General features: G+C 37.2%; 3 protein-coding genes and 1 long non-coding RNA gene across 5 annotated transcripts; all 4 read right to left on the bottom strand.

Annotated features, from left to right (window-relative positions):
* Positions 1-5,535: 5,535 nt before the first annotated feature.
* On the bottom strand, positions 5,536-15,574 carry LOC140163845 (cytochrome P450 20A1-like). Its single transcript, XM_072187159.1, has 10 exons — positions 15,506-15,574; positions 13,912-14,104; positions 12,802-12,947; positions 12,141-12,308; positions 11,708-11,786; positions 10,338-10,514; positions 9,721-9,844; positions 8,516-8,627; positions 7,281-7,345; positions 5,536-6,829 (listed from the first exon to the last, which is right to left on the bottom strand). The coding sequence occupies exons 1-10, from the start codon at positions 15,572-15,574 to the stop codon at positions 6,580-6,582; spliced, it is 1,383 nt and encodes a 460-aa protein (XP_072043260.1). The 3' UTR covers positions 5,536-6,579.
* Positions 15,575-26,019: 10,445 nt separating this feature from the next.
* LOC140165130 (uncharacterized) lies at positions 26,020-27,290 on the bottom strand. Its single transcript, XR_011860630.1, has 2 exons — positions 27,230-27,290; positions 26,020-26,989 (listed from the first exon to the last, which is right to left on the bottom strand). It is a non-coding gene; the product is annotated as an uncharacterized lncRNA (long non-coding RNA).
* Positions 27,291-27,438: 148 nt separating this feature from the next.
* On the bottom strand, positions 27,439-63,502 carry LOC140165128 (protein strawberry notch homolog 1-like). Of its 2 annotated transcripts, none has more exons than XM_072188562.1 (25): positions 63,242-63,502; positions 61,472-61,571; positions 60,408-60,617; positions 59,608-59,692; positions 58,627-58,879; positions 57,968-58,103; positions 54,373-54,478; positions 53,255-53,408; positions 51,917-52,099; positions 51,112-51,209; positions 49,250-49,395; positions 46,023-46,247; positions 44,655-44,873; positions 43,507-43,667; positions 42,500-42,767; positions 41,957-42,069; positions 41,210-41,281; positions 40,645-40,744; positions 39,728-39,802; positions 38,885-39,031; positions 37,676-37,773; positions 35,865-35,957; positions 30,896-31,125; positions 29,982-30,175; positions 27,439-28,811 (listed from the first exon to the last, which is right to left on the bottom strand). In XM_072188562.1, exons 1-25 carry the CDS (start codon positions 63,500-63,502, stop codon positions 28,726-28,728), a joined length of 3,813 nt encoding a protein of 1,270 aa, XP_072044663.1. In that variant the 3' UTR covers positions 27,439-28,725. The 2 variants fall into 2 exon arrangements, with proteins under 2 accessions (XP_072044663.1, XP_072044664.1); XM_072188563.1 differs by having other exon boundaries at positions 46,023-46,241.
* A 17-nt stretch (positions 63,503-63,519) lies between these two features.
* On the bottom strand, positions 63,520-70,877 carry LOC140165129 (uncharacterized). Its single transcript, XM_072188564.1, has 4 exons — positions 70,773-70,877; positions 66,698-66,838; positions 65,617-65,706; positions 63,520-64,005 (listed from the first exon to the last, which is right to left on the bottom strand). The coding sequence occupies exons 2-4, from the start codon at positions 66,836-66,838 to the stop codon at positions 63,520-63,522; spliced, it is 717 nt and encodes a 238-aa protein (XP_072044665.1). The 5' UTR covers positions 70,773-70,877.
* Between the last annotated feature and the right edge of the window lie 1,212 nt (positions 70,878-72,089).

Raw genomic sequence — 72,089 nt, 5'->3', positions numbered from 1 at the left:
TTCAAGATCCTCCAAGTGGAAGCCGCTATTTTAAAAAAAATTAAAAAGTACATTTCATCTCTGGAATTTGATTGTGTTTGATCTTATTTCAAAAGGCACATACCGCGTATATTCTAGTTTTCCACCTGCTCTGAATCGCTTTCCGAGTCTCTTTTGGGCATTTTCACTAGTCTAACCAGCTGCCTATATTAGACCCCACAAACCAGCTACCCGCCTCATCCTATTGTGAGTACCCCTTGAGTACCTACCCTGGTTAAAATATAGACAGCAACATTTAGCTAGCATGATAATATTATTGGTAATTGGAGTTGGAAGTTTGAAACAATACACCAGTCATTGTTGAGTTTAGGTGCAAAATTTGGCCAGATTGCCACCATTCAATTAGCTTATTAGAAATAATAAAAAACATGTAACTTTACCCTGGCTTATGTTTCATGATGGTATAAACACTATTCATCTCTGTCAAAGTTTGAAACAATACACCGGAAATTTGTTGCGCTTACCTGCTATAAAGTTTGTACGATTTATAGCAAGAGTCAATTTGTTATAAATGATAATATTTTCATGTAACTTTACCCTTGGTATCAACAACACTATCCATCTCTGTCAAAGTTTGAAACAATACACTGGAAATTTGTTGCGTTTACCTGCTAAAGTTTGGCAGATTTATACGTAGAGTCAATTTGTTATAAATGATATTTGCATGTAACTTTACCCTTGGTGTCAACACTATTCATCTCTGTCAAAGTTTGAAACAATACACTGGAAATTTGTTGCGTTTACCCGCTAAAGTTTGGCAGATTTATAACAAAATGCAGTCAATTTATTAGAAACGATAATATTTACATGTTACTTCACCACTTGTTTGGTGTTTCATGATGGTTATCAACACAATAAATCTGTCAAATTGAGTACTTATACTTCCATGGTAAAAGTTATATTGTCACGGGGAGGTGGGGGAGGGGGTGGTGGGGGAATGCGTCCAGTGAGAACCCAGTAAAACCCCATGGTATATCCCCCTGAAATTCACTTTCCCGCATCCCCCCTCCCCTCCCAAAATCTGGATTGACGACTGAGAAAACTATGTGGAAAAAAAGTGACGGATTTTGCAACAGGATTCCTGTGGCATAGAGCATGCGCAGTTGTGTCCAAATTGACCTTTTGACCGAGTTTGTTGTTTTTAGAAGTTCAGAGCGCGATCTTGTCACAGCGGCGCGGGTACAGCGACGCTGCACGCTGGCGCCGCTAGTCAGTCGCGCTCTGGCGCACAACTGGAGTCGCATTGAATAGTTTTCAGAAGTCCGTCATGATATTGGCTGTAAGATAATCAGTCGTCACTACGAAGCATACACAGTACATGCGAAGTGTAGACGGCTGATTGGAATTAGTCTAGAATTAACCCACGGCACCCATGTCATTTTGCCGTGGGTGCCCATCGGTTTATTGCTATTTGGTCTAATACCATTTCGTCTAATTCCCGTTTACTCTACATTCAATTGGTCTATTACCAGAAAGGCTAATTGCCACGTAGTCTAATAATCATATAGTCTAATGTCCATTTAGTCTAATATTGTTTGGTCTAATAACCGGTATGTCTACTAACCATATAGTCTAATAACCATTTGGTCTAATATTTCTTTAATAACCATTTGGTCTAATACCCATTTGGTCTAATAACCGTAGGTCTAATACTCAGTATGGTCTAATAACCAGTTAGTCTAATACCATTTTGTCTATTTATTAATAAACTAAATGGTTGTAAGACTAAATGGTTTGTAGACCAAATGAGTATTAGACCAAATGACTATTAGACCTATTGGTTATAGACCAAATGGGTATTAGACTAAATGGTTGTTAGACTAAATGGTTTTAGACATATTGGTTATTAGACTAAATGGTTATCGGACCAAATGGTTAAAGGACCAAATGATTATTGGACGTAGTGGATATATACCAAATGGGTTTATACGAAATGGATGTAGATGAAATGGATATTAGACCAAATGGCATTAGACCAAATGGCAAATCCCCTGCTCATCCCCACTGCCATAATGCCCTCAAAATATGTCCTTTACCCAAGGCAGTCACTTGCCGTGCCCTCTAATGAAGTTGCCGTCAGTGCCCCAGCCCTGCCCCTTCATTTATAAAATGCGACCCCTCGGCACAACTGAGCCCGGATGTCGCCAGTGTCACTATTGAGATATGCTCCATCGAACTTAACAATAAACAATAGGAAACAAAGGATTTATTGACTGTTTTATTGATTTTTCACTACTTAAATGTCAAGTACTATAGACATGACTATACATCATTTTAAAGCTAATTTCAAGCAGAATATTTTGGTTGAATATCTCAAAAATGATGATTGGCGACTTCAGGGCTCAGTTGTGCCGAGGGGTCACAAATGATCTATCTATGTTTGTGTGTGTTTTCTTCACTTTTGAGAAATTGCCTTGGTGCCCTTCTCAAATTTTCAACAGTTGCCAACTTGCCACGATGCCCTCTTGAAATATTACAAACTGCTGTGCTGCCTTGCCTTTTCAGTGAATATCCAAGGCAATTTTGATATGTGGATGGTCTATTATACATGTTATAGTAACACATGATGTTTTCTACCACACATCAAGGCCCATCACCTTAATATTCTTATTCCAAATTTTGTTAGTTAAATTACCATTTGGATTCTAGAAGCAAAAATGTGATGAAGCAAAATCTGTCTGAAATTGGACATATTTAATTTTAATTTTCTTATTGGATTGTAACAAGCATTTGCAAAGCTACATTTTGCAGAAAACCCCCATTGAAATTGAACAACCAGTTCAAAAGATATGAGCAGGTTAAGGGATGGGGTATGAGCGTTTGGACAGTATTTATTGTGGGACATTAGAGCACATCAGACATATCAAATTGCATTCTGAATACTGAAGAATGTCCTTCTGATATCAAATAATTTTGACTTTTGAAATTACGCAATGTAATACACATTTTATGGCAAATCATTAAAATTTATATTTTTGATATTTAACAGTACTTGAAGTAAACTTTATAAATCTGATGATTTCTACCTAAAGTGTATGTAGGTGGGATGAAAAGCCGACGATAAATTGAAAATTTTGACCTTTCGTATTGAAGATATGGATTTTTTTCCAAAACACCAACAAAAATTAGGTCTTTTGGGAAAAAAATCCATATCTTCAATATGAAAGGTCAAAATTTTTGATTGATCGCCGGCTTTTCCTCCCAGCTATATACACTTTAAGAATATATCATTAGATTTATAAAATTTACTTCGAGGACTGTTATATATCAAAAATAAATAATAATTTGTCATAAAATTTTTATATCTTGAATTTCAAAAAATGAAAATTATTTGATATCAGAACAGAAAGACATTCTTCATATTCAGAATGCAATTCGATATGTCTTATGTGCTCTCATGTCCCTCCCCCAAAAATACTGTTGAAACGCTCATGATGCTCATTCCAGATCCCTTAAGAGTTTACAAAAAAATAGGAAACAAATGGAATGAAAAAGAATGAAAAAACTTAACAAGGACTTTCAATGATAATTGACACATTGGCGTTGCGTCATAGGGGCACATACCCCAATCAATTTGAAAATTTAGAAACTCCCATAGGAAAATTGACGAAAAATGGCTTGTGACCCCGCATATCAGGCCCGATGAGCCCCATCATGGTCAGTGACCCCCTCCCCATTAGGATGACTAAAGCCACTGATTATTATTCACACCATAACAGAGATATTCTGAATCCAGATAGAGTTTGACAGAGATTAATTTATCTATTATTATTCAGTATTATTTTATTTTTTAGTGTGATCAGCTGCAAGTACCCTTAGTGCAAAATAAAGTCCAAAAGGTTCATCTGTCATAAAAGAGCACAGAATTAGCCTAGCACATAAATCTTCTATTACAGGATTATACAGCTTTATTCTATAAACTGTTTAATTCCTGAATGGAATCCTTACACTAGTCTAGAAGTATAGCATGGTAAAATCTAATTTGACTCCCCCCACACACCGGGCAAAAACATGGAAAAAACATGCTCAAGTCTAAGCATAGAAAGAAATCAGTGTGTGGCATGGGCGTATAGCCAGCTTTCTTGGTCGGGGGGGGGGGCAAAATAAAATTTTAGGGGCACAGCAGTTACATGCTGATTGCATCATGCATACAAATGCCGGTTTTGTTTTTTAGAGAGACTATACATATGTTTTTGAGCTTTACACTATATTTTTGCCCACGATCTGGATAAAAAAGGCTTTATTGTGACAATGTGCGCATGTAGCGCACAAAAAGTTTGTAATTTGCAATATTTTGGCCCATGATCTGGGTGAATTTGGGTGAAAACGGAGCTCCTTCTTTTCCTCTGCCCTCCAGATTTTCTCTTTCATTTTTTGTCAGAGGGGCTCTTTCCCAGCAAACACAAAAACGTTTTAAAAATGTTTTAAATAAGTTATATTTTGGCTTTTGGTTTAGGTAAAAACGTTTTAATAACATTAAAATGTCGGGTTATATAAAGGTCATGATAACGTTTTAAAACGTTTTGTATAAAAACACACTACAAAAATATTTTTAAATGTTTTCAAAAAATGTTATTGTAAACTATTTTTGCAAACATATTTGCCAAATATTGTGTTAATGCTTAAATAACATGTTAAAATGTTTGAACCCAGCAAACACAGAAATGTTCTTAAAATATTTTTTTCAAAACCTTTTAATAACATTTAAATGTTGGGTTATATAAAAGTCATGAAAACGTTTTTAAAACGTTATTGAAAATATTTTGGGCAAACATTTTTCGCAAAATATTTTTTCAACCCCAAAATAACATTTTGTTTAGAATGTTTTGTATCATGTTTTCAAGAATGTTTTTGGAATGTTATTAAAACGTTTTTTACCCTTTAATATAACCCGACATTTAAACGTTTTCTGTAAAACATTTTTGTTTGCTGAGCACTAGATTATCAAAAAATGTTTTTTAAGGTTATGAAAACGTTTTATACTCTTAATATACCCTTTATATAACCCGACATTTAAACGTTTTCTGGCAACCTTTTATAACCTTTTGCGAATGATGTCGAAAACGTTTTGTGTTTGCTGGGTTTTTTCTTTTCTTTTTTGTCAGGGGGCACTCTACAATGAATTTTGCTGAATCCTATTACGTGTATGAAAGTATAAAATTGACCAAACTCTTTATAAAATATCGACATTATAGCTTTAAGAGATACAGTGTGGCTGATCACCCACCTATTTACAGGTAATTTGACCTGGTCCAATGACACTACCATCTATCATGTGAAAATTACACCCTTGATTATCAGTTTCTTCATTATTAAATGGTGTTGAAAATCATCGCCACTCACTATAGAAAATTATTTCTCTCCCAGGTAAATCTAAACAGATTATGCTTCACTAGCATGATAATATTATTGGTAATTAGATTTTGAGTGTGAAAACAGCATAAATCACCTTGTTTCTGTTCAAAAAGTTGGCCAGAATCCCACTGGTGTGTGTGCATGTGTGGGAGGTGGGGCGAGGGGGAGATGCTTTTATGCGATTTGTGCTCAATAATATGGTCCAGGACCATATGGTACTTATAAATGTTTGACTTATAAATATTTTCAATTTAAGTAAATGCTCCAGAAGCATGGGTGCTCCATTTAGCATGTTTGACTACTTTTAAATATTTTCAATTTAAGTACATGCTCCAGGAGAATGTTTGACAAACATGCTCCTGGAGCATGTTTCTAACTCAAACATGCTCTTGGAACATGAACTTAAATTGAAAAAAAATTATAAGTCAAACATGCTCCTGTGCCATATGGTGCAGGACCATAATGGTGCATGACCATTGGTTCAGGACCATATGGTCATGAACCATATTATCGGGCCAAAATCACACAAAAGCAGGAGGGATATATCCCACTGATACCTCGGCAAATTGGTTCACATATAGGTGACACATTCTGACAAAATTCAATGTGACCAAGCGCGAAAACTCCCTCATAACTATATGTGACGTGTCATGTCAAAAGGAGACACTTTTGGGCAGGTTATCAATTTTGAGGTTTTTACATATCTTAAATATAGAGATATTTTGCTCCACAACACCGTTTTCCCCATTGAAATCGGACATTCCCAAGCGAAGATATTGAATTCGTAAGTTCTGGTATTATAAAATTGGAAATTGAGATATTGGCCTTTAAAAATATTATTGACAATGTTGACAGTAGGAATTACCTTGAAAAATGTCTAAAAAAATACAAGATGCCAGTTATATTCCGGTCTGAAACTATCAGACAATATTTTAAACATAAATAACATCACAACTTCGCAACAAACTCAAATTGTGAAAAAAATCACCCGGGCAGAATTTCGGCTATTTCTCCATTTACGATCCTGCCCAAAAGTGTCTCCTTTAGAAATGACACGTCACATATGACCTATCCCTCGGCATATTGGTTCACATTTGTGTGACACATTCTGTCAAAATTAGATGTAATTGATCAGGCGCATATTAAAGCAGCCTAGTCATTATAAGCAGGAAGCAAAAAATGTCCCTAGCGTTTCTCCAACGTCACCCAGATATCCTCCTTTGGAAAGGCCACTAACCCATAAACTGGTTCTACAACCTGTTCCTTTACAATGTTAAACTTAAAGGTCTGGCACAAAAGAGCTAATGCCACAGAAACTTCCGCATAGGCAAAACGGTAGCCTGGGCATGTTCTCTTGCCGGCAAAACCAAAAGGCTGGAAGGCAAACTTGTCTCTATGCTTGCTGTTCTCAGGACTAAAACGGTCTGGATTAAACCTGAAAAGAAAAATTAAGAAATACCCATGTACATCAAATGAAAAAATACTTCAGTACATCACACATCAGTTACAGATATAAGTGTTCATTATACCGGGGAGGGTGTGGTCCTGGGGGCCCAGCTAGTTCTTTAATACACTACTTTTGACTTAACCATTAGCAGGCTATGTTAGCATATATCTATGCTACTAACAAAAATACAAAAACCTGATGATTGTTATGAATTTCTGAATGAGCAAATCATGTCCTATCTGAGATGAATATAACAAGTTATATCAGGTCCTATTTCATTAACAACATTTTCACCTTTATTCAAAAAAACTTATATCATAGTTTTAAAGAATTTTAGTGTTCTGCTTGAGCAAATAACTGATAAAATAGCATAGCATCAATAGCATATTGATTGTAGGTATAGTCTAAATATTGTCAATGGTATATGGTACCAACTTACTTTTCAGGATTGGTCCACTGGTTCTCATCTTGTGATACCACACCTAATGCCTGGATGACTGGTGTCTGTACAGGGAAGAACATTATAATTCAATTACCTTCAAACATGTAATATAAGGCAAAATAAGGAGTTTGTTCCCCATTTAGAGGTTAATGACTGCGCATCAGTTGTTTTGAGGGTATTGTGAAATATCTAAACATAATGTGCTTTGGAACCGAGGGATATTCCGAGGTCCAAAGCAATTTATGTCACAGTTTCTTCTTTTAATTTGAAAACAGAACACAATCTTAGAACAACAATGCTATAACTTGGAGGACAAACAAACGAACACCGCCAAATTCGACTGACGTGTGTACAACGTGGGAAGCTATGGGGAAATTGAAGACTCGCTCTCTGATCATGCATGTGTTTATGGTTCGGTTAGCGGTTACTTAGCAACTCTCGTTCCGCTTGGGTTTATTGCATAGTGCATACACTCTATAGTCGGTTAATTTTGTGGGGTTCATTATCGAACCCCAGCGGTTTTAGCTTGTATTTATATTATTTATCAACATAGGCCTATTTGTTTGTGATATTTCAAGCGTTTTAAAATTTCAAAATAATCCCATTCAATTACACGGTTGACGATGAAAATTTACTGAATTTAGAGAATGCAATGCGGCCACCACCTGGAACTGTGGTCGCAATTTCAGTGATTGACAGTGAGGTAACACGAACATGGCACTGGCCATCTGGTCACGTGCGCATTTATATATGCGCATTTATATATACAACCGAAGTCCACTGATTAAGGAAATACCGCTAGCGACCAACCACACTAGCAAGCAATTATGCGATGTCCAAATACTTCGGCACTTGCTGTGTATATTAATGAGGTTATGAATGCTGCATAAATTTCTTTTTTTGAAGCAATTTTGCCCAATTTTTTATGACTCATTTTGTTCGCTATAAAATTCAATTTCAGACTATTTTAGCCTCAGATCAACATGAATTTTGCTATTTTAATGTGCGCAAAGCACAAACATTTTTACAATTTTGCCCTATTTTGGCCAAAAAACATGCTGCTATCATGGTTATTGGGGTTAAAAGAAAGATGCATAGGGCAATTTTGGGGCCCTCAAATTTGGAATCCTTCAAGATCTGGAAAAAGGCGCTATATAAATCCGAAATTTAATTAATTAATTAATTAATTAATTTATTAACCACTGAGGTAACTGAACTGCTTATATACTTACATGTTTTGGGATAACATATCCTGCAAGTGTGATATCAGTATCATGAAATCTTCCAGCCCAAGGAGCCAAAGCAGTAATTCTAAGAGTCTCATCTAGTACTTGTCTCAGGTACCTACAGATTTTATTTTAAAATATAATAGGTAAATAGAATTGAAGTTGAGAAACTACTGAATTGGTGGTAGTCACAAATACACACACAAACTTCAGCCTATGAAAAAAACTGCATGAGGTAATAGCACCTTATACCATTTTTTACCCTGATGTGCCAGTGACGTCAATGCATTGAGGCTGATGTCTTGTGCGCCCATCTAAGCGTGTGTGTGTACACAAGCACTATAATAGTCTATACATCTATCTCGAGTCACCGGCACTAGATTTGAAGTTCAGCGTGTGCTGCTTTGGCTTAGCGTGGTTTCTTGCATGTACATATGTGGCACCAAGTGACGCTAAGCTAACATAGAACAAGCTGAACTTCAAAGCTAATACCGCTGACTTAAGGTAGATATATAGACTATAGCAATTTAAAGCTGCACCCAAGAAAATGCACACTGACGTCACTGCCACATCGGGGTAAAAAATGGTATAAATTACCACTCTCTCCATAGATTTGCATGTAAAACCTGATGTAAATGTCCTTTTTACTAAAAAGCTGACAAAATAAAATCAGCGTTTTGAAATTTTGGCCTTTGAATTACAAAATGTATGATTTAAAGGAAGGTGGGATGCATAACTCCGGATACCACACTACGGCATCACTTTCTTGAGAAGATCAGAGAAGAGGTTCCCCCTGCCAGTTTGGGTCAGGGAAACTTTTGTAAATAAGAGGGCATAAATTGCCAATTTTTCCTTTTTTCTGTAATCCTGGGGCATGCGCCTATAGAAATCACCCGTTTCAGCCATGCCCGGCAGCCATGGGCATCAATCCTGGAGTGGGACTCATTTTTGATATTTTCAGCCACTTTTTGACAATTCAGACCAAATCCTCCCACACATTTCAAGTTAGATTGATGCTACAGTTTGTCCACTCTGAAGTACAAAGTGACAATGCGCGCGTATACAGCGCGTAAAAAGTGTGCAGTGCTGCATCTTTGCCGAGGTATGCATGCCTTCAAAGTCGGCACAATGTGTGCGTCCATGTCGATACTTATACTTCAGAGTAGACGTACTGTATATGGTGTCAGCTAGTGCAAGGGCATGATACTCACACAAGTTGTGCAATGTGACTGGAGTCCACATCTTTATCTTCACCCAACACACTCTGTATTTCTTGGTGTAGTTTCTCCTGCACATCTTGATGAGTAACTATGTAATACAAAGCCCAGACCAGGACTAGAAAAAGAATAGATGTCCATGAAATTGAAGTGAGTTTATAATTTTTGTAATTTGTGCAATTTACAGGTTAAATCCCTTTAGGGCTTTGTTCTTCTTGACGTTTAGTATTGCTGTGGAAAACGCATGCAAAACACTAGTACTAGGTCTATACATTCTGGCCTTTAATATTGATTCCATGACATGCAGGTTTGGGGGCATGGGGGAAAATGTACCCCCAGTCAGAACTCTTACCCCCTGCCACCCAGTAAAAACCCAAAATTACAAAAATGTCCACTTTTTGCAGTAATTTTGTGCAAAATTTGTTGATTTTGCCTCCCCCCATAAAAATTCCTGGTGCGGCAATTGACCATGAGGAGAGCAGAAGTCAGATTTTAATTTATAGATGTTGAGATTTGTTTGACCTGCAGTGAAATTGTGAAATGTCAGTGGGTAGAGTCCATAGTGACGCTGTAGGGTGTGGGGGGAGGGTAGGGGTGTGTTTGTTACTCACAAAAGCCTGAAGGATGAAAACCACCAATAGCATACGTTATACAATCATCCATGATCTGAGATTCTGGCAGGTCATTTTCCAGTAGTATATCAATGAATAGTTGACGTTCAGGTGGTGGTGGGTCCACTCTTCTCTTCTTGATGATGGCATCAAAGGTTGACAATAGCTGGCCTCTTGCTGAAATATACATACATACATAAATATAAGGGTTTATATTGTGCCTTACAGACCTGCCAACCTACCGAAGTCAGAACGAGGGACATTGAGACTAAAACCTTGTACATGTACACAAACCTGGTACCGACAAATTCAAAGACATGAGGTGTGCAATACTTTCAGAATTCAGAGGAGGTTTTGCAGGTCTGAATTTATCACAATGGACTAAAGAGAATGCTATAGCAAATTTTAAAGAGACATTTTCATCATTTTCTGCTTTAAATTTGCAGTCACTGAAATTTTTAGAAAACAGGACTGTCCCTCATTTTCACTTTGGTAAACCCCAAATGAGGGACAGTCCCTCAAAATGAGGGACAGTTGGCAGGTCTGAAATCATAAAATACCAAAGTGCATTACAAAAAGAGACTTACGCTACAAAAACATGAAATGAATATAAAGCAAATATGCCATAAACAAAAACAATATTATGTGACAGGAAATAAGTGTGACTTGAGAAGATCTTTGAACCTGTTGAGGGTGGGGGCCTCACGAATATGCTGTGGAAGTGTATTCCATATCTGTGGACCAGCAACATGGAAAAATGGCACATTCTTGCTTTTTCATACACTCTTAGATGGGGAGCACCAATCAGAGCAATCGTTAGAAAAATCCAAACCATGCATTGATTGTGTATATTGTGCACTCCGCGTACTACGTGCAATGCTTTCACACACGTTCGCGCCAAATGAAGCAATCTTAGAATGTTGGGCAACACTGGGCAGGTCGTTTATGTATAAAAGAAAAAGAAGGGCCCAAGGATAGAGCCCTGTGGAACCCCGGAAACCACTGGGATTCATTTTTCGGGCATGTTGATACATTTATATTTGGTTCTATTTTCCAATATTTTTAGTGATAATTTTGTTATAAAAACAGCAAAAATCACATGGTTTTTCTTCTTCTTGTGTATGAAATAGGTTAATGAACACACAGTGCTTTCACACGCATTCGCGTCGTGTAGGCTTGATTCATTTTTCGGGCGGGTTGATACATTTATATTTGGTTCTATTTTCCAATATTTCTAGTGATAATTTTGTTATAAAAACAGCAAAAATCACATGTTTTTTTTCTTCTCGTGTATGAAATTCTCGAGCAACAAGTAATACGCGTTCATTAACCTATAAACGGTTTGGGATTAGGCTTACTTAAACCCTTACCTTCTTTAAATGCCTTGTCCCTGGCACTACCTTCCTCAGGAGCTCCATGTCCAAGACTATACTCTAATTCTCCCCAACACTAAAACAAGGAAAACAAATAATGTGGCTTTATGTCAACTCATCTATACCAGCTATTCCTTAATTATAAATTTGAATTTTATATAAATGTCGGTATTCATGAATTTACACAAAAATGTCTACTCTACAGACTGAGGGATCATGTAACTTAAATATGTTATAACAAATTAAATTTAGAGAAAAGTTATTTAAAGCATTAAAGAAGTTATCGAGCACCATTAATTTAATAAGGGTATTATTTGGTAAATACCATTATTAAATTAATGGTGCTCGATGATATAAAATATTTTGTGGGCAAATGCCCCCCTTGCCCCGCCACTGGTGGTAGGCTCAACTACACAACACTGATACTTACAATGTCAAAGTTCCTTCTGAATGCCAAACAAGCTTCATGATTCTTGAAGTAATTCCCATAGGATGACCTGGTGATTCCCTTTAACACTAATGCCAAACAGAATTGTTGTATTGAGATGTGTTCATCATTGGGCAGTGCCTGTAGACTGCTTACTAGCTCACTAGCCACCTATTCAATGTTTTTTAAATAAAAAATAAATCAACAAAACAATTTTTGAATTTTTTCGGATGCCCTATCCATTAGGCTACCAGCTCCCACTGATAAACGGTGCTTAAAACTGAGTCTATTGTAAGGACTATTGTATTATATACCTTGACTGCTAGAGATCGGAAGGTTGTGGGTTCAAATCCCATGCCGGCACATTCCCTTTTCAAGTTGGGTTGTGCGCCGGTCGGAATTTGTGTTTATTTGTTGTCTTGTTTAATTGTAACACTTTGGGTTTATAAACTGTTCTTTCTTTCTTATTGATTATATTCAGTTTCCTCTTGTAGCGAACAATCATTCCCCATTGTGTTTATTTGTTCTTGTGCAGGATGCGTATCCCCATTACCTACTTTACTGACCTCCATGAATGAAACACAAACATGGTGGAGTTAGTGCTCTTTGATTCTACCTCATTGTTTAGAAGGCATACCATTTAAAGTTTAAGTGATTCACATACCTCACTAAATGTTTCCATATAATAACCTACGGCTCGATGGCTGAAGGCTTTGGCATAAAGGTTTCGTCTCTTTTTTCCATTAGCACCATTGGCATACATGATGCTATTTTCCCCTAGCAATGGTTGAAATGCAACAAACAATTCAGCTGGAAAAAAATCAATGCAAATTAGGGAATAAACTGTTCTGGTATAAAGTGTTTGCCGCTGTATTACAGCCGGCATATATAAAGTCAAGAAATAAAGAAACTAGAAATAAAATAAAACAAATGTAGTTATTTATATAGCACTTTTTAGATCCGTAACCAAATGGATATCAAAGCGCTTTACATTTATTCCACTGCTACTAGGTTATATCACACCATTTAGCAGCCAACAATAATGGTGCCGGTATTCCTACTCCCTAACAGCTACCCATTTTACACCTGGGTGAAGTGGGACAAGTGAGATAAAGTGTCTTGCCCTGTTGGGGCTTAAACCTACAACCTTGTGGTCATGAATCAAAATGCCCTAACCGTTAGGCCTCCATTTCTTCTATTCCATGGTCATTCATTAGGGCAAAGACCCAGTTAGTGAGGAATTAATCTGTCTAGGATCTGTCTTGGAAATAGGTCCAAAAGGGGCCAAATTTGGACATAAAATTCTGTTCTTTCAATCCCAATTTCATCCAAAAATATTTTTCAGAAAGGGTACACCTGTGAATCCATAAAACCCATAATTAGTGTATAGGGCAAATCCATAAAGTCCACACTCCCCCTGTGGAAGACTTTGGAAATATCTTCCCCTGGGGGACTATGTTTATCATGGTTAATCATTGACCTATTCTACTTGAAACTCATACTCCCTCTATGGGAGACTTTAGCTATTCACTGACATAGTGCACGTTAGTAACCATTGGGTACTTAGTACTGATTCAAGCCTGGGCTCATACACCTGTTTCGAATTATGATATGCCATAGACTTTGTGTTGTGATCATTTTGATCAGTGGTTCATAACAAAGAAAGCGTGAGCCAGTTGACCTAGCAACAGTCATATTCTAATGTCCACTATGGCAGGGAATATCTTCCACAGGTGGAGTGTGGATATCAAATGGAATCACCAATTCTACTTACATGGTCTATCAAAGACATTTTGTTGTTGTCTGAACAGCTCTGGTGATGCAATACTAACAGCTAGCTTTGGTCCCCACCAGAAAGATGCAATGGGTCCATAGCTTGCATGTAGATTAACCAAAAATGCATGCATATTCCCAGCCTTTCCTATGTCTGGAATATTGCCTCCACTAAACAAAGGATCAAATGAGTACTACATTAGTTGAAGAAACAAACAGATCACACACTTTTTCAACCAAGAAGACAAGCAAACCAGGGACTACAGATCAATGCAAGGTCCAATTCCACTCCTATATACATCAATCACACCACTTTATACACAGGTGTCACCCAAAAAGGTTATGTGCAGATTTTTGAAAATAAGCTAATGTTAACAAATATCAATTCCCTTTTTTGACAAAAAATCTATTATGAACCCTGTACATTGTACAAGTACCCCTGTGAATTCCAAGATCACAACATGCATGCATTCTTCGCATCCCTGAACAACCTGCTTACATTCATCATCATCATCATCAGTCGGCTGCGGAGCAGGCGACTACAAGCTTTCTCCAACTATTGCGATCTTGGGCAAGCGAAACAATTTTGTTTGGCTGCAACATCCCTTCAGTATCTCCCAGGAGGTGCTGGACATACTGTAAGTACAGTGTGCGCGTCCCGGTTTCCTCTTCCCATGTGGTGGTATATAAAGGGCATATTCTTTCACAGGCTCGCTGCCTTCAAGACGCAGTATATGGCCGAGAAATTTGAGTTGATGAATCTTGACTCTGGCAACCAGTGGAGTGGTGTTGGTCAGATTGTAGATGGTTTCATTTGGAATCCGATCCACACGCTTGATGTTTAACATGACTCTGTAGCAAGATGTTGCAAAGGCATTGATTTTGTTTTCCATGTCCTTGGAGATTACCCATGACTCACACCCGTACAGAAAGACAGTAACACAAGTTGTCTCAAACAGCTTGATTTTTGTTCCGATTGGCAGGGATGGGCTTCTCCAAAGGCGTTCCAGTTTCCAGAAAGCTGCCAAGGCTAGTGCTTTTCTTCTTTTTAGGTCTCCAGCACTAGAGCCCATCTTGGAACCCAAGTACTTAAAGTCTGTGACATGGCTGATGGTACTACCATAAACTTCAAGTGCTGGTTGGGCATTACAGTTTGCAGTCATATATTCTAATAATAATAATAATAATAATGCAATACAAGGTTCACTACCATCACGCATTTGGTGGTGCATTTGAGTAAGCCCAGCCGTATCCCATTCTTTTTATCCCAAAAAATTAGTCCTGTATGTTGCCGGAATTGGAAGGGCCTGAATGGCCTTTGACAATTTGTGGCCTATCTCTAACACCCCAGAACACCCATGGATTAGCATGTGTCCCTAATGGGCCAAACATAATTGAATACATACTTTGGATCTGATGGAGACATGCCAGGAACTGTGGTCACTCGTTAGAGCCCTGTGAAAAAAAGGCAAAAATATTTAAACAAACAAATGTTATTAGTTACCCTGTTTTTTCATGGAAAAAAAAAAAAATACATGGTTAATTGTGTGAATTTCAACTCGAATAGCCCAATTATAAAAATAAAATGTACTTACATAGCGGAAATAAATAACAGCCCCAATCAGCCCCATAACAAAAGTGACAGCAACTACAAAGGTAAGCATGGTGGTGTGTAAAAGTATCCACAATTTCCACAAAGGCAAAAAAACCTGCAATGTCAGGCAAACAAAAATGTCTCCAAATAGAAAAACTTCCTGACAGTTATTACTAATATTATTTTATCATAATCGGTAAATAATTACAAAATTAAAAATTGACAAAATTTTTATCTCGTCATTATGTATTTAATACTTGCTTCCACAAAATAAGTATAATTTGCAATGGCACTTTAGAAGATTCAGTCCATTAAAGATCAAATTTCAAAAGAAACCAAAGGAATTTTTAGAGGAAATAATGATTTTTGAAGACCAAAGCAAGGAGCAACCCCGATATTCTAAACGCAAGAATATTATCAGAAACTTATTTGTAAATGTTATGATCATTTTGTGACAACAGCTAAGTTTATATTAACTACAGCTACAATACCTACCCAGCACAGACATATGAATACTACTGATAAAGGTCTCACAGCACTTCTGAACAAACACTAGGATCCACAACATGCTCATCTATCAGGGGCACAGTTCTTAAACCCCAATACATTTGTACATTCATTGAATGACCTTTAAAAATTTGGGTACAGACTCATACTCTACAACTTGAGGTCAAATTTTGCACTATGATTATGTAATTGAGGTTATTGGACTATGCCATTGGGATGAGGCTCTTGTGGTCCATAGTGAAAAAAATGAAGCAGAGTGGAACGGACCATGAATACGTTCAGTGACCCAGATCATGTGACATTCAACCTGTTATCTTTAAAGGAGCATATCTTAATTTTTTAGAGTGAAATAATTTCTTTTTCGAATATGCCTAAAATTATGAAAACAAGGCAACTTAGGAGCACTATTTGATAAAGACATAGTTTGTTCTTTATCAGATGTGTACAGTGTGTATCAAAATGACTGTTCTTGTGTGTTTTTGAAAAGCCTGCTTTTTCCAAACACACCATTGGATCCACCAGAAATAATCATACCATAATTTTTACTTAACGTTTAACGGTCTGGTCATTTGAAGTTGATCCAATGGTGCATTTGGAAAAAGCAGCTGGGGGTGCAAATTTCCCCCACAGTAATTTAGGGATAAACTGGGGACTTAAAGAGTAAAGTGTCATTAAAATGACTGAAAATGGGACAAAAATTGACAAATATGTGGAAAAAATTGGCTTTGCCCCTTGCAATGGGACAAATAATTGACAAATGAGGATGAAAATTTTGCTTTGCCCCTCCATAGTAAAAGGCTGGCTACGCCACTGTACAGGCTTTTCAAAAACACCAAAAACGGATAGAGAACAAATGAAGGACAATTATTTTAATACAGCCTGTAATAAGGGTGAAGTTTGAATTTCTTGAAAGGCGATATGAATTGCATTGATTGATTTTCTTATATGCACTGTAAAGCAATTATCAGTCATTTGCTAGACCAGAACAGTTGAAAAATTCATCTAAATTCATATTTAAAACAAGCATAGATGTGCAATGAACCAAACAAATGGAAAAGATTAAAGAAATCTGATAAATCAAAATGATATATTCAAAATAAACGAAGTATGGACATACTTTTATTATCGTGTGAGTGAGGCTGACAAAACCACAGTTTATATAATCATGTGGTGCGAGTAGTCAACCCAATTTACACTTCAAAAGTTAATTTCAAAATTTTATGAAATCAAAGAGCGATATTATGCTACTTAAAATCCCTTTGTCACCAATTTGATGTGTAAAATAATTAATCATGCTACCGTACTTGCAAACTTCTTGCGATTTTAACCATGGGGATTCACTGACATGGTTCTAGTAGAATCTAGGGTCTTTGGGTGTAGCGTCAAAGGTGCAAGGGTACATGCTCCCATCCCCATCGGTCAAGGGAGGAAGGGTGGGAGAAAGGGCAGTAGGAAGGGCACATGCCCCCAATCAATTAAAACATTAAAAAAATCCCATAGGAATATAGCCGAAAAATGACTTGTGCCCCCCCCAGGACCAGTGCCTCCCCAATCATGGTTGGTCCCCCCACTGAGCCAATTGATCGATAAACATAGATTTGGCAAAAGAAATGCTGCTCCAAAGCGAAGTCAATTGCCATGTGAATGGCATTGCTAAAGCCATGATTTTTCCTTGTTACAAAATTTAAATTCCGTGTTACAAATTGGACGATTCCGTGATTTTCCGTTTTACATTATAAAGCACTGAAAAGTGCATACATTCCCATACAAGCATGTTTTTAAAAGTGTAATTTGTCTTATAATTATATGTACCTTTTTACTGTAGTCTCCCCTCAACATCCCCATTAAAATTAAGCATCATCAATTGTCTTGTGTGTACTTCCGATAGCTGTATCGGACAGAATCTTGCATCGTAGGCCTAGAATAAATGCTAGAATGGATTGTTTAATGGTTGATTACTTCTAAATTATCACTTTTCTTTGTTGTTTTTTGCAAATTAACACAAAAGTTAGACATTTAACACAGATTTTCACTACTTTGTGGCATTTTTAAATTTGCGTGAGCAAACCCCGAATTCCGTGAATTTTTCTGTTTTTCCGTATCACAGAGAAATCATGGCTTTAGGCACTGCCCAATCATTGCTCACCAACTGCATCTAAACTATGGGCTCAAAAAGATACAGAAAGAAAAACAAAATTACACACAGGATTACTTTAATACTCTACTCGAACACATGTCAGTAACCAAGCAGTTGCCTAACTGACACAACAGCCAAAAGCACTGACATGGAACAGCTTTCTGGTCCACATGTCACAGCCCATTTGATGTGTGTATAAAGCAATTGTAACAGCAATGTGACTTTCCTGTCTCAGGATTGCCTCACAAAAATAACACTTGAACCCAACGAAACATAAACTCACCCCGACATAGGCAAACACGGACACATACCCCCCCTGCATCCCAACACTCTCTCACGACTTCATTTGTTTTTATTTTTCGTCACATGCCTTAAACTCTATGTTGCCAAAATTTCCCGGCTATGACATGTGATACAGCAAGCAGTTCCATGCCAGTGCATTTTCAGTTGTGTCAGTAAGGTAACCGTTTGGATATTGACATGTCATTTATAGTAAAGTATTGATGTAATCATGTGTGTAATTTAGTTGGTTCATTTTGATGGACAGGTTTTCAAGATATGACCGTGTGAAAAATTATAAATTTCGTTTTGAGCCCCCCAAAAAAAAATTATCAACATCCATAAAATGGATGTCCTTTAACAATAATTATCAACGTCAATGGATGTCCTAAAATAGTGAGACACAAATTTGTTTTCAATATAAAAGATTTAGAATCTTTTATTCACATAATAATACAATAGTAACAAACTAAATGTAACAAGATCATGACTGTCATTTGCTGATTTTGAAAACAAAAGTAAAACTTGATCAAACAAAAACCATTTGTTTGCTCTTCTTTACTCTGATATTTCAACCCTCCTTATACTAGTTTTACACCACTGATGTGTTAAAGCCCTACTCAGAGATCTCTTACTCCAGAACCAAAATATACTCAAAAATATATTTGTGAAAACTCCTTGGATATCCATTTTGTGCTAACAGATCCTCAGACACTTGTCCCCTTCTACAGTTAATTGACTAATTTTCAAATTTGTGCGCTACAAATGTTAAACACTGTAAAAAATATGGCAATATATCTTAGAAATGGAAAGGGTTTTGGAGCTCAAGCAGGGACTGCCTTACAGCAGATGGCAAATGGACAGACAATTCAAGAAGGAATTATTTTACATATTTCATGAGAAATTGAACTATTTATGATTACTGATCAATTTGTGGAGCAGTTGGGCATACAATTTTGAGCAAAATGTCTCTGACTGTGGCTTTAAGTTGTAACAACTCGATTTAACATTTTGATCTTCTTATATTCCTTCTTAACCTCATAACATCGGGCACATCACACTTTACCATCACACATTTTATATTCCATCAAATAGTAACTAATCACATAGTGTATTAACCCCATGGACTCTACTGCCTTTCTAACATTGCTTTGATTGGTTAGTTACATAATATAATCATCAGAGTAACCAATCACAACATAGCTCTAAGAACTCTTAGCAATTTTAAGTTATTCACTATTCTCACCATGTCACTGATTGGCTCAATATATGAAATAGTCCTTGTGTGATGCAACAAGCAAATGTAACTATTTTTTGGCATATTACAAGCATGATTCTTTCTCAAAATGATAAGCTTTTCACTTCAACAGCTAAATAAACAGTATCTCTTGGCTATTAATGTCACATTTTGATGTTATTTACACCAATAATGATGATGATAGCTACAAAGCAATGCAAAAATGTAAAATTTACAGGTTTTTTTTTCCATTGTCTTAATGTGATGATGTTGGGGGCGCTGCTTTGATACAACGATTGGCAAAATACGCACTTACACATATATCATACAGCAAATTTTTGATGTTGGAGTTAAGTACTATTATGTAACACATAAAAATATATCTATCATTTGATTGGTGGATAGTACATCACACGATGTGAAATATTGATACTATTTCCCCGCTATTTCATGGCAGGGAAAAAAGTTACCATAAAAAAGTACTATTGACCAGCGATGATTTTATAGCTGGTCAATATACAAATATATACTGCCATGAGAGGTTCTGGTTAAAACTAGGGGCCCGAGGTGAGATCAATAGTACTATTGATCTCAGCGAGGGACCATAGTTTTAACCAGTACCTCGAATGAAGGCAGTATATATTTGTTTTATATCCTTCATTCATAGATTTTTTGTTCATGGATTGGTTAAAAGATTACAAGAAAACTCCACATGTTGCGAGAAAGGCCTAGGTCTAGGACCTATTGCACGGTAGGCCGGTTTAGGCGGTCCATGTGTTCATGGTTTTTTAAGCTTACTCATTGTCAGTGTATATTTGTTCAAGTTGTATCTTCATTCCACTTTGCCTTCATTCATAGATTATTTGTACAAAGATTAGTGAAAAGATGTACATATAAAAAGATTTACATGTAGGCCTAAACTCGAATGCCATCATGCATCGGGATAGGCCTCCGTACGCACGGCACTAGGCCGGCTAGGCGGCCGGCGGTCCAAGACCAAGACTAGTCTCGCACTGTCAGTGTTTGTTTTTAAGCTTACCATGTCAGTATTGCTGTGAATCTGACTGTGTTGGTCTAAAACATATTCCTGTGCTAGAACTGGTAACAATTCAAATTAAACAGCTGAAATCGTGAATCTTTGAACAGCAGTAGCAGCCCACTCCAGCTTGATTTATATTTCGCCATTTTTGTGTTGTCGCTTCTCGGCAATAACAAAATACTCTCATAGTCAATGTCGAAGTTCAATGTTATTGTTATGCTTTATGGACTGCGACGTGGGTATGCTGCTATCCGTAAATAGTAAATATCCAGAAGTACTATTTACGGCTTGAAGGTACTTATTTACGGACGTAAATAGTACTTTTTTGCACTTCCTCACAGAATAGTGTGTTTATTTTTGATCATGTGACACACTTTTAACCAATCAATGAACAAGAATCTATGAATGAAGGATATAATAGTACCTTTTTATGGGAACTTTTCCCCCTGCATCGCATATTTTTTTATCAGCACTGACATACTGTGTGGTGATTTAAGCCGGTAAATCTTCAATTGAGTAACTCAGTCTGTAATATTTACGTCGCAATTCCAGTTTAGTTTTGAAACTAGTCAAGGAAAGCCTTCACAGATTCAGCGAGTACGGTAAACACTTTTTTCATAGAGCTCTGTAACAATATAGACATGATAGGCACATGCTTCGGCCATGTCCATGATCAGCCGTGACCACGCCTGGCCTATAAGCTCTTTAAATTGTAGCCCTAAGCTTATAATGACAGGATTCAGAAACATTTTTCTGTGTTACATAAAAAATATATCAACTGCTCTTTATTCATGAAATGGTGCAAAATACCTATCATCGTTGACTGAGGATCCAGGGCCTACTATTTTTCCCTCAAGCTTTGCTCTCAGGAAAATAGTAAGCCCACAGCCCCCAGTCAGTTTGGGTAGGTATTTTGGACCATTTCCCTCATAAGCAGTCAATATTTGCCCAGGAATATTTGTATATCATATTCAATCTATTTTGCACAAAGGAAATCCAATTATGTTGCAAAGGTTCTTGTGGCAATTTTCCTTCCACAAAATAAGGATGCAACACAGCAGATCTATAATATAATGAAGAATTGTAAAACAAGTCAAAGTCAATTTTCACTATAGACATGTCTTGGATAGTGGTTGGATTTCCATAATTGGGGACTACCCATGTCCCATGGGAGGGTGGGGGCTACCCATGTCCTGTCTTCCATAGCTGGTGTATGGATTTCAACTAAAGTAACCAAATGCCAAAATTCCACAGGAAGGAGCTTTCCAATTTGCTCATTTTTTTGCAAGCCTGGATATGTCACACATTTCACAATCAGTACACACACATTTCTGGTACATTATTATGTATGAAATAAATAATGATCATATTCTTCACAATGGTTTACTCTTATACAAAAAATATCAACATTGATGCATATTACTTACTGTGATATCAAATTGAATGATTACCAAGTCAACACATTTCTCAGACATCTTAAAACTACAAATGTGTACTACAGTGATAACGAAGCATCTTTAGAAAACTTTCATTCAAATCTTAACCCCATGAGTACTATCTGCTGATTGGTTACAAGACAACTATTATGATTTATTGAGCCAATCAGCAGCACGGTAAGAATGGTGGTAAGGCTGAAGAGACTTAACCCTAGTTTCGGGCCAGACTGTATGTGGCTATCGCGAACATACATGTTTGTTAGGAGTGTCAGACCGACACAAACTAGCTGTGTAGGAGACAAACTTAACCCCAAGAGAACTACTGCCTGCTGATTGGTTACAAGAATACTATTATGATTTATTGAGCCAATCAACACCATGGTAAGAATGGTGGTAGGGCTGAAGAGGCTTAACCCCATGAGTACTACCTGGTGATTGGTTACAAGACAACTATCATGATTTATTGAGCCAATCAGCAGTATGATAAGAAGGATGGTAGGTCTGAAGAGGATTGAGCTTAAATATTTAGAAGCAATATTTAATTAGCATGAAAGTTCATCTTTCGGGTAAACTTCATAATTAATTATTTAAACCTCAGTAGAGATCTAGACACAAAATTAAGACATAATTAAAATTTTCTGTCACAAATTTGACCTTGGAGTGGACAAAGCCCAACTTCTTGCCCGAGATACAAGATACTTTGAAAGTGGTATGAAGGAGTCAATTTGCATCAGAGTCAACCAACCATCACTCAACCAAGATTGGGGCAAAGTTACCAAGAGTGTGCGTTCAAGTCTTGGGGTCAAGCGTCCAAAAGTCACTGATCCCAAACTTGGGTTGCCAGTCTCCCGATGAAGGTCAAAGTTGTGATGAAAAGTTGAGGTTCATCTTAATTTTGTGTTGAGATAATAGGTTTAAATAATTATAAAAGTTTATTTGGTCACTCAGAATACTAAAATAAAAACATGAGTTCTCAAGGGGTTAAGCCTTTGGCTACAGAGGCATTCTTAGTTACAAAATCATCTTGTGCTCTCAATCTTACAAAAGATTTATAAAAATCTGTTCACAGAAATTGAATTTACCACATTATGATTGACAACATTTTTCATGTTCATGATGTGGTTTTACAACTTTAAAAAATGTTACTCCCAATTCCAGAAAAATACTGCTCAATTATACTGTCAAATCGGCCATGTTTTAAGGCAAGAAATCCCTAAATATTGGTTACGGTAACATAGGGTTTCAGAGTTCCTGCAGCACACCCCTGTCAAAATGTAATTTGAGTACCCCCCCAGGATTGCACATTACACTTGCAAGTTTCATGTTTTTGGCCAATTTTCCCTCAAATTACAAAAATATTAAAACAGGTCTTTTATTGACATTTAACTAACTAATGAATTTGTCAAAACAGTATTATATTTTTTTAATTCAAAAAAAGTAGTGCTGTATTTTTCTGGAATCAGGAGTAGTGCCTTACACCAGGGTCTTACCAAGTGTGCTTGTGTCTATTGAAAGTCATGCAAACTTTGTTTGGCAGGGACAAAAATTTGGCTTTCCCTAATAATCATAATTGCGAAAATTATTGGTTTTCGTTACTGCACGCATCAATAAAGTCCCAACTCACGCTCGCGTAAATTCGAATAAGCGTGCAAGCCATTCTATATCAATACACAATGTTATGATTCTTACTTCTTTTGCCAATTACAAACCGAACAAACTACAGCTGTTATTCTGTTCCAAATTCTGTCACCTTAAATAATAATGAAGAAAAATGAGTCACAGTCTTCTGGAATTGGGCAATATTGAAATCCATACACCCTCTATGAAAGACATGACCTTAATCTCCCACACAGGGAGTAAGAATTTCACTGTGGTTACCTAAATGGGTGAATCCATTTGAAATCTACACCCCTGTGTGGAAGATGAAGGTAATGTCTTCTACAGGGGGTGTATGGATTTCATCTGGAATAACCCAATTCATAAGCAGCTATCTGGCACCCTCTGGATGGAATCTGGGTAAATAGTTTGAAGAGATTTTTTTAAATTATGAAACATCAATTGAACAGTTAAACAAATTCATGTCAGATTCACAAATAAATATTTGTTCTATGTTTTGTACATAATTACATCTTCGTAATATAGGGTCCACAACTTATAAGTTCCCCCTAATACTTTTTAAAATAAGTCCAAAAATATTTTACGAATCGGTAAAAATGTGAAAAGGTACGTATAGCCCGATTTGTTTTACACACGTGGACCAATTTATAGCGTCACATGTTATTGCGTTCAGTCACAATGGTTAATTGTGTAAGAAAAGAGGCCGTTTTAAAAGTGGCACCTAAGTCCATAGCAGTCAGGTTTTTTTTAACAAACACATGAATAGAACTGGTCTACTGTATTGCTTGAGAGCCGATTCCTATGGACTCAGATGCAACTTTTAACACGGTTTAAAACAGTCTCTTTTTTAACATAATGAACCATTGTGACTGAACGCAATGACGTGTGACGCTATAATTTGGTCCATATGTAAAACAAATAAGGCTACCAGTACCTTGTTACACCTTTGCATTTTGTCAAAAAATTTTTGATTTATCTTAAAAAGTATTTAGGGGGGAACATAGAAGTTGTGGACCCTATATAAAGCATTATTTAGATATTTGCACTTTGAAGGTCAAATATAAAACATTTCATTCTAAAATCACAATCAATAATTCAAGTACCCGATGGACCATACCAGCAAACTATATCAAAGCAATTCTGCTTGGTACAGCCCAGACGATAGTGACAATTTTCTACCATTTTTGGTTCTTTGCTGCAAAAAAAAGTCTGCTCAAATGATAAGCATTGTTTAAAGCTTAATCTTCTCACGATCTTGCTGCAGTAACATTGTCTGTTTGTCACAACTGGGGGAAAATAAATAAATATATACCAACACTGGTTCTTGAGAAATTACATGAACTGATGTCAATTATGATTGAAGTACTTGCTGCCAGTTTTGCTGTCTTCTTCACATCAATTAACACACCATGAACGAAGGTATTTTTTAAGTGATTCATATCTGATAAGGGCAAGATAAGGCAAAAAAAAAGGTCTCAAAGCTCACAAGGAAAAGCAAATGCAAAATGCGATTTTTTTTTTACTTGGAATTTTTATGGTATTTTGAGAAAAAAAAATCTGATTTTTGCCTAATTTTTTCAGAAAAAATTGAATCATTTTTTTAAATGTCTGCATTTTTTTTCAAATCGCGCAATTTTACAAATACGCGCGCAATCTTTGAGACACACCTTTTTTTTTTGCCTAAACAAAGTAGTGAAAGAGTCCCATGTCACCTTAAATTGAACATAAATCGCTTGAATTCATTGTGACTATAGTATTCGGCAATGTCCTTCAGCAGTGTTTGATTGCTTTTCCTGTGTTGCTACACAGTTTCATCGGCGAATGAGGTGCCGAAGTAATGATGACATGATTCAATTGGCCAAATCGGAAGACCGCTGAAGAAAGTTGCCAAAATCTATACCGGAGAGTAGCATTTGTGGGGTGTAAAAAAACAATTCCTTTTTATAATTTATTTTCCTTCTAGAAACGCATTCAACATCATTTTTTTCTCAATTTAATTTAAATTTAAATTAATTTAAATAAAAAAAAAATTAAAAAGACAGAAAGCCTATCTGGATATCACCTCAACAAATCACTTTGTTGGCAAAAAAAACAAACAATAAAATAAAATGAACACAAAATATATAAGATTTCTAAGACTTTCCCTATCTTTTCTACTTTATAATGGATTTGACCAGAAATGCATTTAATCCAAGGTATACTTTACCATACAATCTAACAAAACATATGAAAATACTGGCCTCTACACCAATAATATTTAAAAAAATGTATCAAATCTTGATTTTTGGAAAAAAGGTACTTTTTTTAGCTCAAAATGATACTTGTCAGCCATACATAATGACTTATTCCTGAACTGGAAATTCACTTTCTGCTTCTAATTCAGTAACATTACGACAGCGAGGCGGCGCCAGCAGGTGCACTGTCCTAATGACCAACTTATACCCACCATGGCACCATCCAATTTGGCACCAAGACACTTCTGTCACCTAACCTTTTTGGTAAATTCCATAAGCCTTTGCGGGTACCGAGATGTCGTCATTTGACATATCGCCGCTATGCACATTGTTTAACTACATTGTTACTGCGCATTTGAAATAATGATGTGGGTATCGGCCTGATGACATGAGAGGTCCGACCACAAAGACTTAAGGGATTTACCAAAAAAGTAACTTGATAGCCATATCTTTCAGATATAATAACCCGTCACACTAGCCACTTTACAAGAGTACATCACTTTCTTTATATTATTTCAGTTTTCCCATCTACCACCATATACACTAATCAAGTCCACTACACAAGTACCTACTTGGTCCCCTTTACATTCACTAAACCATGTACCCAATTGGTTCCACCCATCACATTTGTGACAATAGCAGTGTCTTAGTACCCTAGGAAGATGGGCAGTAATATAAGTGGCCATTGGGTATAACTGTCATAATAGTTTCAAAAGCTCATGGTATACCTATTGCCCCAAAATAACGGGTGATGCAAAAATGTCACATTATGAGACAAAAATGCCATACAAACTCTGCCTCTGTTATGTTACAGCATATTTTTTAAAGCGCAGTCATGATCATTTTGTGCAAATGCAAAGGCAAGCAACACTGTGCATGATTTGAAAAGCAAAGCTTCCATATCACATTATACCAAAATATTCTGCTGTTTTATACATTCTCACCTGTGAAAGGGGCTATTCCAGTTGAAATCCACACACCCCATATGGAAGACATGACCTTAATCTTCCACACAGGGGGTGAAAAGTTGAAATACACACACCCCATATGGAAGACATAATCTTCTACACAAGGAGTGTGAAAAGTTGAAATACACACACCCCATATGGAAGACATGACATTAATCTTCTACACAGGGGGTGTGAAAAGTTGAAATACACACACCCCATATGGAAGACATAATCTTCTACACAGGGAGTGTGAAAAGTTGAAATACACACCCCATATGGAAGACATGACCTTAATCTTCCACACAGGGGGTGTGAAAAGTTGAAATACACACACCCCATATGGAAGACATAATCTTCTACACAGGGAGTGTGAAAAGTTGAAATACACACCCCATATGGAAGACATGACCTTAATCTTCCACACAGGGGTGTGAAAAGTTGAAATACACACACCCCCATATGGAAGACATAATCTTCTACACAGGGAGTGTGAAAGTTGAAATACACACCCCATATGGAAGACATGACCTTAATCTTCCACACAGGGGGTGTGAAAAGTTGAAATACACACACCCCATATGGAAGACATAATCTTCTACACAGGGAGTGTGAAAAGTTGAAATACACACCCCATATGGAAGACATGACCTTAATCTTCCACACAGGGAGTGTGAAAAGTTGAAATACACACACCCCATATGGAAGACATGACATTAATCTTCTACACAGGGAGTGTGAAAAGTTGAAATACACACCCCATATGGAAGACATGACCTTAATCTTCCACACAGGGAGTGTGAATTCCAAATGGGGTTGCCTGAAAGAGTGACTCCATTTGAAATCTACACCCCCTGTGTAGGAGATTAAGGTCATGTCTTCTACAGGGAGTGTATGGATTTCAACAGGAATAGCCCAATATGAACATGTGCTAATACCTGATATACTTTGTATTAGTTACAAGCAATATCATCTACCTGAGAATGAGTATTGTAATATCATATACAAGGGTCAATCAAAATTGCACCTCTATCCCCATAACTGAATTCTTATAAGATTTTGTCACTTGACCAAAACCAATCAATACCTGGTAGTCAAGAGGCAAGTCAAGTGGAATAATCTCTTCAGTGGCTAAAGAAGACCTGTAGATGCAGGTCTCAAGCTACCACAGCTCTGCAAATAGTAAGTCTTATGACTGTTGTTTTAAATCAACTACTGTACTATGAATTCTTATAGGTTACATGTTTATGCAATTTCTGGCAGGGTCGCTTGATTTAAATCATATAAATCACATTGATTCAAATGAGCATGTGACCTTGAACCCTACCATTACATGAAAGCTCCCATAATGCAGTTTTGGCCTAAGTTTGGTTGCAATTGGATGTGAACTGCTCACCTGAGACTAGGCGTTAATAAATCCCACTTCATATGAATGTTGTACATGGATAAATGCATAACATTTTGAATGACCCTTGTATTAAATCAGTAACTGCTGCAAAAATGCAGATAATCAAGATAAAAATCCTGTGTGGATCAACTTTCCTTGAGTTTTCCAATACACTATTCTATCTGATTGTCACAAAATACATTGATTTTATCAGAAAATGTTGACAAAATCAAGAACCTGTAAGGTTACAGGCATTCCTATCTACTACAGAGAGTTACCAAATTACCAGCTGCTAAAATCATGAAACTGACAGCAATAGATCAATTTCTGCATATAATGTGTCCTGTGTTGCACTTATTCATTCAATGTCTATGAGATAAAGCCTGTATTGAGTTGTTCCATCATGTGAAGGTGTCGGTGTATGTGGTGGCTCCCTCTGCTAGTCCTTTTCTTAGAGTCGCTATGCAGTTTCTTGGAATCAGCAAGCCTGAAAGGAAGGAGGAACAACATGTAACGTTTGAGTTATACTACTACAACATATCCTCACATTTAATCACCTCCGAACGTGTACACAGTCTATGCAAACACGGACGTCTGAATCCATACTCACTCGACATGCTCAAGATGTTTTCAGCCATTTTCTGTGTTTATGTGTACAAATTATATTTCACCTAGCAATAGCAGACGGTATATCTAACATACGATAGACGATGTATCTTGCAAATGCATTATGCATACAACTGTGGACATCTGTGGACAAATACATCTATACGACAGAGGATGTATCTTGGTAATGCATTATACATGCAATTGTGGACATTTGTGGACCTCTTTGCGAGAATGATAAAGTTGCAGACAGGTCCACGGTTCAAATGTGAAATATCATGTGTGCCTGTCCTCATTTGCCGGCAAACACTTATGCACACACCCACACACATAAATCATAACTGCTTCCTTTGGGTGACTATGTATAGTACTATTCCATTCAAATATGAATGGTTTGTATTTGTTTTGTACTGGGCTATACCAGTTGAAATTCCTATATATGAGGTGACCTCAATGTTTATCAACAAAGGCAACAGACTGGTAATATCAATATGCTTGGGTGAACACAATGCAACCACTACACTGTTCAATAGCCTTATTGTGATGTGGCAGGAGTTTTAAAAACTTGAGCCCTGAACAAAATATGATGCGCGCATAATGCCAGGCAAAAAACAATGGAAATTGTGATGATGCGTGCGCATACTGCCAGGCATTGACGTCAGAAGTCAACTCATCTATACCCCCGTATGGAACACATGCCCTTAATCTTCCACACTATTAAAATCTATGCCCCCTGTGTGGGAGATTAAGGCAATGTCACCCATTCAAGTAACCCCATTTGAAATTCACACTCACTGTGTGGAAGATGAAAGCCATGTCTTCCATAGGGGTGTATGGATTTCAACTGGAATAGCCAGTTTCCATATTGAGGTTGTTTTCCCACCATTCCGAGTAAATAATTTGTTTGTTAAAATTGTATCACATGTCCCACTCTATTGCTGGATAATCTTGCAACCCCACATTCCGAACCCCACCCCCACCCCACCCCCACCCCAAATGGGGTTGTGAACCACTTGTTGGGAACCCCAGCTACAAATAATCTCATTCTTACCAACGATTTTGGAACCGTCATCTATTCTGAGGCGTATGATCTGCATCTTGGACAAGGAGCCAGGCTGTGCATTAAGAATAGCTTCCACCCTACTCCATACACTCAGTACGGAGCCTCCCAGCACGTAGTAAGTACGCCGTCTTAGTCCAACCTCACAGCTCAGACCTAATGAGACTTTCCTACATCTCTCCTTCCTGTATGGAATAGATTGCGACAATAAGATGGAATCAAAGTTTTACTAAGGATTTATTTCATTATGCGAGATTATAAAAAAAAAACACAATTTTCTTCAATAATTCAATAGCATTTTATGTCTCATAGAGAGCCACTGGCCAAAGAGGCAGGAGTATTATAGGTGTCTATAAAACTCTAAACATATATTTGTGCTGTTTCAAAATGCTAGGTGGATTTCAAGGTACTGTTGTGAAGCACAATTTAATAAAGCTATTATACAACAAGATGAACTGGATAGGACGGGCATATGAGTAGAGGTCTGATTTCAGGACAAACAAGAAAAACTGCAATACCTGTGAAAAGACCTGCTTGGATCAGGCCTGAGAGTGCGTCTTTGCGTTCAGTCACAATGGTTAATTGTTTAAGAAAAGAGGCCGTTTTAAAAGCAGTCCAGTTTACTTTAACAAACACATGAATAGACATGGCCTGCTGCATTGTTTGAGAGCTGACTCTTATGGACTCAGATGCAAATTTTAATACTGTTTAAAACGGTCTCTTTTTTTACATAATGAACCATTGTGACTGAACGCAATGACGTGTGAGGCTATAATTTGGTCCATGTGTAAAACAAATAAGGCTACCATACCTTTTTACACGTTTGCATTTTGTCCAATATTTTCCGATTTATTTTAAAAAGTATTTGGGGGGAACTTATAAGTTGTGTACCCTATATAACCTACCAATAGGCATGAGTACACTGCGTCTCCGCTGCCATATACTGCATCTGCCAATGACCTTGGGCCTCGTCTGGAATGTTCACTTTACGGTATTTTCTCCTAATATTGGGTAGCGTCTCCATCCTCAACTGCTGACCGGTGTTGGGTCGATATATGTGCATCAGTTGTTTCTTGAGGGCATTTTGTGTGGTGCCTGCCTTCACCAGAATGGCTGTTTTCTTCTTGTTCTTACTCTGTTGATGATATTGATGAATTTTGCAACAAAAATAAATGAAATGCAATCACAATTGATAAATGACAGATTGACATATCTTACTATTTTTAAGTACTGTGCTTTTATTTAGAATATACGGCTTGTATGAAGCTGTGTTCACCATTTATTTATTTATTTCAACTTTCTTTATACAGGGTAGCTCCTTCAGTGTAAGAGCACTGTTATTCTTGGAGGCCCTGTGACATACAGGGTGTAATTTAATTAAATATTACACAATATTACAAGAAAACATACAAACCCATTATAAAGAAATTACAAGAATCATGAAAAATTATATAAAAGTGAAAATCAATGAACAGTGGGGTTTGTGAGAGCTCTTGATTTAAATTCACTTAGGCTCAAGGAAATATAGTTATTATGCAGTGTCAACATCAACAGAACTATTCCACAAATTTGCTGCTCTCACCTGAAACAATCTCTTACCAGAGTTATTGTTAAATTGAGGAACAACAAGTGAATTGGAGGAAGTACCTCTTGTGTTATGATCATGAGTGAATTTGGTAAATGAAAATTTGGAACAAAGATAATCAGGAGCTCTACCAGTAAGGCACTTATATAACATAATAAGAATATGATTATTCCACCTATTATCTAGTTTGAGCCACTTGAGAGAAGACATCATTGAATCAATATTAGTTCTGATATCAACAGAAAGAATAATTCTGGCAAGGTTGTTCAAGAGAATTTGTAACTTGCTTGACAGAGTAAGAGAGCAGTTGGACCAAACATGACTGCAATAATCAAAATGAGGCATGACAAGAGAATCAGCAAGTTTTTGAGAATATAATTTGGAAGATAATATTTAACACGACGAATAACACCACAACGTTTAGAAACATTGGAAGCAATTGAATCAATATGATGTGACCAAGTCATGTGACTATCGAAAATAATACCAAGATATTTGAAATTGTCAACTCTCTCAATAGTCTCATCATCATAAATTAAAGAAATATTTTGGTACTTACTAAGATTTTGTGGGGTACCAAAAAGCACCAATTTTGTTTTGCTGATATTCAGAGTGAGGTGGTTCTTTTTAAACCAACTAGCAATTTTACACATGTTAAGATTGAGGCTGTTTTGAAGACACAAAGGATCTGATGAGCTAACAAGTAATGACGTATCATCAGCATACATTACTGTTTTACATATAACACTATCAGGAAGATCATTTACAAAAATAATAAATAATAAAGGACCTAATATAGACCCTTGTGGAATTCCAATGTTAATTAATGGTTTTAAATCTGATAAGGAACTACCTACTTTTACTGACTGCATTCTATTTTTGAGATAGGATTTGAACCAGTTGAGTTCAAAGTCCCTGATGCCAAATTTCTTGAGCTTATTAAGAAGAAGACTGTGATTGACAGTGTCAAAAGCCTTCTTAAGGTCAAGGAATATGGCACCAGTTACCTTTCCCTCATCCATGTTCATAAGAATAAAATCTTCAACATCAATAACTGTTGTTGCAGTTGAATATTGACAACGAAACCCAGATTGCGATGGGTTTAGAAAATTATTTACAGACAAATAAGAATACATTTGATCATGAACTGCACGCTCGATTATTTTAGAAACAATACTTAGCACAGAAATTGGACGATAATTTTCAACATTAGATTTACAACCATTTTTGTAAATAGGAACAACTTTTGCATTTTTCCAATCAGAAGGAAAAACACCAGTAGCTAAAGAAAGATTACATATATACGCAAGTGATTTACAAATAATAGGAGCGGCAGTTTTGAATAATTTGACATCAATATCATCAAGTCCAGGAGACTTATTATTTGAGAAATTCCAAATTTGATCAAAAACATACTCAGCAGAGATGCAATAGAAATTAAATTTACAATCATTATTGGCAGCATTATAATCATGATTTACACACAAATTATTGACTTGAATATTATTATCATCTTCATCATGAGAATTAAATTTACTAGCTAGATTTGAGCCAATAGTAGTAAAATAATCATTAAAAACATTAGCAGTATCTTTGTCATTAGTAGTGACTTTATCATTAACTTTAATTTTAGCTACTGAACTCTTATTTTTACCAGGAATAACCTTCCTAATGGTTTTCCATAATTTCTTAGAATTGTGCAAGTTATTTTCAATCTCTGTGTTGTAGTAATTTTTCTTAAGACTTTTACTTAGGTTATTGACTTTATTGCGAAGAGTTTTGGCTTTATCCCAATCTAGGGGGTCATTAGTTTTATGAGCTTTATTATAATAGAATTCTTTATCTTTAGTGAGCTTCAGGAAGTCAGTAGTTACCCATTCATGTTTGTTTTTTCTAATCTTCTTTTCCCTAATTGGGGCATGATTATCACATGCCTCGTTGAACATATCAAACCAGACTGCCCAGGCAGAGTCAACATCTGAGTAACTATTAACTATATCCCAGTCTTTAGTTTTAAGTGAGTTAATAAAATCAACATCATTGAAATTTTTATATGAGCGAGATTTAATTAATTTAGGAGGGTTTTTAATTTTCTTACTTTTACGCATTTACATAAATCAATGAGTGATCACTCAAGCCAAGATGATGTACTCCATGAGCAGTGATCATGTCAGGATGTGTTACAAAAGCAAGATCTAAACAAGATCTTGTTTTAGGAGTAATTCTTGTAGCTTCAGTGATCAATTGAGTAAAGTTTGAATTTTTAGCCAAGTTTTTAACCTTTTTAGAATAGTTACTTTTAAATAAATCAAGGTTAAAATCTCCAACAACTATAACCTCATTATAATTAGCCACAGCATTCTGTAACACAAGATCAATTTTAGTTAAATACTCAGCATTTGAACTAGGCTGTCTATAAACAGTACCAAGCAAAATTGGTTTAGTACAAGGCAAATTAATTTCAGTGAATAGAACTTCAACATCATTATCAATACTTATATTTACCTCTTCATTGTAATCAATACCTTCTCTTATATACACAACAATACCACCATGTTCCATACCAACACGGTCTTTTCTATATAAATTGTATCCATCAATAACAATTTCATTATCATCAATGTCAGGTGTTAACCATGTCTCAGTGACACATAAGATATCAATATTATTTGTAAAAAGAAAAATTTGAAGATGATCTGTTTTGTATCTGAGACTCTGAATGTTAATGTGACAAATTTTTAAACCTCTATTCAAATGGCACTTAAGATCAATAAATTGACCCTCACTGAAAGGAAGTTCATCTAAACAAATTTTGGTGAAGCAAGAATTACAAAGCCAATTTGAGTGGTGATGAATAGAGTTAATTTGGTCAATATCAGTACAATCATAGTGAAACTGAAGAGAACATTGAGAACAAGACACTGAGTTGTATACAAATACCTTCTTAAAACATTCTCCACAGTTGGAGGTTTTCTGTGAATTTTTAACATTAATACATTCATTTTTAGAAACATTATTAGAAGATTTGACACTTGTATATAAAGTAAGATCATTAGAATTTATATTAGAAACATGTTTATCAGAGTCTTTAGACCCATCATTATTTTGAGAGTCTATATCTTTGTCATAAGGATGCGAAGCCAGTCCGGGATTGCAGATGGAATATTGCGATGATTTGGTTTTAGATTGAAGTTCTTTTTGCCTGCCCTGCGAAAAAGGGCTGGGTGAGCTTCTCTTAGAAAGTTTTGAAAGTTTGTAGCAAGGAAGCTCATCCCTCAGCGTATTTGGGTGGAGTTTATCTCTATGAAGATTAATTATGTTTGAATTGTCTATGTAAGTCCATTTGTTTCGTGAACACATATCGCGTAAATGACTATTTATGCTATCTAACTTCTCTGTTAGTTCAGGTTTGTCTTGTCTGCTTACAATTGATGAAATAGCGACTTGACTTGATGATGGGACATTTGCTTTGATGGTATTTTCGAGTTCATTTGCGTCTTTAATGATGTCCTCTGTGTTCTGCTTTGGCAAGTTATTGGTTCCAACGTGCACGATGACAGAGTTTGCAGAAGAGCAGTCAACGTCTATAATGTCCTCACATACCTCACGAATCTTTCTACCCCCATGGGCTTCATTTTCTACTGTAGCTTTACGTGTTAGCCGCTTGCCATCGATTCTCGTGGCTATAGAATCCCCAAAGATGATGAGCTTGGGAGACTGATTCTGGGGCTGAATATTGTCAGTTGGTTTACTGGTAATGGGGGCCTTAGGGGGATGAGTTATGGATTGAGTGTTGTCTGTTGGGAGAAGACAGATTATTCTACGAATCCCACTCTACCCCTCCCAAGATGAGAGGTTTATCAGAAAATTTATACATTAAATTTTCCTTTCACTGAATTCATTGACTTTTACACTTAATCGAATGCTAGCTATTTGAAGCCGCTCCCAATGAAATGTGCACTGACGTCACTGCCACATCAGGGTAGAAAATGGTATAGTTTGACTAAATTGAACTTTTCAAGTCCTGTATCAGTAGACGAATAAGGCAACTGCCAACAGGAAAACAAGTAAAACGCTATGGATAGACCCAGATGCGGGAGATCGTGGGGTTTGAATACTGTACTGGCATCGACCAAAGTCAGGCACACTCAAAGGGCACAGGCACATGCGTTCCCATCCAAGTATTATTAACCTATGTGAATTTCATTCCCACACAGCCCCAATGACAACTTACTAACTGCGAGATATATTTCATTCTCTCATCCTACCACACTGTTTTATCAACTTACCAATTGTGAGATATAAAAGCCTTCCTCATTGGTAACGAGATCACTCCACAGTCGTACAGCATTGTGCCATGACAAACCACGCTCTGCACTCACCTGTGTCAAACCAAAAAGCATAAAATATATATAATTTTGTATGCTGATTCTTGGCGTATCCTTTGTTACATAACCATTAATGTATATGACATTTTTTTGTTTTGGCTATAGCTCCCTCTTCAGAAGTATTTAATTATATTTGTACTTACTCACATAGCATTCAATGCAAATTTTGTCACACAATTGTATGGGGTTCTTTTTTATGAGCCTTTAAAAATGCCTAAAATGAGGGTCTAGTTCCCTTTCCAGCTTCCACTAATCTTCATCTCGATAGAATTTACATGTAAAATGTAAAAGTCCATTAAAAAAGAACCCCATTCAAGTATGTAATAAACTTTGCACAAAATGCTTATTGAGCAAGTACATATGCAAGATGGCTATACAAATTATATTTTATGTATTGTATGTCACTGGTATATAATGGTCTTTTCAAAAATAAAATGTCCATCTGAAACATAGGTGTAGGGTCAATGCCACAATACTTTATGACATGCCATTAAAGTCATATCGTCATTTTGTTGACAAAATAAGATTGAAATTTTGACGTACTTAAAGAAATCGAACAGAGCTTCACACGTTCATTATGCTATCCCAGTTGAAATCTATACACGACCTAATATTCCACATAGAAACTCCATTTGAAATCTACACCCCCTGTGTGGGCGATTAAGGTCATGTTTTCCATATAGGGTGTATGGATTTCAACTGGAATAGTCCATTTCAAGGAGAAAGGTAAACAATATATCAAAAAATGAATCAACTGTGTATGAATTCGACACTATACTGAACGCACAATGGAATACATGGTACACATGTAATTTATTTGGGGTTGTTCTATTTCACTTAAACAATGTATGAAGAAAAAACAGGTTTTGAGTCAAATTCAGCAGCAGGGTCAGGTTTTTTTAGTCAGAGCTTACTTATTCTTTTAAAATATCAGTAAAGAAGTAGGTTGTGGGATAGGCTTTTACGACGGGAATTCATAACAATTAGTAGGTTTTTAGCGGGTTCGCCGTCGGACAAGTTTAGAACTGTCAAGCTTTCGTCAGGAGTAGCTCTGACTTCTTCAGGACAAAGTACCTAAGAATGAGACATGTAGACCGCCCCTTGTCTACTGATGACTCTGAAAAGAGCCGTTTGCTGAAGACTGCCCCTTGTCAACAGAAACTAGCAGATCTCGCCTATCTGCTGATTTTGTAAGTTTTGGTGGCTCTGAAAAGAGCCGTTCAATGAAGACTGCCTCTTGTCTACAGAGAACTAGCAGATCTCGCCTATCTGCTAATATAAAGGTTTTGGTGGCTCTGAAAAGAGCCGTTCGCTGAAGACTGCCCCTTGTCTACAGAAACAAGCAGATCTCGCCTATCTGCTGAATTTGTAAGTTTTGGTGGCTCTGAAAAGAGCCGTTTGCTGAAGACTGCCCCTTGTCAACAGAAACAAGCAGATCTCGCCTATCTGCTGATTTTGTAAGTTTTGGTGGCTCTGAAAAGAGCTGTTCACTGAAGACTGCCCCTTGTCAACAGAAAACAAGCAGACCTCGCCTATCTGCTAAATTAAAGGTTTGTTCGCTCTGAGGAAGAGCTGTTCAATGAAGACTGCCCCTTGTCAACAGAGAACATGTAGACTGCATATACTGTAATAGAAGTATACGGCTTACCAGGAACCGTTTGGCCACTCATGGACCAATAGGTCTTATCCATTTCAACTTGGTGATGTCATACCTTAAACAGCTGTGTAGTTGAGTTGCTTGTGTTGAAACTACCACTAAAAGTTACAACTTCTAATTTCTTCACTTTTGGACCCTCACCGGAACTGATGTCTGAAAAACAAATTGGTAAACAATAGTTCACTAAATAGATTTAACAATAGTTCACTAAATAGATTTGATAAAAAAAAGTATATATGGTGTGATCAAGCAAAATCAGTCTGAAGTCAGTCATATACAATTTTCAGTTTCTTATTGGATTGTATTTCAAGTATAACAAGTATTTTCAAAGCTACATTTTGCAGAAAACCCCGTTGAAATTGGACAACCAGTTCAAAAGATATGAGCAGTTAAAGAGTTTCCAAAACTATAGGAAACAAAAGGAAATATTCCCTTTCTTTGGCTTTATCTTAACATCAATATTTCTGACTTCCGACTGATTTTGCTTGATCACATCACATATGAAAGTTTAAATGATCTTCAATTCGAGATGGGCTGTTGAGTGGCAAATGAGGTTATTCTATTTGAAATCCATACACCCCCCTGTAGAAGACATGACCTTACTTAATCTCCCACACAGGGAGAATAAATTTCAAATGGTGATTCCATTTGAAATCAATATCCCCTGTGTGGGAGATTAAGGTCATGTCTTCCATAGGGGGTGAATGGATTTTAACTGGAATAGCCCATTGCATACGTATGGGAAACCTTTGTTCCAAATTTATCGATAAAGGTTTTTTGTTAAGCACAACTGACTTGCACTGGGAAATATCCAAGAAGGTAAGCTCCTTGCAAAACACTCATGTAAATCAACTATTTTGGATTGTCATAATGAGGACCACAATAGTGTTCTTTAGAAAGGGCCAAAACAGAGTGATAAGGCCAAAAAGGAAAAAAAAGTATGTCTCAAGGCGTACAAAGATTTTAAGATCTAATGCGGAACCAGCCATATTTCTCAGTCAGAGCCCTGATACCTTGGGATAATAGTTAGAAATGGACAGTTTTTGACTCACTAGGCAAAACAATACGGGGTACAATTCTTGTTTACCCTGCACACCCTGTGTTTTCAATACAATTCTGGTTTACCCTGCTACCATATTTTTAGGGTTAGGGTTAGGGTTGGGGTTGGGGTTAGGGTCATACTTGTGCGCAGGGTACACAAGAATTATTCCCAATATGGAGTTACACTATTTTTGGTAATGGACGGACCATGTTTTTGTCTTACCTAATATGCCCATGTCCCACTGTCCATCCCTCTTGGCTAAGCCGACAATGTGTTGCAGGGTATCGCTGAAGTACTTAAAGAGACCGTTCTGTAATTCTACCGACATGCCCAGGATACGATTCAGGAATTTAGAAAGATTGTTGTAATCTGTAGGAAGAAATTGAAATTTGACAAAACTGTCATCATCAGTCACCTTCAGTCCTACATAGTAGTAGAGAGGATGCACTTTGTTACACCTAGGCCAACTTCTACACTTAGGTGACGAAAAAAACAACCCGTTTTAAAGGCAGGCATGAGAGTGGCTTTGCTTGTAAAAGCTGAAGTAGAACAAAAAAAAAGTTGAAAAACAGTGTAAAATTGGCAAAAAAGACCCAAAATTGGGCTGAAAATAAATAAAAATGTGTAAATTTCAATAGTCAAAAACGCTGAATTCAGCTGATCAGCTGAAAAATCTCATGCAATCTCATTTTGCATTTTGCTAAAAGTTTTGCTAAAATCATGTAAAATCAGCCGTTTTGGGCCAAAATATATTGATTTCAACTGAAATTGCTTGAAAAAATTCATAACATTTTTCAAAATATGTTTTCCAAAAATTATCAAATTGAATTGAATGAATCGGGTGTTTGTGCTACAAAATCTTTTCATTTGATTGAGCATTTGATCAAAAGCTTTGATCCTTATTAGTTAATGATCAAATGAAGATGTGCTTTTAAACCAGGAAAATCTCATGATTGAATCTTAATCAAATGAAGGGATTTCCCTGGTGTGATTGGGTATATTTCATAGCCAAAACAATGTATGCAAAGGTCAAGTTTATACTTGATATATGGGAACTTTCATTACCTTTGTCAAGTACTGGTAATTGGTATCTCTCCTCCATTTGAATAAGCCCTACACCAACAAGTGCTTGCTTCACATCTGAAATGAACAAAAGAAAAAAACATTTCTGGATCAAACTAATATAATAACAGTTATATAGCGCCCAATAAAAAGGTGCCTCTAGGCCTTTAACAGATAAAAATACCAAAACAATTAGAATGAGCTTAATTTGCACAAATCTACCACAACACAGCTTAGAATAACAATTATTACAAGAAATATTATTTATTTTCAGATTAACTAAAATAATACAACTGAACACAAAATACACTTCTTTCAAAATAATATACAATTTTGAATTTACCAAAGTAATACAAACAAATGAAATACAATATTATGAGGACAATAAGTATGATAAAAGCAAGCATAAAAGGATTATTCCTTCATGTAATTTTACACAAAATTAGCGTTACTTGAGGGTTAGGGTAAGGGTTATTAGGATTAAGATCGACCCACAACAGTAACTTGCTCCAATTGATTAAAAATTTGGGCTTGGTGTCAGGAGTAAAGGTGACAAATGTCACATATAAAAAATTCAACATGAAAAAAATTCAACATGAAAAAGTAAATGTGACCGGCACAAAGGAGAGGAGGTGTTGCCAGCACTTGTACTCGCAGCGAAAATCTACACCACCTTGCTCCCCATTGATGGAATAAAACACACCCAATAATGAACAAAATTCAGATTTTGATATTTTCGGAACCATGCACTATACCTTCCTCCAAATGTAAAATGAACACAGCTGCTGTTTTGAAAGGTACTAGAGGTGTCACAAACATAGCTACTTCAAAATTTATTTACATATCAAAGAGGTTAAAGACAGGTACACATATATTTTCCTCTACTACTACATACTTTTATATTTAAAGTACAACTTTACCTTCAAAAAATGGACCCTGATATGATTTAGGTGGAGGTACAACGGGAGTCTCTAACTCTAGAATAGACTTCATCACAGTCTCAAGTGCTGCACGGCCATACTGCAAACATAAGCATCAAAATCAAAAGGTAATGATAGAGACTAATAATGCTATGGAGGAAAACAAGATATTTGTGACTAACTAATGTCAACTGCAAAGTGTTGATAATTGTGGCTTTACATATAGCATTCACCCTTTGCACGGATCCACCATCTTGCTACCAAAATGAGGTTCTCCTTATAAATGCTTGCGCAAAAGTGCATTTTGTTTCCTTTTGCTTTTTCAGCAACGATGTGATATTCTCCTCAACCCTAACCCAACCAAACATCAAAACACCCACCCAACATCAAAACATCCTCAATGCACAAAGCATATGCAAGCGCCAAGTATTCCACATGATCCGATTGCATCATCATCATCCCAAACACAGATAGGCACAAAAACTTGGCCTGCCAAGGTAAAACCCTTGCTTCCTTCCATTTAAAAAAAAGGGAAAAATCAATATTTGCCCTAGTTATTGTTTACCTTGTTATCTATGTTGAATCTACTCAAATCCCTGCTTTCAGTAGCTCTCCTGTCTCCATGTGTTAAGGCACCCTAGAAAAGACAAAATACACATTAGAACAGGTGGAATACCATTTTCTTGTTGGTATAATTGTTAAGATATTGCCTGTAACAATTTCAATTTACTTCAAAACTACCATACACATAGGTGAACAGGTCCCATTTGCATTTAAGGCATGTTCCCTGGTTCCCAGACTTTCAATTCTAAAATTCCACGACTTTATAAATACCTAACACTGGGGGTGATTTTTTTTCTGTCTTATTCACTTACACCCATTTCTACATAATATGTATTCTCACTCTCTTTTTGAGAGAATTTTTCAACTTGTTCACACTTTTGCTGAACCATGAAATGGTCTCAGCCTATATTAGTCTTTCTCCCTTCCTTACTCAACAACTCTTTGGTCTTAAATGGACATATCTCCAAATGCCAAGTACGTATGACCTCCACAGTGGTGTCACATGAAAGAGTAAAAAGTAAAGAATTTAATAAAAAATATTTCACCACCCTCTGGTGACACTCATCATAAAACCCGGGTCAATATTCATATGGGTCCTTTTTATATCTCAAAAAGAGTAAGCCTAATATCAAACAGGAAATATACATCTAACAGAATAAAGCTGTCTAATCCCTGGATGAAGACTTGACAAAAGGCTAATTCTGTGAATACTTTCATGAAAGATAGACCCTCACCCCTGAAGACTTACCAAACTTTCAAGTCGTTTAGCAACGATGGAAGCAAATCTCTGTTCTCCTGCCAATTCTGATATGAGGAAGACGTATTCTGGCGCTGTCACTTGATTGGAGCGATGAGTACGACCTGTAGGCAGAAAAAGAAATCCCTAGGGTATCGTAGGAAGTTGCTATAATATACTCTAGTGGAAATTGTTGTGCTACATTTATTTTGTGTTCAAAGTAGCTACCTCGAAAATATCAATGTATGAATATATTCATTTTGCTCATAGTGCAATGTATGGAAGCTTCTTTTTGTAATGTCAACTTCAAGAAAATGCCCAATACACCTTCTGATCCTGCCCTTTTATCTGTAAAGTATCTGTAAATGACCAAATAACAGCCAACAAATTAAGATTCAACCATTTTTTACATCTCATGCAAATTGACAAAATCATAACAAATGAGGTTCATGTAAGTGGGGCCCACTTGATACATATGAAGTTTTACATGTGACCTTTGAATTACATTATGAGGTTTATTTTCCCATCCACCAAATAGCAGCTCCGCAAGCTTACCAAACTGCTGTATGGCCCTATCAGCACTCCACGGAAGCTCCAGAGTTATATGAACACGGCGTCTCTTGTTTGGTACACGCTTGTCTGCTTGTAAAGAAATACCAGAGCTGGCAGCTTCTGATATTATTGCTATATACTTATCGCCATCCATAAAGCGTTTTTTCTCGGTTAGATTGAGTATTTCTAGGGGAATATCATATTCACTACGGGATTCATACTGCACATATCCGTCGTCTTTGCTCACAACACGACCTTTACGGCCCGTCATCTGAAATATACAGAAAATGATATTTAACCCCATGAGAACTACCTGCCGATTGGCCAAAATGAAGTTTTCTTTATCAATTGGCCCAATCAGCAACATTGTTAGAATAATTTCATCACACAAAAAATTGGGGTGAATTATTTGCAAACCTCCATTCTGATTGGTGATTAAAGTGAAAATATCATGTAATTAACCAATTAGAGGCAATGTTAGATCGGCAGGTAGTGCTGAGGGGGTTAAATGTACACATTAGTGATAGTGTGGTCATCAACTCTTTCAATACTTTATTATCATAAATAAATCCCACTTCATCTAATCCTAACATAATTAGGATGTGTGGTATTGAAAGACTGGTAATAATCATGAGGCTATTCCAGTTGAAATATATACACCCCCTATTGAAGACAGGACCTTAATTTTCCACACAGGGAGTGTGAATTTCAAATGGAATTACTTAAATGGGTAACACTAGTTGACATTTACACTCCCTCTGCGGGAGAATAAGGTCAAGTCTTCCATAGTGGGTTTATGGATTTCAACCCGATAACCATGTTTAGTAGGAGGTAATATTAGTTCCAGTTTCTCAGAGGCAACCTCCGTCACATTATCTGTGCCACCGAGCTCCTCTATGAACTGAACTTAAATATTAGGAGGTAGTCTTGGTCCCAATTGATTCCTCCAACGTAAATCCTTGTTTCAATAATTGCACTCTTTCATAGGCAATACATAGAACACCACTAACCTCTGCCACCTCATCTGTACCACCAAGCTCCTCTATGAGCTCATCTAAGGTATTAGGAGGTAGTCTTGGTCCCAGCTCCTCCAACATATCCAGCAGTTCTTGTTTCATTAATTGCACTCTTTCGTAGGCATCCATGCCTGGAAGCAGAAGACTGCTGGTTGCTGTGGAACAAGAATCAATTTATAGAAAAAAAAAGGAGAACAAAAAAAGAAACGATAATTTCAACATACATGGTCTGTTACAAATAAAAATACAAATGGCACTGTGCAAATTTGAAAGCCTTGATGCTTAAACTGATACATTGGCAGGAACAAGAATTTTAGATAATGCTGAATATTATCAGGAAAATTAATTAACAAAGAATGCTTGCAAACAAGTTTGTGGTTCCCAGTTTGTCTGACATAGCAGGCAAGCTTTAACATGAGATATAATTACAGAGGCTTCCGGCTCCCAGTTACTGATAAAATTATAGCAAAACAATCCTTCTACACATGTAGCACATGAATGTGGAAGCCTGGTTGTTTGAATTATGTGATGAAATAAAAAAATAAAAAAAGTGCAGTGATTTATAGTGCGCTACGCAGAGGCACAACGCCTAGACGTTGATCCACAAGCTTCAGCACACTTTACAGGTTGTCGCTGATCACTACGGCCCCACATCATTCCATAAACCATTTAATAACAACACAGGGACTTTGCAGCTTCAAGAGCGCACACCCTAGACATTCCACATATGACCATCGCAACCAGGATCAGCTCCCTGAGTTTCATACAGGTTACAACAAGACAATTAGCAGTAAGTTCCTTGTCCAGGGGAATTTCAAGCTAATTCAATTTTTTCATGAGAGCATACTAAACCACCACCAGGGTTTGAACCCGCAACCTCTCGCACCATAGTCGAACGCCTTATCGATTGAGCTAACTTGACACATCTATTTAGATCAAGTAGCAAAATCTTTGTTTTGTTCGATTTTTACATAATAGACAGGGCCAGTGTCATCACGAGTTGTGCTCAATCCTATAAGGATTGTGAAGGATATCTCATTCTGTAGATTTGAATGGGACTTCTGATACTGCATGACTCAACTAATGTGACAGGCTGCACGTAATGCATGCTGGGATACTGTGGATTTCTCCTGTTCACCTACCTGACGGGATATTAGCGAATGAATCCGACTTGCGAATTATGTCTCTCTTCGGGTCAGTCTTGCTTTGTCCAATCCCGGCAGCTAATAATGCACTTGACATATTGCTATTCTTTGGTGTACTTGACGATGATGGCGTCTGCTGTAATTTCTTGGTACTATTTGATGTGGTTTTTGTCTTCTTCACCTTAGGCTTGCGTCCACTTCTGGACCACGGATCATCTGATGGTGAAAATTGCATCAAGATAGGGTAGGTATTGTTATATACAATATATAAATGAGACAAAAGGCTTGTCAAGTCGCTGTTGGCGACTCAATACCTTGGCTACTATTAATGTGCTTGTTGTAACATTTTAACATTTGATAAACGTGTCTACGTCTACTTTAGCAAGTTTACCACGGCAAACAAATCATATTTATTTGATTTTATATTATCATTCTATTTATTTATAATTCTTATTCAGTGGTTGTGGCTGTAGACGACCCTACGTCATACCTAGCATTGATAATACGGAACTCTTTTGTCGTTTGTCTAGTGCGTAATACTTGCACATGCTTGCAAGTACACTGAAGATGAGAAGTTGTAAACAAGTTTTATTCATTTTGGAATAAGGAGAGTTTTTATGAGGGTAACTTAATAAATAGTTTTATAATATTTAAAGGTGGGTGACCTAATTGACAGCCTCGTCCCCAACTTTACCCTATCAAAATGCAGATTTTGGTATTAGGTGAAAGCTCATATTTTTCTCATTAACATATTGAAATTAGGCGTTCCAAATCGGTATATTTCTGAAGAAATCGTCAAAAAACAGCAGAATTAGTCTCAAATATGGTATACCACATTTTTGACTAATTCAGCAGTTTTTTGATGATATCTTCGGAAATACACCGATTTGAAACTACTAATTTCAGTATGTTAATGAGAAAAATATGATCTCTTATTTCATATCAATTTATTACATTATCATGATGAGCGTCATTAATAAAAACACTGTAGACTACCGGTTTTATGCTCTATTAAATGTCAGTAATTCCATGAAGAATTAGTCGCATTTACAATGAACATTTACATGATCCTTTTGCATGAATGCTTGAAAGGGACAACAGTTTATGTTATATATAAGTTTTAAAGAATTTGATTTTCCAAATATATCAGGTCACCTTCCTTTAAGTGATAAGAATGTGATACCCCAGCATCCACTACGTAAAATATTGGACCTGCCTGTCGTCTATCACATGGTAGAGGATAGAAAAATCATTTCTTCTCATTTGTTTGCTTTGGGTCACATACACTGAAGGCAAAAGCAAAAGTTGTTATAACGACACTATGTGCAAAATACAAATCAACCTTGCTTCCATGAAGTATCTTACCATCTCCTGAATCCGAATTCTTAAACGGGTTGAAATCATCGTTTGACGATGCACCTCCCTCGTCCTCTTCGCCATCCGTAGAAAACGAGAAATCGCTATCCTCATCACTAGCCTTCTCATTGTTCTTCACCTGCTTGACGTCTTTGTCTTTGTTATCCTCCTCATCATCACTGTCCCACCAGTTTTTACCTTTGCCCATGATATCCCACTTGTTTCTACCTGCACCTTGGATATATCAAAAGAACATTTAGAGAATAAAGGTATTGTTTTTAGCTGCTGGAGTGCATCTATCGTCTCATATAACACGGGCGACATCATTATTTTAAAACAACGAGGCAAAGCTGAGTTGTTTTACGCCAAAAATAATGTGTCGCCCGTGTTATATGAGACGATAGATGCACGACAGCAGCTAAAAACAATACCTTTATTATCATTCTTAAACACTTCAATTTAAGTATTACAAATTTTAATCAAAGTAAATCCTACATTTTGCAAGGAATTATACCTAGGGCTTAAATCGATCAGTCCCGTTGTTGCTATGCGCCTACGATTGGTTCAAATTGCGAGTACGCGTCTGGCGTCGATGCACACGTGCTGACCCGTGTGATATCGTGTCATATCACACGGGTAAGAACCAATAAGATTGCAGGAACATTCTCAAGTGTTTAAGAATATTCTTTTAAAGCCATCACTTGAAAAAAACAGATGTGGGAGTGAGAGTCTGAACATCAGCCCAACCAATATAATGGTAGGCTAATCTAGTTGAAATCCACACACCCCTGTGGAAGACATGACCTTAATCTCCCACACAGGGGGTGTAGATTTTAAATGGAATCCCCTGTTCAGGTAACGTCATTGACATCTACACGCCCTGTGAGAAAGATCAAGGTTATGTCTTCCATACAGGGTGCGTGCAGCCACCTATATTTCAAATTCAAGGACTTTTCAAGGACTTTCAAGTACCCAAAAATTAATTTTCAAGTACCTTTGAAAGGAACGACCCAGAGATAGGTGTGTGTAAAAAAGTAGAAAAATACCCAGTGGTCTAGTCGCAGCAGCCCAGTGCATACCTGCCAACTTTTGAAAACTAGAAATAGGGACACTTATGGCAGAGTGAGCGTGGCGCTCACGACTACGGCCGGGGGTCCAGGGGCGAAGCCCTGGTGGGGGTGAGGGGACGAAGCCCCCCGAAGCCAAAGTCAGAGGGTAAAAAGAACATTTCAAAGCTCCTGGCTTGTTCTACACTTTTAATAAAAAGTGCTTCCTTCTTCCAGAAAACATGCTTTAAAGTTTCGAGTTTCCTATACTTTTATGCACAAGAGACACTCTTAAAAAATGTTTTTTTGCTTTATTACATGACCAATATGGCTTACGTTGATATATGTGAAGCAGAAAAATAAAACAATAATTAACCATTTGTGCTTGCATCCACTGCCTCCCCACCCCCACCAACTGGCACCCCATCCTGGGCCTTGATGGTCAGTGTGCTTTTGGTTAAAATTTCAGGACGACAAACATTTTAGCAGATTTAGCACCCCAAAAGAGACAATTTTGACATAAAAACCTGTTTTGGACTTTTTTTGAAAAAATGCTTCCTTCATCCTAAAAAAGTGGTTTTAAATATTCACTTTCCTATACTTTTGTACATATGAGAGACATTCTTCAAAGTGTTTTCTTGGCCTAATAATATGGCCTACATGATTGAAATTGATATATATAATGCACAATATAAAAACAATGATTCATCAAATTTTTGACCCCCACCCCTCTTCGGGTATGTGGGAGGGGGCCCACATGGGGGGGGGGGGTACTAATGAATGTGCCTGAAGAATACATGTTATGATAAGAGTAATTTGTAAAATTCGGTATGTTAAACATACAGAGTGATGTCACTACAAATTGGGACTAAAATAGTAGGCCTATCCCAAAGGAAATACATAGGCCTACACACACTCACCCCCACCCAACCTCCCCCACCCCCACCCCACCCCCATGTTCACAACGACGGCTACACAAAGCCAAAGGATACAGCTAAAAGGTTCATATCAAACCTTTGACCGAAGTTTGTTTCCATTTACACTTAAACATGACTTGATATTAGAGTATACATATAGGCCTATACATCATCAGCATCATCAGTCCAGCATCATCTCAAATGTCATCGTTCCCTAACCCTAACCGCCTAGGGGCTTTTTGGCGACGGGAATGGAAAGAAGGAAAGAATAAAGAGAGAAAAGAAGGAAAGAAGTTGTTTGCTCTGGGTGGGATTCGAACCCGAGACCCCTCGCATGCCAAGCACTCGGTCGGCGACACTTTGCCACGGGTCTTGGGCTTACTGGGCCAGCTAAACCGTGCAGGCCTGTATATCACTTAGGGCGATTGCGTCATCACACCACGTGGGATGCATGCACGAACAGCGCATATTTAGAGTAGTATTTTGTAGTATTCAGGAGCGTTAGGGTTAATGTACATGACATACTTCTTACTTGGGTAATATTCATTGAGGAAAAAGAAATGAGTTTTTGAACGCAAAACCGACACAATCATATAACATGCTGGTCCGATAATGGACTAAAATTCATCAATTTTGGGCATGAAAAGGTGTTCTCAATAAGATAAAAATTTGACAACATGCATGCTAAATGGGTACCTTTATCTAGTCGAGTCATCCAGTCAGGGTTCTAAGGAATTTTCATTTTAAAATTGGAAATATATGAGTCCAAAAAGAGTTAATGTGTATAGCCTACAAAATGAAAAACATATAGGCCTACAAGACAGATTTATTTCCAAACTTCTTTTCTTATTTATTTGTAACATAATTTTTTATTGTTTCAGCACATTTTTTCTTTAAGGACTTTCCATAAATTTCAAGGACTTTTCAACAAAATTCCAGGACTTTCAAGGCCTTGAAAAGGCATTTTGATTTTCAAGTACTTTCAAGCACTTTTTTGGCTTTTCAAGGTTCTGCACGCACCCTGTCCATATTAAGGGGTGTATAAATTGCAAATGGAATAGCCTGATGTGTGGTCTCTTGATCATACAGAAGTTGGGTTGGTCGGTCGGGAAAAGTTTTTTTCCATGTAGGCCTACCAAAAATATAATGTGAAGTATTTGTTTGTACATTTTACATCCATCAAGAGTATATAAATAAAGAATATGAGTAACAAATATTGAGCCTATAATAATGCAAAGCTACACTTAAACAAATAAGATTACCAGGTGCTCACCTCTCTTTCTCTTCACTCCTCTGCCGCTCTCACTATTAGCAGGGCTGCTAGCCCCACTGTGATCTAAATCTAGCCCAAACATGTCTGCTGTTTTCTGCCTGTTAGGGGCTGGGAAATGCTTCTCCACCAAGGCACTAAACACACCCCTAAAAATATAGAACAAAATCAAATGTGGTAAGATGCTACATCATGACAGCTAGAGTTTTATGGATTGCACTCCTAAAGGCTCACCACAAAACATTTAATGTATGGTCTTCTCAATCTGTTTTTAAGCTCTCCTTAAGGGAAGGGGTATGAACGTTTGGACAGTATTTATTGTGGGACATTAGAGCACATCAGACATATCGAATTGCATTCTGAATACGAAGAATGTCCTTCTGATATCAAATAATTTTGATTTTTGAAATTACGCAATGAAATACACATTTTATGGCAAATCATTAAAAATTGACATTTTTGATATTGAACAGTACTTGAAGTAAACTTTACAAATCTGATGATTTATACTTCAAGTGTATGTAGGTGGGATGAAAAGCCGACGATCAATTGAAAATTTTGACCTTTCATATTGAAGATATGGATTTTTTCCCCAAAACACCAAAAAAATAGGTCTTTTGGGAAAAAAAATCCATATCTTCAATATAAAAGGTCAAAATTTTCAATTGATCATCGGCTTTTCCTTCCAGCTACATACACTTTAAGAATATATCATTAGATTTATAAAATTTATTTTGAGGACTGTTATATATCAAAAATTTGAAAAATATCAAATTTTAATAATTTGTCATAAAATTTGTATTATATCGTGAATTTCAAAAAATGAAAATTATTTGATATCAGACAGACATGCTTCATATTCAGAATGCAATTCGATACGTCTGAGGTGCTCTCATGTCCCACAAAAAATACTGTCGAAACGCCATAAACGCTCATTCTAGATCCCTTAACACAACACAACCTCAAATTAAGCTGTAATGCTTTGCAATTTGTACTCCCAAAATTTGCCTGTTGTGATACAACTTTTAAAATGGACTGCAAAATTGCAAATACAAATTTTATGCAATAGGCATTCTATTGCACCTCATACTCCCATTTTCAAACAACATTGCACTGCAATTTCAAAAGTAGGCTGCAATTTGGAGGCCTGTTCCTACACATGATAAAGGCAATTTTAACTTGCCGGTGTTAAAAAAAATTAAGCTGCAATAGAAATAAAAATTTAGTTCAAATTGCAATTTGGATTTGGAATTAAGTTCAGATATTTCTCTCTATTCAAACTCTAAACACACTAGCTTATTGGCAAGGGCAGCAGGCTCAGAAATCCAACACGAATCTGTGAATCGATTCGCGCAAAGATTCTCGTCAAACATCAACCGGGCAAATCCATGTGGTGTTGATTCCCGTAACCACGGACAAGAAAATAGATGTACTCATTAAACACCATGCTTGACTCCCGGTTTGACGATTTATAATTCATTTTTTAAGCCACCGAACCCCCACAATGGCGAATTATGGTGTAATTTACTTCAATCACTAATATATTGTACAATAATACTGATTTTAGAGGGCATTTTAACAGCAAAAACAGCCATTTGGTTGCATGGATCTTTCGGTCGTCAAAGCGGCCATCTTGGATATGGTGACTGACTAAGACTGATAAAATCCGACTGATATAAGGCAGTATATTTTCAATCATTTTTTTGGGGGGGCAGCGGAGGTATATACGTAAATAGAGGCAACCCTAAATTCTCGTAAAATTATCTTACGAGAATCAAATGGATTCGCCCACACTGCTATGGATTTTTAGGCCTGGGCAGGATGATGCCCCAACTCCTGAACTAATATGTGATAGCATAACTTACTTTGCTGTAGACACAAAGTCATTAAGTTCCCCTCCTGCTTCTTCCAATGCGTCCAATGTACGGGCTTCACCGGTAGACTGCAGGCCTATCACAACACACTGAAACATCATCATACAAAACTTGTAACATGATAAATTTCTCATTCAATTTCAACAGCTCCTGAGCTATTTGGGATCTGTTAGATCTGGAACGGCCAAGGCCGCTGAATTTCGTTGGAATTCCACGACCATCGTCGAGGGTAGTGTGGTTTTCAAATGGAATGGGTTAAAGATATTGTAGAAAAACAAGCAAACAAACAGGAAATTTTCAAACATATCATGCCACATACGCATACAACAACTTGCAGAGTGAGAATTGTTCAAAGTTCTGTGCCATGTGTCAAGTGTATATGAGCGTGAACGCTGAAGTGATAAACAATCACACTGGTTGGCAGACCAACAATCATGACAACACCACCGCGTACCCAGAAATCTGAATTAGGAAATTTATTTCAGCACACTAGAAAACAAAGAAGTGATTTTGAACAGTTAGATGATTGCATGCACCAATGCGCAAGAAATCACTATCTCTCACTTAACCCCATGAGAACTACCTGCCTATTTGCCAAAAAGAAGTTTTCATTATCAATTGGACCAATCGGCAACATTGTTAGAATAATTTCACCACACAAAAAAAATTAGGGTGAATTATTTGCAAAGCTTCATTCTGATTGGTGATTTAAGTAAAGATATCATGTAACTGACCAATCAGAGGCAATGTTAGATCGGCAGGTAGTGCTCAGGGGGTTAAAACCAAGCATACTCACCTTTCCTATTTTAACAGCTTCTCGTGCAAGTTTAACCGCAAACTTGACTTTGGCCGCTATGCAGAGATACTTGAAGAATCGCTGGTGAGATGACCAGAATTGGCCCCACATTGATTTACGCATTCTATGCTCTGCTTGCATTAACTCAGCTGCTTTTTGGAATCTCTCTCTAGCCTCATGCCACTGCAGAACAAAAATGTGGGTAAAATGTTTATGAAAAATTTAGGTCATACTGTCATACTGCATTTGTATTGGTGACAATTGTCTGAGTAGGTTAATTTTTATATGAAGGCAATTCAACTTGGAAACCACTTTAATATAATAGATTGCACTGTAATTGGCATTAACATTAGGGCTCATATTGAAATACCCTACCACGCTTTCACACAGAAAGAAGGCAGGATTCCCCTCGCTAATCCCACGCCTCAGGAAAGCTCGGTCATAAAATGGATTATAAAGATGGATTATATGCATCAGTGATACACCCTGCCTTTTGAAGTGGTCCATGACGAATGGGAAGAAAACAAACTGACTATGGCTCATCGCACAACCCAGGAAAGCGCGCTCCTAATTTAAGTGGCTAATTGCAGTGTTATAATCACACAGGATTTTAACAAAAGAAGGCTAGCATAGGAAAGCTGCAGGATGGCGCACACCTTCCTGTGTAAGGGAATTTCAATATGAGCCCTTAACTGGAATTGTTTTCAGAAATTAATAACAATGCAATTTGGACACCACTTTAATATATAGATTACACAGGAATTAAGCACTGACATTAGCAATATTGTAACATTAGCAATATTGTAACATTTCTACTACAGACTAACCACGTACAGCCAAAGTCTCAGCTTCACCCAATAATGAGGGACGATCATTCCACGAAGTGCGACAGACGAAACTGCTACGCACATACCACATATTGCAACAGCCTTTCACGTAAACGCGAAGACACTCAACGCTCTATCGTATATACGCGAAGGCATGATTTTTAAACACGCACAATTGAACGATCGGCCCTCATAAATATGCGAGAATTCAAAGCATACAAAGCATAGAGACTTTGACTGTTGATGAATAGTCTGTGGGTGTACACCATTGAAAAAACTTAACGCTCCTTGCGACTGCTTAGTATGATATGGACTAAGTCCTACACACATCGTGTAACTCTTCCATATAGGATTTAGGCCTATACATTATAGGTTAGATTTACAATAGGTTTGGACAGTTATGATGGGTCAAAGGACTTACGATGTCTTGTAAAGTCAAGTGAAATGCAACTGCAGTTTCAAGAAGTGGCTCCAAGAGCAATATCCAAAAATAAATCTCCATTTAACTCACCAATTTGACAGCTTCATCGTACATCTTGATGAAGTCCTTTGAGAGCGGAATTTCATTGACCTTGAATGACACACCTTGAAAGCTCAGCTGTCTTGCCATGTACATGCCTCGAAGTTTCATATCCATGGCAACAATTTCCATGGCACCAACACCTCTGTCAATCAAATTTTTTACATGATATTAGCGTAACATAACATACCGTAAAATGTTGACTTCTTGACTGTTTTTTCACATAATGCAGATTATTCTGAAGTTTCATGTAAATCTAAGACATTTATTATGGATTGACCTCACATTCATTATAATCACAGATGTACCAAACTTTTTTTGGCATTAGCCAGGCAAGCTGGTAACCAATAGGCTATTCCACTTATAATCCACACGCCCCCTGTGGAAGATTTCACTGCCATCTCAATTTTGGTTGCACCATATGTTCAACCTGGCAGGAAAATTTGTGAAATTTATGAAATCCAGTTGAGTTTTTCACAATTTGGCTCCTATTTGAGAAAATGCATTTGGCATTCCAAAAATCTTTTGAATGAAAATTGCTGGATCTGGAAAAACAGTTTGAATTTGGTTGGAATTCAAAGAAATCTACAAGAGGGATATGGTATTCAGATGGAATAGCCCAATTCAGTTACCAGCCTATGATCCGCCAGGTGTACTGAAGCGTTATTAAGTCAATTACATTGCTATCAGCTGTTTTTTTTTTTTTTTTTTTTCTACCAGTCCAATCGCAAAGTTCCCTGCCGTTGGCTGTTAGGCTGGTGTTTATGCAAATCCCTGAAAATGTGTGATATGAATTTTGAATGATACATTTTCGTCTACCAAACAAAACTAAGGACATGATAATATTACACTCTATTTGGTAAAAGCAATTGTAGTGTGTTTAACCCCTGAGCACTACCTGCTGATCTAACATTGCCTCTGATTGGTCAATTACATAATATCTTCATTTTAATCACCAATTAGAATGGAGCTTTGCAAATAATTCAGTCCATTTTTTTGGATGGTGAAATTATTTTAACAATATTGCTGATTGGTTTAATTGATAATGAAAACTTCTTTTTGACCAATAGGCAGGTAGGTCTCTTGGGATTAAGTGCCAAACTGCTCACCTTTTCTCTATTGCATGTATGAATGCATTGAAGTCTGCAAATGGAGTACCTTTACCCCATATACCCAGCCTTGACATGTAAGCCATGTTACGTGGTTCAGATGCACCTGAAACGGTCATAATATTTATGATTTTAGTAAAAACATTTCATTGGATAATAGCAAATTAATGTAATTATGTACTTGTTCAAGAATAAATTTATAAAGAATATATATAAATTTATCCTTTAGTTTACATGAATTCTGTAATCGCATTGGTCAAACAACACTTGGATAAAAATTCGTATTACCTGTGTATACCCAATAATGTTTAAATGTTTATGACATAACGCGGGCAGTCATGTAATATTTACTATATTACCCAGGGCTTCAACTCAACTCTTGCAAAAATATAGGGATAATATAGGACCATTTTGGGAAAAAATATAGGGATAATATAGGAATATTTTGGGGAAAATATAGTTAAAATATAGGGCAAATGATGTATAATAGAGGATTTTTTATCGAGATATTTTACACAAAATGTACAATATTCACTGTATTTAACAGTTTCTTACTAGTGTGTGCATAATTTGCACAGGTAATGGCTTCCTCCATCTCCCCTTATAGCGATTCCTATCTAACACTCAAGAAAGCCTATGATCATGTTCAATTAATTGGTGATAAATGTGTTGCTCAAATTTTGACAAAATTGATTTTGTTTCCCACAAAAGTGTCAGTATAGCATTTGTCAAAACATACAAATAATTTTGTTTTATTAGAAGTGTAAGTATGATCTTACACTTGTACATGTAATATGTATAAACAAAATAGACAATAAATGTAGAAGAAAAATGACTTCAGTTAAATTGATACATATGCATTTGTTATAATATCACACTGCACAGTCTATACCTTTTATGGAAGTGCATGCGGTGGACCTTTTGGTTTTATCACATAGTATTTTTACACTAATTGTGGCCTTTGCTGTTTTAATCTACATCAATGATCTGCCTGACAACCTGTCTTCAAGAGAGAAATTATTCGCCGATGACTACATTGTGTATCAAGAAATCAAATCTGCTGAAGACTCCATAATTCTTCAAAATGACATAAACCATCGACCATCTGCAACTGGGAAACCCAACTGGGAGTCACTCATAAAAACAAAGCCAATTGTAAACCGGATCAACCGGTATACAAGGATGAAAACAAGCAATGACATAATTTCCTGAAACTTCTTTCACATTTCCAGAATTTTCCTTGTACTTTGTACAATGAAGATCCAAGTAAAATTTCCTGATATCAGGAAATTTCTGAAGATTTACATTACATCCCTGGGTATACGATGGGAGACAGTCTGCTTGACAAAGTTGATCATTACCCTTACCTGGGAGTAGAGCTCTCATCCAGCCTTACCTGGAACAGACACACAAATCAGATCGCCATAAAACTAAATAGAATTTTGGGACTTCTTCGAAGCAACTTATCCTTTTGTGACAAGTTTTATACAAAGGAGGTAGCGTAAACGCACTTGTCTGCCCACTGTTGGAATATTGTCAGACAATATGGGATCCTCACCAGAGAAACAACATTGACACACTTGACAATTAAGATCCAGAGGTGTGCAGTGCAGCCTGGTTTGTCCATAATGACTATCCAAGACAAGTGTTTCTGATATGCATGTTGAGACACCTTGACTGGGAGTAACTGGAATCAACACTCACCAAACCCCGCCTATGTCCATCTACTAGGAGACTAATGACATCATACCCAGTATAAACATATCACATCTCATTCAAACCAAAACACAGAAAACTACATATACTAGGCAGTCCTCAGATCATCTTATCTACCTGCATCAGAGCCAACAAAAATGGCTATTTGCAGTTACTATATCCTTGACCTTGGACCACCCCAGAGTGGAACATGGTTCCTGACACCACCAGATCCGGACAATGTGGACATGAACTATCTCATCAAATCTGCCCACATCTAAGCTGCTGAAACATGCTCTTAGTTTGCGGACTTGCATTGAAGATCTACAAGCGTGTCCCCATTGCGTGGCAGTGTGTGCACTGTGACTATCCACTATTGTGTCATAATGTATAACTGAAACCAATCAAATAAATAAGGCAATCCAACTGAATAAGAATTTGATGTGAATATCAGTGATTTTTAAACCAAAATGTCAGTAAAAATATTTCTCCACCTATTATGTGGTGTTTCATAACTTCATATTAATTAAATATTCCATAAATAATAATGAATGTTAATTTAAACCAATTCGATCAGTTCTGTTATTTTGAAGCCCAATTTATACAAAAGAGCACATCATAGCATCCCTCAGTTGTCTTCATTGAGACACAATATTACAGTGCACGTAAAAACACATACGTACATTTTGAAAAAAAATATAGGAATTATAGGGCATTTTACAACTTTATGGGGAAATATAGGAAAAGTTCAAAAATATAGGAAATATAGGAAATATAGGGCCAGTTGAAGCCCTGTATTACCTGTAATTCTAACACACACGCATGCGCAACATAACATGTGCGATATCCTAGGACTCTCACATACTTCACACTCGAAATGCCTGCACTGTTATTAAAAAGTCCAGAAGAAATAGGCCTACATTTCAGTAAGATTATCAAACTAAATTCCTTCGTCACAGTTTTATGAATTAGTCGGAAGATAACAGAATTCATGTTCACTAAAGGATAAAATAATTGTTACCCCTATAACCAGCAATTACAAAATGTTTATACTAGCATAGATCCTAAATTTTATTTTTAGGATCTTTGATACTAGGCTTTAGGCAGGTATAACATTGTCTTTACATATCACAATATTCTTTTACATTTGTCAGGACCTTGGGGAGTTGGACGCTTCAATTATCAAGATTATGTTTTGCCATAAAATGTTGAGCTTGATGTAACACTTTATGAATAACTCCAGATGTGTGGGTTTCCTCTTTAACTTACCTGTGGCACTGCAGCAGATGACACTAGTTTTAGGGAGTTGTCTCTGTAATTCTAGTACTGTTAGTACTGTTAGACTTAAAGCTTACCTAAAAATTATATACTTAGTTCTCTGGGCTGATAGGATGAACAAATTTTAATCTTTACCCAGAGCAGCCAGTGAAAATCCCAGTGCATCTGACCGGCGAACTTCGTATTACTAGCACAACACTCTACCAATTGAGCCACAGAAGCACACTGGAGAGGAGCGGAAGATTTTAATCTATAGGTATTAGGTTCGAATGGTGTTCGTCACATATTTTTTTAAGAAATATACAAAATCACGTAAGGATGAAAATTATACACTTAGTTCTCTGGGTTGATAGGATGAACAAATTTTAATCTTTACCCAGAGCAGCCAGTGCACATAAACGTTGAAAAAAACCAGTGCATCTGGCCGGATTCGAACCGGCGACCTCGTATTACTAGCACAAAGCTTACCTGTGGCACTGCAGTAGACGACCCTAGCCTTTGGGAGTTGCCTCTGTAATTCTATTACTGTTAGACCTAAAGCTTAACTGTGGCACTACAATGGACGACCCCAGCCTTTGGGAGTTGTCTGGTACTGTTTGACCTGTTAAGAATTAAAGCTTACCTGTGGCACTGCAATAGACGACCCTAGCCTTAGGGAGTTGCCTCTGTAATTCTAGTACTGTCAGACCTGTTTTAGTAGGTTTAGAGGAGCCTGCTGGACACAGGTTTTTTGCTTTGTGACATTCATCAAGTACAATCTAATGGATGGACCAAGTTAAGGAAAGATCAGTTTGCCTGAATGATTATTCACATTTCTGCACCTGACACATCACAGATAATTTGAACCATGTAAATGTGACAGAGAATAATTGGTCACAACTAAAGCATTTCTTATCCCTCTAGTTGGGGAGGGGTGACAAGCTGCATATACCGATGAAACAATAAACAACACATATGGATCAGATTATGTCAGCATGTGTGCATACGCTCTGCTACATTAGGTTTGATATTCTATAGACCACTTGACATGTGACGTCATTGTCCGGCAGTATGCGCACAAATTATGGCAATTTCCATTATTTTTTGCCCTGCAGTGAACGACCATTGAAAGCCATTTAACAGTGTAGTGGTTTGTTCAAGCATATCGATAGTCCAGTCCCTTGCCTTGATAAACAATGATGTCAAGTGGTCTATACTACAACAGCAAACCTGTTGAATCCCTCAATCTAAAACAATGAGTTGTTATGATCAGAATGTCTTAATCTGTATAGTAAAGGATACGACACCATCATAGTCCTTGCCGCACCAATGTAGCAACTGCTTCAGACGAGATTTATATTTGTGGTTGGAATGCGTCTCTCCAATCAACCCAGAATAGGTGGAGAAGATCACCCCTTTCTTGCAGTATCCGTTCTCTTTGGAATTGATCTTAGCATATTTGAATTTGGTGAGGGAATGCACTGGGATGTTACTGGCTCCGATGTCCTTTAAGTCACGCATGGCGTCATATTTCAAGTCGTTGGACACACTTAGCCTGATGATGGAAAGAGCAAATTTGATTTCATAATAACAGCAGGTATCACAACATTTACACTCTTCAATGCGATGTGGATCAAGCCAAGGTTATGAAGGTTATGGCCGAAACTGATTTTTTTAGCACCATTAAGATATTGATTAAACTGAAATGTTACACACAATTATTTCTTTGAACAACTAGTTAAGATCTCTTTTAATAAGAAGTTTGCTAAAAAGCTTGGTGACAAAGCAAATACATATGTATTTTGGTTCCCCCGCAATAAAAACAATGATGGTGCTCCTTTGCCAAAAGGAATTGCTATAACAACAGAAGTACATAGGCCTCTATTAAACTAACATGTTGCACTCATGTGGTTTCATTACCTAGGTTTTAAAAGCAGTGACATACAATGTTTGAATGAAGAGTTAAGATGGGTTTTGAAGGACTATGCTTTGTAAATGTTTAGTGAAATGCAGTGACTTTTTTTCAACATGGGGGCTGACAAAGCAAATTTTGCTGATGACCTGTTCTGATGGGTGCACCCTTGGCATCAGAGAATCAGGCAAAAAAGAGGTATCCGATAACAGTTTTTTTACTTCACCAGGAATTATTGGGGGATTATTATTGAAGGGTAGTCGAGCCCCACACCCAAATCATTGATTGGGGTTGAGCCCCCCTGGCACCCCAGATCTGAAGCCTACAATTAATGCATGCCTGAATCCATAACAAAATATACTAATACATACCACAGTGCTCGTTTTCTTCCTAGTAGATAGTTCTCATATATGACACCAGCTACTGTCCTTCCTTTACCCACACCAGCGCCATCACCTGATGGATAGAGAAATCAATGCAGGCAAAATATGTGTGAAATGCTCTATTTATTTAGGCACCAGACACAAATTTGTTCGATCTTTAGATCGACCGTCGATGCTGCTACGATGCTTGTTATTAATGAACTATCAACTAATTAATCAGAATTGACGCTAAATTCATATTGTTCAATATCCCTACAGGCACAAATTACTATTTCATCACAATTAACAATATAGTAAATTAATTGATTTCATAAATAATAAGGATCGACCAAGCATCGATGTTCGATAGAAAGATCAAAGTAATTTCTTCCTATTGCCTTATTAGGATAGGGTTTTGATGGTTCCAAAAATAAATTATGAAATCACAAATTTTGTCCTAATAAATCTTTTTTTGTGCAATCATAAGTCAAAAAACAAATCTCTGTCAATGGGCTATTCCAGTTGAAATCCATACACCTCCTATGGTAGACATGACCTCAATCTCTTACAGAGGGAGTAAGAATTTCAAATAGAATCACCCATTCTGGTAACCCATACCTGCTAACCATAAAACTTCACAACTTCACATGGTAAAATTGCTCCCTTTTATGCTTTTTGTTTCAGTAAAAATAGGGACAATCCGTATTAAATAGGGACAGTTGGCAGGTATGGGTAAACCCATTTGAAATTCCATGGGGGTGTATGGATTTCAACTGGAATAGCCCAATATCTGCTTCTGTCCTACTCACCAATAAGAAACCCAGCTCTGATTCCACCTTCCAGATAACTCTCATGCTGCTGACACGCGTAGGTAATAGCTTCAAGCTGCAAAGCAGATAGGTGTCCATAATCTATGGTGCTCTCTGGAATGCTTAATGTATACCAGACACTGGGAGGTTCCACACTGGACATAGAGCTGGTCTCAACGACAGGGTCAGGGTGCTGGATACCGATCCTTACTGTAATCAGAGAGGACAATTATTGGAAAACTCAAAAAATTGCTCTGTAATTTATAAAATTAATACTGTACAGTACTTCAGTAGATAAAAATTGAAAATAGGATTTCATTATTGAGCTAAATTAGCTGCAAATCCTCATGAATGTATTCTCATGAACATGTCATGTTTGCAAATACTTGGTGCAAGAACAATGCATGTACATTCACACAGTTCTAATTTGTAATTTTTTGGTAACTTTTTCCCCAATTTCTTTTTTTAAATCAACCACGAATGATTGCAGTACTTCGCTCTAGGTCAAGGGACTCTCCAAATCCGCGAAATTTTTTTTTTTAAACGCAAAAAAAAAAAAAAAAAAAAAAGAAAAAAGTAAACGCATTTGGAGCCAAAATACGCAAATTGTGCTGCAAATAACGCAATTGCGCATGATTCTTAGCAGCCCTATGTATGAAGAGGGCTGCTAAGACCCTGAAAGGATCTGCCTAATCAGCCTATACATCAAATATAAGGATCCGTAACCCTAATCAGCCTATACATCAAATAACCATCGAAGCAATTCAATGCAGGATTTCTGTGCTAGGCTAATCTTCTACCATCTTTTACACGATGAATAAACCAAGTAAATCCAACACACTGACACTGCAGCCTCAAACCGCACAAAACAAGAAAATTGATTTCGGTAACATAAGGTCAAATAGGCCAGAAACTCCTGGACCACTTTGTCGCAAGATACACCTCGCATGCCTCATTCAGGTATGCAGCTCTATACAGGTGCAAAACCCTAATCAGCCTATACATCAAATAACCATCACAGCCAGGATTGGCTCTACCAATGTCATCCCTACAACAATACTTACACTTGGTAGGCATATAGTTAGCATATGTTTCTGCATATCCCATGTCTTCTTCTTCTTCCTCTTCTTCATCCTCACCCTCAGCACCGGCTGCGTGGGGAACCTACCAACGACAGAACACATACACAAATTAAAACTCCAAATACCAGGCATGAGAATGGCTTTTTTGAAAACTGCCTGAAAAAGCATGTGAATTCTGCCTTAAGGTTATTAATTATTTTAAACTGTTGTGATTTGGTAGTTCACGGCATCTTACAAATGGTAGTGAGCTTTGGCAAAAACTGCATTGCTTAATTCATAGCGAGCGTGTAGAAGAATTAAAATATCACAGATACACTTTTATAGGTGCTGCGGTTCTTGAGTTACGTTGTAAAGAGGGCTGAAACAACAACACTTTTGTAAAATGTACATAACTCATTAACAACAATAAATTAAGCAAGTTTGCAAAGTATATGATTTGTAGAATGAACTTTTGCAAAACATCAAGGCATTAATTTTCAATAATATATTGATATAGATAATGAAAATCGATATTTAGGTTGCTTCGACCAACAATACCTCGTCTACCCTTAAAAGGCCCAAAACAGGCTGAAAAAATATAAATGTTTAAATTTGGACAACAAAACTTCCTGAATTCAGACAAAAACCTGAAAATTCTCATGCATGAAATACACATCACATATTTTCTTTAATTTGCTACCAACTTTTCAGGAAACTTAATTGGATCTTTGTAAAGGATTTAAAGGGATGCTCAGGCATATAATTTCGACACCTAAAAACGTATGACCAACTTATCATTATTTTTTAATAATTTGCAAAATCTGATTTAACAACCTGACTCTGCTGCTGCATAAATTGAGCACCTTCTTATTCTATCATGCCTATAGATCTACCTTGAGTCACTGGCACTAGCTTTGAAGTTCAGTGTGTTTTATGTAAGCTTAACGTTACTTTGTGCGTGTACATACTTTTACGTGTGCGATCAATGTGCTGCATATGTACACGCAACGCAGCACACGCTGAACTTCAAAGCTAGTGCCAGTGACTCGAGGTAGATATAAACTGTAGCACAAGGCTGCCATCATACACATCTTGAATTAGAGTCATGAAACTTTGGGTGTGAATAGGTCTAAAGTTTGATTTTCATTTTGAAAAAAGGATAGGGCCTATCAAAAAATTGAAATATAATTTGCTGGGGCAAAATTACTGCATATCCCTTTAAGACAGCAAGCCATCCAAGTCCAAAAGCCTCCAAATTTAGTTGGCAACCACAGAGGAGTAAGATAAAACAGAGCGCGTACCACCAGTCAAAGTCCCCGTGTATTGTATGGTACCAGTTCTCGCATATTCATGAGGGCCGATTGTTCGATCGTGCTGTGTCAAACAATCACGCCAGCGCTATGCCTTTTCACAGATACGCCGATAGAGCGCTTGCGTGCTTTTTGCGATTACGCGATAGACCATTAAAATATGCGGTAATTGCGTAGCAGTCTCGCCTGTCGCATTTCATGGAACAATCGGCCCTCATTATCGGATGAGGCGGAGACTTTGACTGGTGGTACGCGCTCTGTTTTATCTTACTCCTCTGTGTTGGCAACCCAATTAATTTTGCTGTTCTTTGAATGCTGTACAATCTGAAGATGCCTATTTAAAATCAGTATTTCTTTTCTTGTGATCAATGCTGTTAAAATGTTGAATTTGGATTTGAATAAGTAGAAAATTTACAAACTTTGATAAACAAAGCGGCATGAGACATTAATACTCTGTGCTCACCCTGAGTACTGGGGATTGAGTTCTCCTCTTCAATACATCATTGGTCATAACAGGTACCACATTCTTCCTGGCTCCATTCATACCATCTCCTGTCCCACCAGTCCCATCCATCACAAGAGAACTAAGGGAACCAGGGGCTGTGTGTATTCTACTGAGATTGGGTGGTTTTGTAGTTGTTGTTGGCATCATATGAACCGTTGGCTTGGTAACCGACTTGGTAACCACTATGGGCGGTGTCCCAGGGCGAGAATGCACTTTCATTGTTTTCAGACCTTGGGTCAAAGTCGGACGATCACGGAGGAAATAGAAGATGTTGCCGTCGTTGGTAGTGGTATTGTGATTTGCTTTGATCCCGTGGAAGTATGCACAATAGCTGGAATACCTTGCGTTGTTCTTCTTGCGGCAGTTACTCCAGTGTTTGATCTTATGGCCATGCGTATGGTTGGGCTTCCCATGCTTACCACACGACCATGGAGTCCACTTTGACTAGTCGCGGCACTACTCCCGGAAGCTGAAGCTGTAACTGCCCGGGCATTCACAAATGGCGATGTTGGCGTCATGTTGGGGACCGTCCTGGAAGGCATCACTCGTATGATCTGCTGACCTTTGACATTTTCTTGACTTCCTGTATACTGTAGCCTCACAACTGCAGGTTTGGTGGTTGCCACAGGGGATGCAGCGGCGGCGACAGATGCCGGTACATGCCTCATGGTGACGAGGGGATTCCCAGAGACAGATGCAGGTGTACTATGAGTAGATTGCGGCTGTGTATCAATTGAATATAAAGTGTTACAAAATTATACATTTTTGTAGGCACTGTTGAATAGAATTATCAGAATCGGTAACGTAAATTACTATTTCTGAATTGCAAAAGTTAAAGTACGTCCGGTTCAAAATACTGAAAATTTTGTGACTTCTTTCTAGTCCGAAGGGTCACTAGTCAGAAGGTTCTCTAGTCCGAAGGGTCGCTAGTCTGAAAACCAAATTAAGTTCAGTAATCCATAGATTCTCTAGCCAGAATATAGAATAAGGGTTAGGGTTAGCGAGCCTTATTCTATATTCGGACTAGAGAACCTTATTTATTATTCGGACTAGCGAACCCTCAGACTAGAGAACCAGATATTCGAATAAGCGAACCTTTTTCAGAATTCGGACTAGCAAATGGTAAATTATGTGTTCGGACTAGCAAACCTTCGGACTAAGGAGCCTTCGGAATAGGAAACCTTCAGACTAGAGAGTTATCGCCGAAAATGTTGGCAAAGTGGAAATTAGATGCGGGCAGGCAATTGGAAATTTATATTTGTTAGACTAATCATACAATTTGTACAAAATTTACACAAAATACTCCAATTCAAAAAACTGTACTAGTCAACATTAATCGGGAGTTGGACGTATGATTGGGTGACACAATAATAAACTTTAACTAAGAGATGAATGATGAGAGCTACAATCATGGATCAAGTACATGTAGGGACTCACTTGTACTACATACAACACCCACACTCTGCCAATGGCAACCATATATAGGGTCCACAACTTATAAGTTCCCCCTAATACTTTTTTAAAATAAGTTGAAAAATATTTTACGAAATGTAAAAAGATATGTATAGCCCTATTTGTTTTACACATGTCGACCAATTTATAGTGTCACACATCATTGCGTTCAGTCACAATGGTTAATTGTGTAAGAAAAGAGGCTGTTTTAAAATTGCACCTGAGTCCATAGCAGTCAGGTTTTCTTTAACGAACGCATGAATAGACCTGGCTGACTGTATTGTTTGAGAGTTGACTCATATGGCCTCAGATGCAACTTTTAACACTGTTTAAAACGGTCTCTTTTTTACATAATGAAACAATGTGACTGAACGCAATGACGTGTGACGCTATAATTTGGTCCATATGTGTAAAACAAATAAGGCTATCCATACCTTTTTACATGTTTGCCTTTCGTTAAATATTTTTTGATTTATTTTAAAAAGTTTTTTTTGGGGGGGGACTTACAAGTTGTGGACCCTATATTACCCATTATTATGTTTTGATGAGTCCAAGTGTGTTTTAAAATATTGGACTCGACTATGTCTCGTCCAATATTTTAAACCTCGTAGCTCGAACAATAAATATGGGCTCAATCAATCCAATTTTATATCAACATCCACCTCTTACTAGATATGTAACTGCCAAGCTGACAGAAACTGATCAACAATCTGTGCTTCTTTTTTTTTTGGTTTTATACTTTCAAAAACAATACTCAATTTCCTGAATTCAGATAATTTCCTGACACAGTTCACCTCTGCCGTACCAAAGATTAAGTTGTAATATCATTTTTCTGAGGGAAGGGCCTCAGTTGGAATGTGTTCAAACTAGAGTATACTCACTGTGTATGTAAACTGGGAAGCACTTGACGATGGATTCAGTAACTCCAGTAGAGGGTCTGGTTCATTGCCTACTCCACTCTGAGCCATAGCCTGATGACAAGAAATAAAGAAAATCACTCAGATTTCACATTGAACAGCACTGAACAGCCCTCGAATTAACCCACGGCACCCATGGCATTTTGCCGTGGGTGCCCATCCGCACTGCCCTCAAAATAAGTCCTTTACCCAAGGCAGTCACTTGCCTTCTAATGAAGTTGCCATCGGTGCCCCAGCCCTGCCCCTTCATTATAAAATCATCAATCTATGTTTGTGTGTGTTTTCTTCACTTTTGAGAAATTCCTTTGGTGCCCTTCTCAAATTTTCAACAGTTGCCATGATGCCCTCTTGAAATACTGCCATGCTGCCTTACCTTTTCATTGAAAAGCCAAGGCAATTATCAACTTGCCCTAAAAAAGTTGCCGTGCCCCTTCAGATCCTTAATTCGAGGGCTGGCACTGAAATGATGCATTTATTGAATTTTTAGCCTATATTGAAAATTGCTTCTGCAAATTCTTGACTTATGGATAGTGAAGACTTATTATCAACTTGTTTTGAGAAACTTTAATATTTAAAGAACTTGTTTCATGCAGTAATATTACCAGACAAGCTATATAACAATACATTTTGACAATGACAAAATTGCCTTCATAAAAGGTGCTCTTTTATGGCACTATTTTGGTATGAGAATTATATACCAGCTTTTGCCAATGATGAGTGACAGTGCAGTGGTAGTAAAGTCGGCTCTAGATCATTTTCTGTTTATTGCAGATTTGGAAAGAATGCACTTTCAGCTTTAAAATGACACCTCAACCAGCTTCATCGGACATCTGGAAGTGAAGTTATGGATCATCAAAGGTCAAATTCCTACTATATTTTACATAGAAATCCATATACTGTTTTTTATTGTATCTCAAAATGGAAAATGCCGACTTTACGACCAGTTTGTGGTGGATGGGCACATATGTGACCACTGATGTATAAATTCTTAAAAAGATTTTGCCATCCAAGTCAAATTCAACTGATTACTGATCAATAATATTACCTGTGCTAACAAACTCCCTGGATCAGTGACCTCGACCACGTCATCCTCCTCAAGGTCTGGATTCAAGATATCATCAAGGGAAAAGCCACTCTGACTGAGAGCAGCAGCCAACAGATCTGGCTGCTCACCTGGCTCTCCCATCTACAAAACAAAAACAAAATTAATTATTATTCATTGTCTTTACGTCTGGGTTTATATTTCTTTGATATATCACAACCTGAATGGGCATGCGAGTCCATTGATATCATCATCATTTTACTTCATTTAAATTAAGGGGGTACTACACTCCTGCCCAATTTTGTGCCTATTTTTGCATTTTTCTCAAAAATTATAGCGCATTGGTGACAAGTAAGATATGTATATTATAGGGTCAAGGACTACAACTACTGCACTGAAAATTCAGCAACTCAAGGCAAGGAGATATTGATTTATTGATCAAATATTGGTTTCCCCTCATTTTTGACTGTTACTCCACAACTGTTGTCTGTGTTGAAATAAAATTTCCAGTGCAGTAGTTGTAGTCCTTGCCCCTAGTATAATATACATATCTTACTTGTCACCAATGCGCTATATAATTTTCGAGAAAAATGCAAAAATAAGCACAAAATTGGGCAGGGGTGTAGTACTCCCTTAAACATACAAAATATAAAAAAGACACCAAATTTGAATGAGGAAATGCTCAAAAGGCCAAGAGGCCTGAAGCGAGCACCTCGCTTACACTCACTAGATACAATTACACAAACTAATCAAAAGAAAATAAGAGAAGAACATGCAAAGAAAGAACCAAATAAGCTAATATATTCATGACATTTTAATATAGACATTTCAGTTTTTTGGTCGAACAGCACTGACATTTTTTCAACAGATGTTATTTAATCTGTTAAATATTTTTATTTAGATGAAAGTTTTTTTGATGAGTCAACTGTATGTTTCAAGTATAGGCTGACTATTTTGAAGTCTAAAACTTGGACGAAGTGGAATTTTAGCAACATTTTTGATACAATCTCCTGTCGTGATCAGCTGTTTACTTCTGAACTTAACAATGTCATGCTTCAGCAATTTGACTAGATTTTGAATGCAATGGTTTCTAGGCTAGCCTCAAATGTGAAGCTATTGGTGAGCAAATTTGTGGCTAAACTCCTCAAGCAAAAGATGCTCTCAAATTAACTTACACTTACAATCGGACAATACCGTAATATTAAAAACCGTGGGGCAAAATAGAACAAATCCATATTCCATACTTATAGACAATCCATACCATCTGCAGTCTATTCTTGACTTCAGCTACATGTGATCTCAACAATGAATCAATGATGTCCATCATTTCTATTTTCTACAGTCTGTCCACGTCTTTGAAGTACGAAGTAAAGTACCGGGTACGCAGTAAATTACAGTTTCGACGTGCCATAACTTACTCGAGAGCTCTAGCTTCGAATTTGCACACGATAGTTATGCATTTGATGCTAAAAGTGTATTGCTATCGTTTTTCGGTCGGACAGCGGTGCAATTTTTTCGTTTAATTCGAAATTTGGATGAAAGTTATTTCGATGAGTCAACTGTATCTTTTGAGCAAGATTTGCCTATTTTGGAGTCTAAAATTTTGCTGAAGCGTAAGGCTAATGGAACTCGATTGTTAGTTTCCGATTGACCGCCCGCATCACATTTTCAATTTGACCAAAACTTTCATTATTTTGATAAAAAAGTTAATTATCTGAAAATTGAGATGGAAATAACCAAAATTGAAACTCTCAAAATGTCTGACAACCCCTGCTAATCATAATCAGCAGTTTTTCTTAGTTGTAGGGGTAGAGGATGTGGTAAATAATGGAAATTTACGGATTACCTCATCATGTTTCTAGTGATTACAAAACTTGCAAATTTCTTTTCATTTAAATAAAAACAAATTCAAATCTTTTCTCAATCTGTTGCAAAATGTCTGTAATGATGATCTAAGCATTAATACCTGTTTTGAAATGGTCTTTCATCAACAATATACACTTTGGTACTGGTGGGGTACCTAAATTTGGAGAAAGCTGTTCATAAAATCATTGATTTTGTTGACATAATGGATAATGAAAAGAGACCGAATAATGAATAATGAAATAGCGACCTCGCCCTTTTTTTCAAACATCCAATCGGAAACTAATAATCGAGTTCCATTGGCCTAATATAGCAACATTTTTGATGCAATCGCCTGTCGTGATCAGCTGTGTTTACTTCTGAACTTCCATTGCTCCACATGGTGTCATGCTTCAGTGAATCCGAATAGATTTTGAATGCAATGGTCTCTAGCCTAGAATGTGAAGCTATCGGTGAGCAAATTCTTGGCTCGACTTCTCGAGCAAGCCGTAATGTCAAAAGAATTAACACACTGGTAGCTGCACACAAATGCATGAGCGTCTTGATACGCGACGCACGATACGCTTACACAAAATGTGCGTACCTTACTTTGTACTTCAAAGTGTACTAGACTATTCACCACGCCAACTTCAAGACAAGTAATCATTCAAGGTTTGAATGGTAGAAATTTGCATCGCATGATATGAATGCTGACCAATTCAATCAGCAATTGTAATTCTGATATAAAATTGAACTCAGAACTTCTTCTTCTTCTTCTTCCATGGTTGTGCAGTCCTCATATGGATGAGTATCAAACGCACTGCGAGGGTGGTCATGCATGGTACAAGCATGACATAAACAAAACAAATTGTGCGCAAAATAAACAGGTGCGAGTAAAAACTGGTAGCAAGATGATTACTGCCAGCAGGCCCTCAACGCAGTCTTGAAGGCGTTGAGGGAACAGGATGCAGCTGGGTCTGTTGACAGGCTGTTCCAGTCACGGATGGTGCGTGGAAAGTATGAGTTTAAGTAAGCTGTCGAACTACACTGCGGATATTGAAAGCGGGAACCATGGCCTCTGGTGATTGAAGCTAGTGGAGTCATGTACTGGGACCACCTGATGTCGATGAGGTCAAACCGTATGCGATACATCATCTCCAGTCTGCTTTGGAGACGCTCTGGTAGCCAAGGTGGGCCATTGGAGATCTTGAACCATGGCTGACACACTGCTGGAGCGATCATAGTCACCTGTGACAAACCTAGCACAACTTCTCTGAACCTGCTCAATCTTTCTGATGTTGCGTTGAGTATGTAAATTGAAGCGATTTGATGGCCCATTTTGGCACTATTAGTGTGTAAAATTTTAGTTTAAAAAGCCAACATTTTTTGAAATGATGGTCCATGAAGCCTTTCGTGGAAAAGTTTTCCCCGTTATTGTAGGCCTATAAATTACATAAATTGGCAAATGTGGAAAGCAGAAGTGAAAATGGCTACTTGTTTACCCACTACGCAGGGTGTCTAATTAGTGTTGTACTAAAATTGTAGTTTAAAAAAGCCAAAAATTTGTGAAATGACGGTCCATGAAGCCTTTCGTGGAAAAGATTTGAAATTCACAAGTTACTAAAGCATGCATGGATTGATGTTGAAATCAGCATTGAGTCCATCTTAATACTGACTTTTTTTGGTGATAAAATGTGACAGGCCCTGCATATAGACGGGCCCGCAGGAATTTTCACACGCTTATGGGCCGTGGACCCGCCTTCACGCAATGCCTAAAATAACCACAGGCCTATATATAACCGACTGTGCGGTTTTTGTATAGCATGGGCAGTGATGGGCATACTCAATTACATGCAATTTAACCTTTCTCTTCTTTTTTTCTCCCTTTTCTCTTCTCTTTTTCTCCCTTTCTATATTCTCTTTTCCTTTTTTTTTTTTTTTAGGGTGGGGACCAAAAAGTGGGGGGACATTTGATATTGTGTCCCCCACTTTAAAAAGTGAGGGGGACGTGTCCCCCTGTCCACCACCCGATTTATGCCCTTGATACATACAACATTGTCATTCCATTGCATTGCCCGGTTCCATTGTAGCATCCGTGCCTGATGAATTCGACAGGCATGATCGTGATGATGTGAGAATTTTAAGGGCACAACTTCAACACTGCAGTTGTAAAATCCAATGATCTACCACTTACATCGATCAACACAGTGCACCAACAAATTACATAAATACTTACCTTTCAAGCGATATCGATGATAAACTTCTAGAATGTCATGTCATCAATGTAACATAGTTTCGAGACGACACTTCTTCCTCATGTTGTGCTTACCGAAACTCGATTGTGTAGTGAAATAAAAATACACAGGGCTTAAAAGTTCATTTTCCTAAGTGGTCTTGTTAGACTTCTGTGCCAGGAGTTAAAAACATATTTTATTGCAGCTAAAAAATAATGCTGTCTCCCCGGGCTGTCTGTCTCAGTCAAACAAAGCCCATGGCCCTGTTAAAGGGACATTTCGTGATCCACAGCCTCATCCCCCCACTTTTCCCAAAAAAAGTTGAGATTTTTACACCACTGGATACCTCTGGCTACATAATGTTTATGTACCAAATATGTCTTGCAGATTAATTCGTTTAGCAAAAATATCGCCAAATTTGAATTTCGTTCTGGTGCACCAGAACGAAATTACAACGCATTGTCTATGGAGCAGTGTAATACACATAATCATGCATAACTCGCAAACGCAAAATCGGAATCAACTGAAATTTTGGAAATAAGCTTTTTTCGTGGATATCTACTGAAAAATGTCATAAAAAGAGGATGCTAGGATCACGAAATCCTCCTTTAACAGTTTCAAAAATGCGGAATGCGGTTTTTTTTAAAGACTTTAATTTATTTTTATTTTTTTATTGTTTTTAAAATTTTGAGTTAAATTATACGGTAAGTTTTGAGTGTTCAACAGTACACAGCATACAATTGTGACTGGTTTAGGGGCTGTGCAATGTAAAATTGGGGGGCAAGAAAATGTTGGCAAGGGGGGGAGCTGGGCAGTGGCGTAGCTGCCGGGGGCAGGGGGCAATTGTCCCCCTGGCAAAAATTGCTTATTTGGACTCCCGCCTCCTAGTGCAAGGAAAAAGGAGGGAGAGAGAGGAAAAAGAGAGGAGGGCAGAGAGATATGGGGAATCCATACAATATGTAATACCATACCGTACCATACGATTATTATCAATACAAGCCTGCAAAAATTGATGAGGCGGACGCCACCAATCCCAGAATCAAGTGCCCCAAAAGTCCTTGGCCGACCCCTGAACTAGTAACTATAATAGTTGTGGCATTTGCGAGCATAGCGAGCGAAAAAAATGAGGGTTTTTTATGCCTTTTTGGTCAAAAAGGTCCAAATTTTGATTTTCATTTCATTTCATGCATTTTTTATATTCATCAATCGATTTCTATTTCATTCATTTCATTCATTTCATTCATTTCATTCATTTCATTCATTTCATTCATTTCATTCATTTCATTCATTTCATTCATTTCATTCATTTCATTCATTTC

The sequence above is a fragment of the Amphiura filiformis genome, chromosome 11, assembly GCF_039555335.1.
Source record: "Amphiura filiformis chromosome 11, Afil_fr2py, whole genome shotgun sequence".
Lineage (NCBI taxonomy): Eukaryota > Metazoa > Echinodermata > Ophiuroidea > Amphilepidida > Amphiuridae > Amphiura > Amphiura filiformis.
This window is presented reverse-complemented; position numbering and strand designations above follow the sequence as displayed.

What these genes read in the sequence shown, in the direction of transcription:
- LOC140165128 (XM_072188562.1), bottom strand. Translation starts at nt 63,502, where the DNA reads ATGAAAGTGCATTCTCGCCCTGGGACACCGCCCATAGTGGTTACCAAG. An exon ending in GGAAGAAAACGAGCACTGTG is followed by an intron (nt 58,880 to 59,607) that starts GTATGTATTAGT and finishes TTCCATCATCAG; the next exon opens with GCTAAGTGTGTCCAACGACT. An exon ending in GACTTTGTGTCTACAGCAAA is followed by an intron (nt 49,396 to 51,111) that starts GTAAGTTATGCT and finishes CTATATTTTTAG; the next exon opens with GGGTGTGTTTAGTGCCTTGG.
- LOC140163845 (XM_072187159.1), bottom strand. Translation starts at nt 15,574, where the DNA reads ATGCTTACCTTTGTAGTTGCTGTCACTTTTGTTATGGGGCTGATTGGG. An exon ending in AGTCACATTGCACAACTTGT is followed by an intron (nt 8,628 to 9,720) that starts GTGAGTATCATG and finishes TAAAATCTGTAG; the next exon opens with GTACCTGAGACAAGTACTAG. An exon ending in CAGTGGACCAATCCTGAAAA is followed by an intron (nt 6,830 to 7,280) that starts GTAAGTTGGTAC and finishes TTTTCTTTTCAG; the next exon opens with GTTTAATCCAGACCGTTTTA.
- LOC140165129 (XM_072188564.1), bottom strand. Translation starts at nt 66,838, where the DNA reads ATGGGAGAGCCAGGTGAGCAGCCAGATCTGTTGGCTGCTGCTCTCAGT. An exon ending in CAGGGAGTTTGTTAGCACAG is followed by an intron (nt 65,707 to 66,697) that starts GTAATATTATTG and finishes TCTTGTCATCAG; the next exon opens with GCTATGGCTCAGAGTGGAGT. An exon ending in CTTCCCAGTTTACATACACA is followed by an intron (nt 64,006 to 65,616) that starts GTGAGTATACTC and finishes ATTGATACACAG; the next exon opens with CCGCAATCTACTCATAGTAC.